Source organism: Hordeum vulgare, chromosome 5H (genome assembly GCF_904849725.1).
Source record: "Hordeum vulgare subsp. vulgare chromosome 5H, MorexV3_pseudomolecules_assembly, whole genome shotgun sequence".
Taxonomy (NCBI): domain Eukaryota; kingdom Viridiplantae; phylum Streptophyta; class Magnoliopsida; order Poales; family Poaceae; genus Hordeum; species Hordeum vulgare.
In genome coordinates, this window is record NC_058522.1 from 463,821,431 (window position 1) to 463,893,519 (window position 72,089).

The following is a 72,089-nucleotide window of genomic DNA, read 5'->3' on the forward strand; positions in this document are numbered from 1 at the left end:
TATTTTATTTTTCTGATAATTTTAGTATATCAAAACTCTTTATTCAGAATTGATTTGATTTCCTTTTTATCGCTTTAGTTTCCTAGTTTTAGAAATAGGAAGGAAATCATTTTTATTAGGAAACCCCAGGTGGCCCATTAAGAGCTTTCCAAATTTGGCCCAACAGAAGATCATCTCCTACCTCTCTCTCCCTCACGTGACAGTAGCTTTCCATCCATGGAGGAAGGAATCCTCTCCTTCCCGATCTCCCTCCTCCTTCCTTCCGGACGCCATCCGAGACCGCCTATAAATTCCCATCGTCCCCCTCTCTCCATTTTTCCCGAGAGAACCACCTCTCCTCGCCTCTAGCTCGCGCACCCCTCGCCGGAGTTGGCCACCAGAGAGCTGCAGAAAATTCACAGGAGCTTCACACCTTCGGCCCCCCTGCACCCTCCTCCACCTCGCTTTCCTCCACCGCGCCTCCCACCCTTCGGCCCCCCTGCCACCCCACCCCGCCACCCCTCCACCTCCACCTCGCTGCACCTCCACCTCGCCTCCCCTCCCTGGAAACCAGCGAGCAGCAGCACACCAGTAGCTTTTCACCTCGCCCCCCCTGCAGCCCCCCCTCCACCTCGCCACCACTCCCCACCGCTTCGCCCCCCATCCCCACCCCTCCCCGGCCCCTCCCCACCCCACCGGAGCTCCACCACGACCAGCCCCATCGGCCACCAGCACGGGAGCAACCTCCCAGCCACGGTAAGGCCCTCCCTCCTTTCTTTTTTTTACTGGTTTTTTTAGTTGTAGCCCTTAGATCCTTATTAGATGGTTTAGATTAGATTCTTAGGATACCTCTTCGGTTTAGAGTAGAAAACCGGCGGTTTTAATTCACTTAATCATTTAGCCAGCAAGTTTTTGTTAGCCTCGGCCGTTTGCTCCAAACGTTGCAACAAACATCTCCCGCAGTCTATCGTAGCATGCCACGTGGACCCCTGTCCACAAATCAGTTTTTTTCCCTTTTTCTGTTTTAATTCCAAAACAGCAGAGTTTCAATATTTTTTTAGCCCATAACTTTTGATCCCGGAGTCCAATGATAGTGATTCTTTTTCCAGTAGCTCAAAAATTTCCTGTAGTTTTTAGAAACACATAATTTGTCTATGTTTGAAATTTTCAAATATAAGTTAGATCAGATTTAGTGTAAACCTTGTTTTGCCTATTCCAGGAGTTTAAAAATAGCTTTTAATTTGATTCCTTTTGGTACTGATCACTAGTGATCTTATGTATCAATGGTAAAAATTTCAGATTTGTTTGAGTAATTTAGCTCACTGTTTCATGTGAAACAATTTCTGTTTCACCTGTTTTAGGATTTCGGCTAAATTCCTTTTCTAGCTTTGTTTTAAAATATTTTATTTATTATTTCAGAAATATTATGTTTTGTTTCTGTTAGATAACAGTAGTTTTGCAACAAGTGTTGATTTTATTTTTATTTGTTATCGTGAAATCAATTCTAGTTCCTTAGTAACTTGCAATTGTTTTCCGCATTGTTTCAAATCCCTTTTGGGAATACTTTCAAAAAGTTTTGTGAAAAATACTTTATTTTATCTTAGTTAGATTTATATCTTAGTTCCTTGTATTTTTTTTGTTAGACAAAAAAACTATTTAGTGTTTGACGTAGTAGAAGACTCCCTAGTCTTATTTGAAGTTTCTTTCGGATTCCTATTCGCTCTCTCTTTTGTTTTGATTGTTAGAATGATTGCTAGTATGAGTAATTATGTGAATGATATGTTTGTTATATATATTTCATCGGAGAGTGACGAGTAGTCTATCAAGTTATTTCTCGAGAAATTCTTCATCGTCAACATCACAGGCAAGTCACTTTGATCATACTATCACCTATGTTTTATGGATCGTAGTTCTACCATCCTATGCCCAATTGCATGCTGAGTAGGTACTTGGAAATTTTAGTATAGCTTGTAGTATCATGTGGTAGGCACACAACAACCCTGATACATGGCCCTGGGACGACAAAGTTCATATTGCTATGCTTGAGTAGACGGGATTTCGGTTGAGTGCATAACACGAGTGATGCGAAGTTGATTAAATAATCAAGACCGGTTAAGACAAGATTTTCAAGACCTCGGACGCAATGCAACTGTGGGTGAAGGACGGTTGATCGGCTCCATGGGGAACCTAGTGGATGCCTAGGATGCTGGGGACGGCCATGACATCCTGCGGAAAGCTTCACCCAGGCTCAAAGAGACGGACGGATATTTTCAAGACCCAAGGCTTACCTGCACAGCCACAAGTCATTATGGGCTCTGGCTTGGTTGGACAACGCGGCGACTCTGGACAGGCGGTGCTAGCAGATGTAGAAGAACGGTAGGAATGGATGGGCACCGACAGGGATTCAGAGGGACCCGTTGAAAGACCATGTTTTGATCATCTGGACTTCAAACACCCTGAAGTGCGAGGACATACACGGAGGCGATCAAATCTTCTGGGGAACGTGTGCAAAACTTTGCAGAGTACTCAAACCTAATCTATTAGCCGTGTCCACGGTCATGGACAACTTGAGCCAAAGGAACTGAAGTTATCTGGATTTCTCAACACCAATATATATATTTGATGAGGGTAATTATTAACAACTCGGGTACGAGAACTGGTTGGCGGAACCATCTCGTTAACAACCAACAAAGTAGTAACATTTTGTTTTTAGCCCTCTTGTTGTAGGAGAAAATTTGCTTTGCGCTAAAACTTACAACACGACCTGCCATATATGCATGTAGAGATAGATGATTATATTTTTCCCCCTCTCCTATGTGACTTGCCGGCATATTCTATATGCTGACCTACACGGTTGCAACGTCTCATGTTGCAGATATTTTTCTTCGACGAGTAAGAGTACGATTCAGGGTTACGCTCTACACTCAACTTGCCGTTGGTGTTTATTGGGACTCCACTCCCTTGACTGCTTCCGCTGAGATATTTAAGGTATATATCAGTTTTACGCTATTCACATGTGATTGCACTTTGATATATACATTGATGTACTGTGTGTGCCAGCATACTAATCCAAGGATGGCACAGAAACACAGAGGCTTGACTCGTTTTGAGTCGGGTCGCTACAGAAATGGTATCAGAGCACATGTTGACTGTAGGACGTGACCCTAGAAACTGGAAACTTCTGAGGAGAGGATCTCTCAAAAATCTTATTTTCAAAAACACCTTTTACTTCTCATCTCTTCTGATTTCGTCAAATGTTCTCTCTCACCTCAAATAGTTATACAATCCCCTTACCCCTTTGACCTCATGAAGAATCAACGGACTTCTACTTCAAAGTAAAGAGGATTTCACCATGCATTCGAAGAATTGAAGCTACACCAAAAGTAGACTCTCAAGACCCGAAGAATTCGAAGACCCTGAAGCGTTTGAATATTTATATGACCATTAGAAGTCCAAACCCCTGTAATATACCCACGTTAGATACGATGATTTTAGAGCCGTCTTTGGTGTGTGTTTTCCGACGGCCACAAATAAAACCTATCTCAAAAATATTGTTTGTATTGTGTGTATCTCCCTCCCTCTCTTACCCGTCTCATCCCCAAAACCTCAACCCTACCAGATGGAGTATGAAGCTGGACTTGTAGTCTCTGGACCAATGACCCAGTCGGAGGCTGAAATATGGATTCAAAACATGGAGAACCACTTCGGGAGCAACTTGATCTCAAGGAAGTATGAAGTGGAACACACTCTTCAGTACTTTACACAAAGTGCTGCAATCTGGTGGAAAATGCATCATGCCATACAAGGATTTAGTGGAGCAGAAACTTGGGACGAATTCAAGAACACTCTATTCAGATCCCGACTTCTCCGGAAGTGCTATGAAAATCCGAAGGAGAAGACTTGTGCATGCAAAATCTGTGGAGAAATAGGACACACCCAGGCGGAACACAAGGATGGATGCACTCATTGTGAAGAAAATCACCCAGCTGAGGAATGCCCAACTAGTCAGGTGACTTGTTTCTTGGAACCACCCACTACCCAGCAGCGTGTCACATTTACCCCAAGTATGCGTGAAACCCACAGACCCCGGGACTAACAAGGATCAAGTACTATCTTTTTGGAGAAGGAAACTTGTATCAGCAAACGTTTTCTTAGGAGCATACGACAACTTGAAAGTGGTGAAGAAACGATAGATGTTTTGTTCAGCTTGCAGAACCAATGGTTTATCCGAACTTCGTTCGTGGACAAGAGAAACTCTGCAACGCATGTGAGGATGCCCAAGTGTTAGAATGCGATATTCGCTAAACCTTATACAGAGAAATGATTTGGGTGCGGAACGGATTGATCACCATGACGACTTACTCTTATCATTTATCTTGCTATTCGGAATGGTAAATCTGAGAGACTTACCCATAGTGTGAGAAGACGTTCTTTGAAGCTTTTGTTTAAGCCTTAGAGTGGTATAAGAAAAGCCCATGTACATGGCATTTGTTGTCACGCGTAGGAAATTTTACGGTGAGGATGAAACCAAGACCCCTCTCTCTGCAGGATAGCCACAAATGGTAGACCACCATGAGAATCATCGATAGGTTAGTTAGAATTGATCACGAGACTGTCAGTTAAAGAAGACCCAGTGATGAAAGAAGCTTATATCAACGGGAGAGCATCACAAAACGATTTAATATGAAGACTGTGCGATGTCAGTTGCCAAAAACCCCAGAGGATCGTTAAAGCATTTTGAGCGACCAATACCTCTCATTTTAAGGGTGGTAGCATCCCACCTTGCCGGAGATTGGATTTGTTAGAAGACACCCAAACCCTAACCTTTCTTTCTAGCCTCTTCGAATCTCGAGGCCGAGATTCATTTTAAGTGTGGTAGTTTGTAACATCCCAAAATTATAAATTTTGGAATGTTAAAATAATTATTAGAATGATTGTTTGTTTGTTTGCTGAGTGACTGAAACTTGTGTGAAATTTGAAACTTTTCAAAACTTTTGAATGAGAGGGAATAAAATGACTTTCCCCTTCTCCGGTGAATTCAAATTCAATCTTTTAGAAGCAATGAGAGAAGATGACATGACTTCTTCAACTATAAAGAATTTGAACAGAGATATTTGCATTGAATTCTTTTGCATTTCCATTCGTTTTCTTCGTGCAACAAAATGCCGGGAAATACATTCTAAAGAGCGGAGGAACATGACCCTCGAACCCACGGGCATTTTGAAAGTTAGTTGAACCCTCAAACTTAGAGGGTCATTTGAAAATTATTTGCAAAAGCAAATAAACCTTTTTGGCAATTTTGTGAAAATAATTTCTTCTGAAGTTTTTATTTTTGCCATGGAAAAATGCCCATCATCTATATTTTATTTTTCTGATAATTTTAGTATATAAAAAACTTTTTATTCCGAATTGATTTGATTTCCTTTTTATCGCTTTAGTTTCCTAGTTTTAGAAATAGGAAGGAAATCATTTTTATTAGGAAACCCCAGGTGGCCCATGAAGAGCTTTCCAAATTTGGCCCAACAGAGGATCATCTCCTACCTCTCTCTCCCTCACGTGACAGTAGCTTTCCATCCATGGAGGAAGGAATCCTCTCCTTCCCGATCTCCCTCCTCCTTCCTTCCGGATGCCATCCGAGACCGCCTATAAATTCCCATCGTCCCCCTCTCTCCATTTTTCTCGAGAGAACCACCTCTCCTCGCCTCTAGCTCGCGCACCCCTCGCCGGAGTTGGCCACCAGAGAGCTGCAGAAAATTCACAGGAGCTTCACACCTTCGGCCCCCCTGCACCCTCCTCCACCTCGCCTTCCTCCACCGCGCCTCCCACCCTTCGGCCCCCCTACCACCCCACCCTGCCACCCCTCCACCTCCACCTCGCTGCACCTCCACCTCGCCTCCCCTCCCTGGAAACCAGCGAGCAGCAGCACACCAGTAGCTTTTCACCTCGGCCCCCCCTGCAGCCCCCCCCTCCACCTCGCCACCACTCACAGCCCTTCGGCCGCCTTCCCCACCCCTCGCCGGCCCCTCCCCAGCCCACCGGAACTCCACCACGACCAGCCCCATCGGCCACCAGCACGGGAGCAACCTCCCAGCCACGGTAAGGCCCTCCCTGCTTTCTTTCTTTTTTACTGGTTTTTTTTAGCTGTAGCCCTTAGATCCTTATTAGATGGTTTAGATTAGATTCTTAGGATACCTCTTCGGTTTAGAGTAGAAAACCGGCGGTTTTAATTCACTTAATCATTTAGCCAGCAAGTTTTTGTTAGCCTCGGCCGTTTGCTCCAAATGTTGCAACAAACATCTCCCGCAGCCTATCGTAGCATGCCACGTGGACCCCTGTCCACAAATCAGTTTTTTTACCTTTCTCTGTTTAATTTCCAAAACAGCAGAGTTTCAATCTTGTTTAGCCCATAACTTTTGATCCCGAAGTCCAATGATAGTGATTCTTTGTCCAGTAGCTCACAAATTTCCTGTAGTTTTTAAAAACACATAATTTGTCTATGTTTGAAATTTTCAAATATAAGTTAGATCAGATTTAGTTTAAACCTTGTTTTGCCTATTCCAGGAATCTAAAAATAGCTTTTAATTTGATTCCTTTTGGTAGTGATCACTAGTGATCTTATGTATCAGTGGTAAAGGTTTCAGATTTGTTTGAGTAATTTAGCTCACTGTTTCATGTGAAACAATTTCTGTTTCACCTCTTTTAGGATTTCGGCTAAATTCCTTTTCTAGCTTTGTTTTAAAATATATTATTTATTATTTCATAAATATTATGTTTTGTTTCTGTTAGATAATAGTAGTTTTGCAACAAGTGTTGATTTTATTTTTATTTGTTATCATGAAATCAATTCTAGTTCCTTAGTAACTTGCAATTGTTTTCCGCATTGTTTCAAATCCCGTTTGGGAATACTTTCAAAAAGTTTTGTGAAAAATACTTTATTTTATCTTAGTTAGATTTATATCTTAGTTCCTTTTATTATTTTTTGTTAGACAAAAAAACTATTTAGTGTTTGACGTAGTAGAAGACTCCCTAGTCTTATTTGAAGTTTCTTCCGGATTCCTATTCGCTCTCTCTTTTGTTTTGATTGTTAGAATGATTGCTAGTATGAGTGCTTATGTGAATGATATGTTTGTTATATAGATTTCATCGGAGAGTGACGAGTAGTCTATCAAGTTATTTCTCGAGAAATTCTTCTTCGTCAACATCACAGCCAAGTCACTTTGATCATACTATCACCTATGTTTTATGCATCGTAGTTCTACCATCCTATGCCCAATTGCATGCTGAGTTGGTACTTGGAAATTTTAGTATAGTTTGTAGTATCATGTGGTAGGCACACAACAACCCCGATACTTGGCCTCGGGACGACAAAGTTCATATTGCTATGCTTGAGTAGACGGGATTTAGGTTGAGTGCATAACACGAGTGATGCGAGGTTGATTAAATAATGAAGACCGGTTAAGACAAGATTTTCAAGACCTCGGACGCAATGCAACTCTTGGTGAAGGACGATTGATCGGCTCCCTGGGGAACCAAGTGGATGCCCGGGATGCTGGGGACGACCATGACATCCTGCGGAAAGCTTCACCAAGGCTCAAAGAGACGGACGGATATTTTCAAGACCCAAGGCTTACCTGCACAGCCACAAGTCATTATGGGCTCTGCCTTGGTTGGACAATGCGGCGACTCTGGACAGGCGGTGCTAGCAGATGTAGAAGAACGGTAGGAATGGATGGGCACCGACAGGGATTCAGAGGGACCCGTTGAAAGACCATGTTTTGATCATCTGGTCTTCAAACACCCTGAAGTGCGAGGACATACACGGAGGCGATCAAATCTTGTGGGGAATGTGTGCAAAACTCTGCAGAGTACTCAAACCTAATTGATTAGCCGTGTCCACGGTCATGGACAACTTGAGCCAAACGAACTGAAGTTATCTGGATTTCTCAACACCAATATATATATTTGATGAGTGTAATTATTGACAACTCGGGTACGAGAACTGGTTGGCGGAACCATCTCGTTAACAACCAACAAAGTAGTAACATTTTGTTTTTAGCCCTCTTGTTGTACGAGAAAATTTGCTTTACGCTAAAACTTACAACACCACCTGCCATATATGCATGTAGAGATAGATGATTATATTTTTTCCCCTCTCTTATGTGACTTGCCGGCATATTCAATATGCTGACCTACACGGCTGCAACGTCTCATGTTGCAGATATTTTTCTTCGACGAGTAAGAGTACGATTCAGGGTTACGGTCTACGCTCAACTTGCCGTTGGTGTTTATTGGGACTCCACTCCCTTGACTGCTTCCGCTGAGATATTTAAGGTATATATATGAGTTTTACGCTATTCACATGGGATTGCACTTTGATATATACATTGATGTACTATGTGTGCCAGCATACTGATCCAGGGATGCCACAGAAACACACAGGCTTGACTCGTTTTGAGTCGGGTCGCTACAATATTTAACCCAACTTAGCTCTAAAATGACCTATAGTTAGCTTGGCTTCGACCAAAAAGACATAATTAGCTCAGTTAGCTCCAAAATGGCCTATTTAATAAAAAATGACCTATACTTAGCTAAATTCTCTCCTAAATGACATAATAAGGCTTACATAGCTCCAAGATGACCTATTCCCCCTAACTTAGCTATTAAATGGCTTATAATTAGCTTAGCTAGCTCCAAATTGTATTAATAAGCAAAATTAGCTCCAAAATGACATATTTAACCCAAGTTAGCTCTAGAATGACCTATAGTTAGCTTGGCTTCCACCTAAATGACATAATTAGCTTAGTTAGCTCCAAAATGGCCTATTTAATAAAAAAATGTCGTATACTTAGCTAAGTTCTCTCCTAAATGACATAATAAGGCTTACGTAGCTCCAAGATGACCTATCCCCCCTAACTTAGCTATTAAATGGCCAATAATTAGCTTAGCTAGCTCCAAAATGGCTTAATATATAAGCATAGTTAGCTCCAAAATGACCTATAATTTGCTAGGCTTCCACCTAAATGACATAATTAGCTTAGTTAGCTCCAAAATGTCCTATTTAATAGAAAAATGACCTATACTTAGCTAAGTTCTCTCCTAAATGACATAATAAGGCTTACGTAGTCCAACATGACCTATTCCCCCAAAGTTAGCTATTAAATGGCCTAAATTAGCTTAGCTAGCTCCAAAATGGCTTAATAAGCATAGTTAGCTCCAAAATTACCTATTTTATGCAAGTTAGTTCCGGAATGACCTATAGTTAGCTAGGCTTCCACCTAAATGACATAATTAGCTTAGTTAGCTCCAAAATGGCATATTTAATAAAAAATGACCTATACTTAGCTAAGTTCTCTCCTAAATGACATAATAAGGCTTATGTAGCTCCAAGATGACCTATTCCCCTAACTTAGCTATTAAATGGCCTATAATTAGCTTAGCTAGCTCCAAATGGCTTAATAAGCATAGTTAGCTCCAAAACGACCTATTTTACTCAAGTTAGCTCTAGAATGACCTATAATTAGCTTGGCTTCCACCTACATGATATAATTAGCTTAGTTAGCTCCAAAATTGCCTATTTAATAAAAAATGACCTAGACTTAGCTAAGTTCTCTCTGAAATGACATAATAAGGCTTATGTAGCTCCAAGATGACCTATTCCCCCTAACTTAGCTATTAAATGGCCTATAATTAGCTTAGCTAGCTGCAAAATGGCTTAATAAGCATAGTTAGCTCCAAAATGACCTATTTTACCCAATTTAGCTCCGAAATGACCTATAGTTAGCTAGGCTTCCACCTAAATGAAATAATTACCTTAGTTAGCTCGAAAATTGCCTATTTAATAAAAAATGACCTATACTTAGCTAAGTTCTCTCCTAAATGACATAATAATGCTTACGTAGCTCCAAGATGACCTATTCCCCCTAACTTAGCTATTAAATGGCCTATAATTAGCTTAGCTAGCTACAAAATGGCTTAATAAGCATAGTTAGCTCCAAAATGACCTATTTTTACCTAAGTAGCTCCAAAATGACATATACTTAGCTTCGTTTCGCCCTAAATGATGTAGTAAGCTAAATTAGCTTTGAAATGACCTATACTTCTCTTCTTCATCTAGTCTACTTCTTCTAACTTACTTATTTCCAATTTTGCAGATTACATTCACTTCACGGAATTTGGATTATAATGATGGAGTGTTTCAATATGGTTTCTTCTAAAATGGCTTCACGGAAGCTTGGATTGAAACTATTGTAGTAAATGGATATGAAACTTTGTACATATGGATGAAACTAGTGTAATATATGGTTTGGTACGGATGAAATTGCATAATATGTATGTATTATGGATGAAACTTATTTTTATATGGTTATGAGTATGGGGCAGTTTGTGTGAAATATATTATGTATTATGGATTATGGATGAAACTATCAAATATATGTTATGTATTATGGATGAAATTGTCAAATATATATATATATATATATATATAATCCTGATTTATTTGAAAATTGCTGGATATTTTAAAAATATAATAAACAGGGGCAGTTTGGACCCGTTGTTGTGTGCCCACCGACAGCAAAGGAGCTACAGGAGACGGCAAAGGGCCCAAACTGGCATTTTGAAGCAAACTGGGTGCCCCCTTTGCCTTCTGCCATGCTTCTGGGAAGATGGCAAAGGGGCACAGGGCAGGCGGCAAATCTTCCAACGAATAGGGCTTGGTGTTACCTTTGCCGTCTGCCCAACAACATGGCAGATGGTAAAGGGGGGTAGGGCAGATGGCAAAGACTCTGTGGGCCCAGCAGGTTGTCATTAACACTTGACGGAGGTGCCCGCGGATGTGTCGTCCCATATTCTTGGCCATCTGTCCACACATGGCAAAGATCCTTTGCCGTCAGCAGACCTAATGCAGACGACAAAGAGGCCCTTCACCGGATTTTTGTTTGTCGTCCAATTTGCCGTCAGCAGATGGACGACAAAGGCCTTTCCTGTCCAGGGTGTTCCCCTTTGTCGTTTGCCATGGCAGACGGCAAAGTATCTGATCCCTGTAGTGATTGCAATGGAAAAGTAAATGAAAGTGGTAAATGATGGAGGAGTAAACAATAGTGGTGATATGGACCGGAGTCACATGATATTCACTTGTGATGTCTCTCTCCCAAAAGACGATAAACAACTATGCTTGGGTAAACAAATCACAGTTAGGCAATTGACAGAATTATGATCGCACCGCAATGCTAATTATGCTACTTGATAGTTAGAGGTTCAATAGTAATGGGAAGTACGCCAAGACAAGTAGACCGTTTATTCATGAGCATCTACTTACTAATCATCCACCTTGAGATATCTATCCACAACATCTCTCCCGTATATTAAGTTCCGAGCCCCACCCAAAGTGTAAACTCAAAGAAACAGACAACTGGATTAACGAACTATGTGTAAGGTAAACAATCCTTGCAACTGTGGTCACAAGCACCGTTGTTTCTCCCTGGTGGTAACAAGCACATCCCCTAGTCTCATGTTTCTGTCACTCAAGCTAGACATGAAGGGGCATGAACCCAAAATCATGCATAACGCTCCCTCTTGGAGTGACAATCTACTACTTGGCCAAAGCAATAAATAGCAACAGAGAACACGCATGAATCACTAAGGAACATAATATAAAAGGATAATCAAATATATAACTCATAATAATCTGAACATAATCTTACAATCCATCGGATCCCAACAAACCGAGCATAGAAATAGCAAGAAAATTACATAGATGCCTTGATCATGTAGGGTAGCTCACAACATCTAACCATTGAAGCACGAGACTAGAGAGAAGACTGTTGGGGAACGTTGCATGGGAAACAAAAAAATTCCTACGCACACGAAGACCTATCATGGTGATGTCCATCTACGAGAGGCGATTAGATCCACATACCCTTGTAGATCGCTAAGCGGGAAGCGTTAAGAAACGCGGTTGATGTAGTGGTACAGCTTCGTGATTCAAATCACCATCGTCCCACGATCCGTCCCATGATCCGTTCCAATCTAGCGCCAAATGGACGGCACCTCCGCGTTCAGCACACGTAGAGCTCGATGACGATCTCGGCCTTCTTGATCCAGCAAGTGAGATAAAGAAGTAGATTTGTTCTCCGGTAGCATGACAACGCTACGGTGGAGGTGATGATCTACTCCTGCACGGCTCCGCCGGAGCTCCGCAGAAATCCGATCTAGAGGAAGAACTACGTGGTATAGGTTTGAGTTGCACGTGGCAAAGTTGTGTCTCAAAAAAGCCCTAAACCACCAATATATATAGGAGGAGGAGAGGGGCTAGCCTTGGGGCTCAAGGGAGCCCCAAGGGCGCCGTCCGAGTGGGAGGAGGTGGACTTCCACCTCAATTCGGTTTGGAGGGGAAGGAGTCCCCTACTTCCTTCCCACCTCCCTCTTTCCTTGTTTTTTCTTTTCTTTTGGTATTTTCCACTTGTGGCGCCATGGCCCTATTGGGTTGGACTCACCAGCCAACTAAGGGCTGGTGCGCCACCCTAGGGTCACTAGGCTCACTCCCGGGTGGGCGGGCCCCTCCCGGTGAATACCCGAAACCCATTCGTCACTCCGAGTACACTGTCGGTAATGCCCGAAACTTTCCGGTAACCAAATGAAACCATCCTATATATCGATCTTTGTTTTCGGACCATTCTGGAAACCCTCGTGATGTCTGTGATCTCATACGGGACTCCTAAGAACCTTCGGCAACCACACATATTACTGAACTATACTAAAAAAATCATCGAACCTTAAGTGTGCAGACCCTGCGAGTTCGAAAACTATGTAGACATGACCTGAGACACTCCTCGATCAATCACTACAAGAAATAAGATCAATTATGACTCCCTATATTGGTCATTGATTCGTCATTGTTCTTGTTTATTGACCTTTTTTTGACCAAATTTACAAGGTCAAGAGTTGGCCGTCAAGAATGAACAAACTTGACCTTTCTAAAATTTTGGTCATAGATCTCTATTGACCAAAATTTTGGTTTGGTCATTACCTATTTGTGTGAGCCACGTAGGATCGGACGTGGCTGTGCTGACATGGCATTGCTAGTGACCAAATGAAATCATCATAAATTTCACAGCACAATTCAATAATCGGCCTCCCCCAATACTATTTTATTATTAAAAATGTATAAATTGTTTAGGTTAATGCATTATTTTATCAAAAGCATGTCTTAGGATAGACCCATTAAAAAATAAGTACACAAGAATAAAATATTGCAAATTAGTTGTATATATTTAATTTCAGTAACACATCATATGAATTACAATACATCATCTATCGACTCGTCTACACATAAAGGTTCAAGGCCCAACAAGTGCACAACAAAATAGTTCTACAAATGCAGGTGCATAGCAAAAGGGCCTAACAAGTGCATAATCACACATCAACATAGTTCGACAAAGATTGGATGAGAAGCACAAGCTTTTGTTGATCACACATAACATCAATGATAAATGAAGCTTCTTGTTCCCTCCTCCCGTCCTGTCCTCTACTTCTTCTGGGTGCTTCAGATCATCCTGGTAATTCAAATAATCAAATATAATAAAGCATACAACTTCTCTCAATGAAGGTACGAATAAAATACATGTGAATCTTTATTTATTCTAATATTTACGTCTCTGAATAATTGTCTATTCTGCTTCTAATCACCATGATGACAAAAATGCATGCAAAGTGTGTGTGCACCTGGTACAGAATATTATAATGTAGCATATATGTTTGCATTTATTGCATAAGAAATAAGACATACGGAGATACAACCTGATGGTATGAAATATGCATTAAAGATAACAGGGCATGTCATACATGCTACACCAGATTATGTATGCTTACAAACAAGAGGTTCATGTTCTCAGAATTGATCCAATTCAGCTATTTTTAGGAGTTAATATATCTCACAGTCGTGGATGAAATAATGTTGACAGTAAATTACTCTTATTGACTACTGATGGTGTTGTGCTATGGGTATTTAATAGTAATCAATTACCAATGAAATTTCGATGTAGCTTCCATGTATTCTTTCCTCCAAACGTAACTTCTTCGGAGGTCCACCGTGCTGTGCTCGCCGGCTGCCAGTAGAAGCCCCTAGTATGGTGTCCTCCAGGCGGCGGCCCAGCCCCAGTCCGACCGCCTCGGCCTGCAGCTCAGAAACATGGTAATTTGGAGGCCATAAGGGATCGTGCGGTCGAGCGCACAAAGCCTGCTCACAAGATTTTACAGTATGAATTATTTGCATGTTGTTCAAATAATTTATAGTATGCTAAATCAAACAGAATTTACAGTACAAATGACTTTATTGAGTTGGATATCGGAGTTCCAAAGTTTCTACAAGTGACAAATTAATGGTGCCTGTTGTGATTTTGTCACGGCAGATGTCCTCGTGAAAGGACTTAGTACTGGAGCCATCGCACCTTGGTGGCGACTCAAAGGGGTTAAACGGGAGGAACACAACGATTTATCCAGGTTCGGCCCCTCGAGAGGAGGAAATAGCCTACGTTCTGCTTTATGTGTATTGATGTGGATTCGATTACAAGGGAGGCGTAACTCGCCTAACCTAGCACTCGATGATTTCTAACCTACCTCTCCTCCTTAGGACTCGCCTTTATATATAGGTCGAGGCCTTAGGGTTTACAAGAGTTCCCTCCTTCCTACAACTCGTGACCATTGTGGTCTTTAAGTCGCCGTCCTTCAAAACCCGGAGACTTCCAGAAATCATAACCGTCACGCGGCCTTGAACCGGCGAGGCCGAAGCCCGAATAACCTAGAGGGTGAATCGCCTCACTGGTAACCCGGCCCATCTTGGGCGGGTCACTTAATAGGTAATATCCCCAACATTAGGCCCTAGATTGACTTGAACTTTCACGCCAATGCTCCCGTTCAGTTGAAGGTGATTCACTCCTTCATCTTTCTCCATGCATCAGAAATTGTAACCCGCCATCCGGCACCGAAAAAATCTCTGAGTCGCCAAACCATTCCCTATTGGCATCTTTTTATCCCTCGATTCTCGGGAAGACTAACATAATCCCAACGGATCTTTAGTGCACCGTTATCCCAAAATCTTCGGACGTCATCATGGCGAATCTTTTTATTCCCCAGCGGTTCCCGCTCACGGCGCCTCGATTCCAGCGCCCATCCGGATAAATAGACGGGGGGACAGGGCTGGTGCTTCCCACCTACCAGTCTCGTCAGTCTCCCCCCATTATCACAGCAAAAGGCCTCATCGTCTCCCGAGGGCTCCGCCGCCGGCCGCACCTTCCGCCCTCGTCCGAGAAGCTTCAGCGCCGCCCATAAGCCGTTGCCGTCGTCAAGCCTCGCACCGCGGACGATCCGTCCGCCGCCATTGACCACCGCATCATCGTCGACCACCTCGTTGCTCGCATGGAACTCCGCCGCCGCCTAAGATTTCTTCGTTCGTCGGGACCCCCGCGCTTCTTCAACGATCTCCGTCACCGTCGGCCATCTTCGATCGAGAGCATCAGGTTAGGCCTTCATTCACCTTTTAGGAGTAGGTTCATTCCTTGCTTGAGCTTTCGCCATTGTCGTACCTTTGAAGCTTTTCGCTCATAGTTGCTCATCTTCCTCGAATCGATTAGCACGAGCGCCGATTGGGTAGCCAGTGCCCTGAATACTTTTACTTATCCGTTGTACTCGCGAATCTTTGGACACAATGTCTTCACCAAACGAGGGGCGTCACTTGATAATAAATTGTTCGTGCCCAGTTATATTTGTAGGTTTTCACATCTGTTTGGTAGATCCATTCCTCATTTACTGTTTGCGAAAAGTCGTTTGTAGTCTTCACCCCCCCTTAGTGCTTCAGAACGAATAGATTTTACCATCCGCAGAAACGTAGCCTTTGGGAATAACCCTACTTCCATAAGTCGCCATAGCAACCCAACCCGACCTCTTGGTCTGGTGGGTTAAATCTTTCTTTAATCAAAGTACTCGGCGGGTTAAATGAACCGATTCCATCCCATATAGTAGGTGTCCAAGACATGTAATATCATACTTTTACTTACTTGTATCATGGGTGCCGTCTTCAAGAGTGACTGGCTTCCTACCAAGGTTAATGATGTTGTCTTAGCTAATTATGTGAAAGCGGGCTGTTTGGATCCTCAAGATGTCATTGGATGGCGCACCGGGTTGGGAGAAGATCTCCCTAACACCAAAGAAGGGGAAATAGTAGTTTTTGTTGAACATTTGGAACGGGGTTTTAAGCCGCCCGGATCGAAATTTCTTAGGGACGCTTTGACCTTCATGAACGTCCGACTCCAGGATCTGGGACCCAATTCCGTAAGCAATTTGAGCCAGTTCCAAGTTCTTTGTGAAGCATATCTGCAGATCGAGCCTTCTGTCCCTCTATTTTGGCATTTTTTTCATCTGAATCGCCAGACGGAATTCCACAATGGCCCCAGTTTGGAACTCGGTGGCGTCAATGTCTAGCGCCGTAGGGATAGTCCGTTCCCTTCACTCATCATGCCTAGCCATCCCAAGGGTTGGGGCGAGTCTTGGTTTTATTGTCCAGAGACGTCTCCTGCTGGTGAGAACAAGCTTCTGGGTTACAGGCCAACTCGCCTTCCGGTTAACTTCAAGCTCCCAGACAAGCTCACCGAGGAAGAAGAGTCGGAGTTCATCCCAACATTATCTGAGCTAAGATCCCTGACGAACAATGGTCTTACCGGGGTTGACCTAATCCGCTGCTGGGTTGAATGGTGGATTCTTCCTCTGAGCCGCCGAGATGGTCTGATGTGTGAGTTTGATGGCACTCTGGATCATCCTCAATGCTACTTTCACACAGCTTTAACAGAAAAGGACATTGTTGCCATCATCAAAAAGTTGACTGGCGAGCCTGCGGGAAAGTGCGGCCAAATCGGCCTTAAGCCTTTTTGCAAGATTAACCCGGCACCCAAGGTAACCAAACCTGACCCGCCCTCGGTATTTATCCCTTAAGTTTCATTGCTATCAGGGTTTCATAATATATACCTTTTCAGAAAGGCGATAAGTTCTGGTCCAGGAGACCTAAAAAGCAAGCCATGAAAACTGCTAAGCCGCCCTCTAAGAAAGCCAAGAGCAAAGGAAAATCTGCTGCGGCTGAGCCATCCGAAGTCGACGAATCTCAACTCGGCGATGCACTTTCAGAGGTACAAATCCGTCCTCTTCTCACTCGCCACCTGTCACTTTTAACCTCTTATTTATATCTTTCCCGTTCCCTGAAATATAATGAGGATAACGAAAGCCAGGAAGACTCTGTTGAGGTAATTTCCGTTTCTCTTCCGATTCATCTCATTCTCCACCTAAGCCGGCCAGGCGAATTTGTGGAAAAGTTCCCCTTTCTCATCCAAATGCTTATCTGGACCCGAATTTCCTACTGAAGAAAGCACAGCACGCCTCAAATCGGAAAACGCGAAGTCACTCTGGCGACCTGGTATCCGGCCTACCAGCAACAAACAAAAGAAAAACAAGCGAGGTATTCTTTATGAATGGCCATTCTCCATTTCTCTTTTGGGTCACGCTTGTAACCCGCCTATATGATTGACATATAACTCTTTTGCAGAATTCCCCTGCTACCTCGGGCGACTCAGTGATGTCAACACTTCCGCCAATGATCCGAGTTCCGGGGTAAGTCTTTTGATAACCTTGTCATGACTTTTAAGAATAAGGAACTTCCCAATTTCGTAACATACTTATTCCCCTTTTTTCCAGGGCACAAGCCAAAAAGAGGAAAACCAGCGGACCAACTCCTGACGTAACTCCAGATCTCATGAGGGAAAAAACTCCAACTCCGGATCAAGCTGAGCCCGCGACTCAAGTAGATCTCGCTGAGTCGCCGAGAGAAGCAATGGACGCCCCCAAGCCGCCGAGCCCATTGACAACAACGGAAGATCCAGATGCCGTGGTTATTACCAGCTCTGGCTTTTCTAAACCGGCGGCGCACGTTTTATCCAAGCATATGGCATCCTCTTCCCACGGAATTCCCGAGTCTGGACTTTCCAAAGAAAAGTTGTCAAAATATGCAAATTTGGATTTTAAGGAACTCTGCTCTGGCTTCGCAAGTCGCCTGGCGGCAAGCTATGAGTTGGAGAAGAACCTGCTGCAGATGCTGAACAAAAAAACATGAGGTAAGTTTGTAAGCTTTGCTATACTCCATTACTCCCATTAACCCCCAAGGGCCGGGTCATCAGTCAAAAACGATGAGCCGGGTCTTAAATTTTTTTTTTAAAAACATCTTGCGACCAGTAACCCCCAAGGGCCGGGTCATCAGTAAAAAGATGAGCCGGGTCTTGATTTTTTGTATAATTTTATCTGAAAAAATTATACATTAGCCCCCAAGTGTCAGGGATATTGCTTTTGCAGTAATTCTGAGACTTGCTCTTATCTTAAATTTTCAAATAGGAAAATCTTGCTCAGACCGAATCAGCGTTGGGCGACTTACAGAAGAACTTAGATGGACAACAAGACGCCCGAACTCAGTCAGAAGAGAAGTAAAAATTGGCTCTGGCCGAACTGGTAAAACTCAAGGCCGAGTTAGAAAAAGCTCAAGATGATCAAAACGCCGCTTTGAAGAGAGCAGAGAAAGCTGAAGCTAAGCTGGTGACTGTTCAATAGGAATTATCCGGCTTAAAACGTCATATCTCTAACATGACGCAAGCCATCTTTGGTAAGCCTTACCTAAATCTTCAACCTCATCCCCCCTTTTTTTCACTCAAATTTCTGATGTCAAGTCACTAATCATCGTATTTCAGGTCCAAGAGTCGCCAACCTGCAAGAAGACTGTGTGTTGATGCTGAAGGCGATTTATACGCTGACAGAGCAGTTGTACACAGGCAGTGTGTTGACCGTCAAAGCTGTGATGGGTGCCAAAGAGCCTATTACTTCCATCAAGAAGGTACTTGGATGCTTGTCCACACTTCCCCCCCAGATTGGCGAGTTAACTCGGTCAGCCGCCCGGAAAGGTGTTCTCACTCCCGTGAGTCGCTGTTTAGCGTATGCCCCAGAGATCAATTTAGAAGAAGTAGCCGCTGGCTTCCCTCAGCTTAAGGACGATGGATCGGAATTTGTTGAAGAGGATTACCAAAAAGTCGTCAAGGATTCTCGGCTGGCTACAACTCGACTCGCCGCAAGCCTTGATTTAACGAAGTACCAGGCGGCTTATGACAGTAGGAATAAGAAAGTCAGCCCGCCAACCTTCGTGATGACCAACCTAATTCCTCGGCGACCCAAAAATCCTTTCGACTGGGAAGCAGACTTGGCATCAATTTTGACCGATGAAGACGACTTTGCTGCTTTGGCCAGGTGTAATTGGGTATTGGGCGATTTACAAATCGAAGTTGGCCACAGCTCACGCCAGGATTTAGCGAAGTAGACTTTCCTGAATTTGGCCTGCGAGCCATGTAATAGTCAGTACTGTTTTTTGATGATATCTTCTGCGAGAAAAACCCTTATATCGCTTTTTAAGGCGATTTGAAATATTTGGCCCGCCTTTATAAGAGTCTTCTATAATGCTTAATCCGCCAAGGATGAAACAGATCTTAGCACCCCCCTGTCTTAAACTTTTGAAAACATCATCTGTGAAAATAAACAAACTATGGATAATTTCAACAAGTATGTAGAAAGGAAAAAGGTTTAAAACCTTCAAGATTAAACCATAATAAAAGTAATTTCGTCTGCTCATATGGTCGTGACACGAGGAGGCGAGTCAGAAATCTCGTGCACCCACCCTAAATGCAGTTTTCGTCGGCTCATATGGTCGCGACAGGGGGAGGCGAGTCAGAAAGCTCGTGCACCCACCCTAAATGCAGGTTTCGTCGGCTCATACGGTCGCGATAGGGGGGGGGGGGCGAGTCAGAAAGCTCGTGCACCCACCCTAAATGCAGGTTTCGTCGGCTCATACGGTCGCGACAGGGGGAGGCGAGTCAAAAAGCTCGTGCACCCACCCTAAATGCAGGTTTCGTGGGCTCATACGGTCGCGACAGGGGGAGGCGAGTCAGAAAGCTCGTGCACCCACCCTAAATGCAGGTTTTCTCAGCTCATACGGTCGCGACAGGGGGAGGCGAGTCAAAAAGCTCGTGCACCCACCCTAAATGCAGTTTTCGTCGGCTCATACGGTCGCGACACGGGGAGGCGAGTCAGAAAGCTCGTGCACCCACCCTAAATGCATGTTATGTCGGCTCATAAGGTCGCAACAGGATGACACAATTTGCACTTTTTAATGAAGAAGCCCCCAAGTCGGGGAGTATTTTATTACTTCTTAATGAAACTGAAAAACTTACAAAATGTGGAGCTTTAAGAGCTCAAGTGTAGTAAGGCCGCAAATGAGCAATATTCCAGGGGCGAGTTGACTCAGCCTCTGTAGTCGGTCGATTAGGCCGAAGATCCATCAAATAATAAGAGCCATTGCGGAGGTTCTTGCTGAAGACAAACGGCCCTTCGCAAGGGGGTGATAGCTTGTGCATGCCTGCCCGATCTTGTATTAGACGAAGTACTAAGTCACCCTCGTGAAAAGTCCGACTCTTAACCCGGCGACTATGATAACGCCGCAGATCTTGCTGATAGATAGACGAACGGGCCGCAGCCAGGTCACGCGCCTCTTCCAAGGCATCCAAGGAATCCTGACGCGCCAGCTCATTATCTTGCTCCACATATGCAGCGACTCTAAGAGAGTCATGTCTTATGTCAGTAGGGAGAACAACCTCTGCTCCATAGACCAAAAAGAAGGGAGTGAACCCCGTGGATCGATTCGGGGTGGTCCGAATACTCCACAGTACCGAAGGTAACTCTTCAACCTAACACCCTGGAGTCCTTTCCAGTGGAACCATGAGTCGAGGTTTAATCCCTCGCAAGACTTCCTGATTCGCCCGCTCTGCTTGCCCGTTGGACTGCGGGTGAGCAACCGCAGAAACATCAAGCCCGATATGTTCTCGATGACAAAAATCCAGCATCGCTCCTTGGTACAAGTTAGTACCATTGTCCGTGATAATACTTTGCGGATATCCAAAACGGAAAATCAGCTTTTTTAGAAATTTGACCGCTATCTCTGCATCGCAAGCTCCAACAGGTTCCGCCTCAATCCACTTGGTGAACTTATCAACTGCCACCAATAGGTGAGTTTTCTTGTTAGAGGACATTTTGAAGGGACCGACCATGTCCAGCCCCTAGACCGCGAAGGGCCAAGTAATGGGAATCATCCTCAATTCCTGAGCCGGCACATGAGCCTGTCTCCCATAACGTTGGCACCCCTTGCACCGCCGTACTATGTCTTCCGCATCTACATGAGCCGTCAGCCAAAAGAAACCATGTCGAAAAGCCTTTGATACCAAAGAACGTGACCCGGCGTGATGCCCGCAGTCTCCAGAATGAATGTCATTTAGGATCACGCATCCTTCCTCGGAGGAAACACACCGTTGAAAGACCCCCGAAGCACTCCGTTTATATAACTCGCCATTAATGATGACCATGGACTTGCTGCGTCAAACGATCTGGCGAGCCAAAACTTCGTCGGTGGGTAATTCGCCGCAAGTGAGATAAGACAGATAAGGAAGAACCCAGTCCGGAGTAACATGGAGAGCCGCCACGAGCTGAGACTCGGGATCTGGTATCGCCAACTCCTCCTCCGTGGGTAAAGCCACACACGGTTTATGCAAGATATCCAGAAAAACATTAGGGGGGACCGGTTTTCTTTGTGAGCCGAGTCGCGAGAGAGCATCAGTTGCTTCATTGAGTCGCCGATAAATATGGTCCACCTGATATCCATGAAAATAGCCCGCCACATCAGACACAGCTCGTTTGTAAGCCGCCATCATAATATCCCGAGAGTCCCAGGTACCTGAAACCTGTTGCGCCCCCAAATCTGAATCACCAAAACATCTGACTCGGGTTAGGTTCATCTCTTATGCAAGTCGCAAACCGTGAAGCAGAGCTTCATATTCCGCCGCATTATTTGCGCAGGGAAACATGAGTCGGAGAACATAACAGAACTTATCTCCTTGAGGGGATATCAGCACCACACCAGCCCCCAGGCCCTCCAACTGCCTGGATCCATCTAAGTAAATAGTCCAATGGGTAAGGTCAGGCCGATCTTCTGGAGCCTGAAGTTTCGTCCAATCGTTAACGAAATCAACTAGTGCCTGTGATTTGATAGCTGTGCGGGGGGTATATTGTATGTGATGAGACCCAAGCTCTATCGCCCATTTGGCGATTCGCCCTGTTGCCTCCCGATTTTCGATGACGTCACCGAGGGGGCGGAACTGACCACAGTAATCGGGTGCTCCTGGAAATAATGTTTAAGCTTTCGACTCGCCATAAACACCCCATAGACCAGTTTTTGCCAATGCGGGTATCGCTGTTTGGAAAGAGTTAATACCTCACTGATAAAATATACCGGACGTTGCACCGGGTATTCCTTTCCTTCCTCCTTTCTTTCGACGACCACAGCCACGCTGACTGCCTTGGAATTTGCCGCGATATACAGGAGCATAGGCTCCTTTTCAGTTGGGGCTGCCAGGACTGGCGGGTTAACCAATTGATGTTTCAAGGCCTGGAGCGCCTCGTCTGCCTCATCTGTCCATACGAATCGGTCGGATTTCCTCAACAATTGATAAAGAGGAATCGCCTTTTCCCCAAGGCGGCTCACGAAACGACTTAGAGCCGCAATGCGGCCCGCCAGTCGCTGAACTTGATTAACATTCGCCGGTTTCCCGAGAGAGGTAACCGCTTCAATTTTGTCCGGGTTAGCCTCGATGCCGCGCTCCGATACCAAGAAACCCAGTAATTTTCCTGCAGGTACACCAAAAACGCACTTGGTAGGATTTAGCTTCATCTGATATACTCGCAAATTATCAAAGGTTTCCTTAAGGTCTTCCAAAAGTGTCTCCCCCTGGCGGGTCTTGATCACAATGTCGTCGACGTAAGCATGGACGTTGCGGCCAATTTGGTTATGCAGACAATTCTGGATGCAGCCTTGATAAGTCGCCCCTACGCTCTTGAGTCCGAACGGCATGGACACATAGCAAAATGCCCCGAAGGGGGTTATGAAGGCCGTCTTCTCCTGATCTTCCACGGCCATCTTGATCTGATGATAACCTGAATAAGCGTCCAAAAAGCACAATCGTTCGCATCCCGCCACCGAGTCAATGATTTGATCGATGCGGGGAAGAGCGAAAGGATCTTTGGGGCAAGCTCTGTTGAGATCCGTATAGTCAATGCACATACGAAAAGTGCCATTCTTCTTGAGTACCAACACCGGGTTAGCCAGCCATTTGGGGTGAAAAACTTCCACGATGAAACCGGTGGCTAAAAGGCGGGCGACTTCTTCTCCAATCGCCTTGCATCGTTCCTCGTTGAATCTGCGAAGGTACTGCTGGATAGGTTTGCATTTTGGGTCAACGTTAAGATGGTGCTCAGCGAATTCTCTCAGTACACCAGGCATGTCAGAAGGTTTCCATGTGAAGATGTCCCGATTCTCACGAATGAATTTGATGAGCGTGCTTTCCTATTTGGGGTCCAGACCCGTCCCAATGGTGAACTGCTTGGATGAATCGCCAGGCACGAAATCGATTGTCTTAGTGTCATCCGTCGGTTTGAACTTGAGGGGCGACTTAGAATCTGTAGTCGGCTTCTTGAGTGGTGACATGTCAGCCGGCTCAACATTGGCCCGATGGTGCTTGAGCTCTTCCGCCGCACAGGCGACTTCCGCATAAGCCGCGTCCCCTTCTTCACATTCCTTTGCGATCCTTCTATCTCCATCAACCGTGATGGGTCCTTTAGGACCAGGCATTTTGAGCTTGAGGTAGATGTAGCACGGGCGGGCCATGAAGCGGGCGTAAGCCGGTCGCCCGAACAGCGCATGGTATGGGCTTTTCAACTTGAGCACCTCGAAGATTAGAGACTCCGACCTGTAATTCTACGCAGTTCCAAACGCTACTGAGAGCCTGACCCGGCCTATGGGATAAGCCGACTTGCCCGGGACAATTCCGTGGAAAACCGTGGTCGAAGGCATCAAGTCTTTCTCCAATAGATTCATCCTCTGGAAGGTGTCGAAGTATAGGATATTGATGCTGCTGCCACCATCCATTAATACCTTTGACAGGGTGTAACCCCCCACTTGGGGAGCCACGACTAATGAAAGGTCGCCCGGGTTATCTATTCTTGGCGGGTGATCCTCCCTGCTCCATGTTATGCTCTGCTCAGACCAATGGAGATATCTGGGGATCGCCGGATCAGAGATGCTGTCCGCCCGGTGATTTATCTTCTTATCCCGTCTACAAGCATTAGTAGTAAAAACGTGGTACTGCCCATTACTTAGCTGTTTGGGGTTGTTGCGGAAGCCCTCGTTATCATCCTGGTCACGTGGAGCCCCCTGTGGAGGTGGTTGGTGGAAAGCTCCTAGCGGGTTGTACCGCCGCTGGTGATGCACTGGGTACTGACCGCCTCCCGGCTGTGGTCGGCCCTGCACACCTGGCTCGGGAAAACCACCAAAGGGGTTCTATCTTTGGTTGGGTGCGGCGAGTTGGTCTTGGCGCCGGTCTGGACCTTCGTTTTGACTCTTCTTGATTGCCTCAGCCCGAAACTCTCGCATTACGAAGCAGTTCTCCCAAGAGTGGCCCGCCGGGCCGTCGGCCATGGCGTGGTGCGGGCAAGGGCCTTTGAGTAGCTCTTCATAGTTACGCTGCCTTTTCCCACTGAAACCTCGACTCTTCTTTTTGCTGTCATTGGCATTGGTGTTAGCAACCAAGTCCGAGGGCTCCTCCTATGGTCTATGCTTGCCGTTGGTCCCCTGATTGTGACGGTTGCGGCCCTAGAAACGGGTGTGATTTTTTGTTGAATCGCCCTTTTTAGGCGAGTTACCCTTACCATCCTCGCCGGGATCCTTGGTATCATCGGCCTCGGCATACCTAGTGAGGGTGTCCATCAGTTCGCCCATGTCCTGAACTTTCCGTTTGAGTCGCCCCAATTTCTGGACCAAGGGTTCGTAGTGGCAATTGTGTTCGAGGATAAGCACAGCTTGTGCTGCCGTGATACCATCTGACGAATGAATAATTTCTGCGACCCTCCGTGACCAATGGTGTGCCGACTCATCCGGGCGTTGTACGCAGTGTTGTAAGTCGACGATCGTCATCGGTCGTTTACAGGTTCCCCGGAAGTGTTTGATGAAACGCTCTTTCAGCTCGGCCCAGGACTGGATAGAATTGGGAGGTAAGTTTTTCAGCCAAGTGCGCGCCGACCCCTCGAGCATCATGGTGAAATATCTGGCGCAAACCGCCTCATTTACGTCGAGCATGTCCATGGCAATCTCATAACCCTCGATCCATGATGTTGGTTCGAGATCTGGTGTATAATTAGGCACCTTTCTTGGCCCTTTAAAATCCTTGGGCATTCTCTCGTTCCGAAGGGCTAGGGACAAGCACGGTACCCCAACTCGCCCTCCGCTCCCTACGAGGGGGGCCTGTGCGTCTTGAATGTTGGGGAGATCTCTGCCCGGCGGGTTCCGCTCGGGCGGGTTGTCCTGCGGGAAGTGTCGCGGGCCACTGTTTACGGCTGGCTGATCCTTCGGCCTACTCCTGGTATAGCTCGCCTGAGGGGTGGAGTGCAATCTCTCGAGGCTATGTGAGAACTGAGCGTTTTGAACCACCGCTGTCTTCAACATCTCCATGGCATTCCTTGCTTCTATCTCAGCTGGGGTGTTGCCGTGAATCGGGAGAGACTCCAGGTGGCGAGTTGCGGCAAGCACAATATCCAGCGGATTGGAGAAGTGGCCTTGGGGCGTCCGGAAATGGGGAATTTGGCCCTCGGTCGGATGATCCGGCGGATTAGGTGGGCGACCCTGTCCTCCTGCTGGGGCGGCTCCTACCCCGGGGGTTCGTGGAGTGTCGAACAGACGGGTCAGATTGAGGTCGTGAGGCAGGCGCCCCCGGTGTCACCTCTGTTGGACGGCATCGGACGCGCGCTGCTGTCTTTCGAGTCGCCAATTGTCGGTGTTTAAAAGCATCCTTTCGGCCGTAATTTGGGCTTGCCGAGTCTCGATTCTGGCGGACTCCACCTCATCATCCCGGTGGGTTTTAGCCACCGCCTCTCTGAGCTTTGCTAACTCTGCGTTTTTCTCTTCTTGGTTCTCCGGCGTGAGGGGGGTCGCCGTTAGTCTCGTGATCTCTGCTGCTAAATCCTCCAGGACTGCGACTGGGCTTCTGGATGCTTCGCCAGTCCCAGCACCTCCAGTGGGGTTTTGTGTCGGTTGAGTCGCTCCGGCCAGGTAGATGGCGATCTGGCGGCGGGTTCGGTCAAGTACCTCCGGATCCATGGCCAGCGATAAGCCTCCGAGGCCGTCCCCATGGAGGGACCGGATAGAATCTGAGTCGCCCATGGATGATTCGTCGTCCGAGTTGATCGGGGTAATCTCCTGACTCGCCGGGTGCTTTGGCTCCTCCGATCCCTGCGTGAACCCCACAAAGACCGGGCGAGTTAAGTTTGATGTTATAACTGGGCGGACGTACCTGGCCGGCTCGATGATGTCGGTGGAGATGTCCGGCTCAGGGACGGGTGATCCGATCATACCGATGAAGACGTTGATCCCGCCGAAGGGGACACTGTAGCCAGATTCGATCGAGGTCGCTTCAGGTCCCCATAGCTGGTTGTCGATGTAGATTATCCCACGGCGGCTCTGGGACATGAGCGCCGTCGCGTAACTCCCAAACCCTGGTAGGGCTCCCTTTGAGAACTCAACTCCACCGTGCGTAGGCCCCACGGTGGGCGCCAACTGTCGTGGTTTTGTCACGGCAGATGTCCTTGTGAAAGGACTTAGTACTAGAGCCATCGCACCTTGGTGGCGACTCAAAGGGGTTAAACGGGAGGAACACGGCGATTTACCCAGGTTCGGCCCCTCGAGAGGAGGAAATAGCCTACGTCCTGCTTTATGTGTATTGATGTGGATTCGATTACAAGGGAGGAGTAACTTGCCTAACCTAGCACTCGATGATTTCTAACCTACCTCTCCTCCTTAGGACTCGCCTTTATATATAGGTCGAGGCCTTAGGGTTTACAAGAATTCCCTCCTTCCTACAACTCTTGACCATTGTGGTCTTTAAGTCGCCGTCCTTCAAAACCCGGAGACCTTCCAGAAATCATAACCGTCACGCGGCCTTGAACCGGCCAGGCCGAAGCCCGAATAACCTAGAGGATGAATCGCCTCACTGGTAACCCGGCCCATCTTGGGCGGGTCACTTAGTTGGTAATATCCCCAACAGTGCCGAATGGGAAAAGTGAATTATTTGTATTAAGGACAGTACTATGAAATCAATAATTTGTGTGTGACGGCTTAGTGTGAATATATGTTATGATTTTATCCCCAAAAAAACTTGATTCAGATTACCTTCTGGCATCTTTACAGCAGGCATGATGCAAGTACTCCAAATGTCTAATACTACAAGAGAGTGTGCAGACAACTCCCAAGTTCTAACAGAAGCAGATTAGCAGTAGTTGCAGAATACAACATTTTCAGTAAAATAGTATCATTGCACAAGCTGATCATGTCAACGCTGCAAATAGTATGGGCCAGTAGGATAAGAACTAGGAAGCTGGCAACTAGGAAAACTGAATTATTTGTATCAAGGATAGTACTATGAAATAATTTCTGTGCCAGCTCCTTCCTCAGGTGGTATGCGGACCTGCCCCTGAATACGAGTGATTCCCAGGCAAAGCCGGCATTGGACTCCTCGGCGCCCTCCTGCTCGTACAGTATCACTCTCCATGGCAACACGAAGGCGATGTTTCCAGGAAGGCGGAGCTGCAGTTCCAAAGAACCATCAAATATTGTAGCCACTCCCTTGTCTTTTTTCGTTTCAGCTGTTCTATCAATTAATTAAAAGTAAAAAAAATTGTAGCTAATCCCTTGATGCGTATTTAATTGTGGAGTAGAATCTTGACATTGCACGTACTTCATATAATCTATATTAAGATATGACAACACTACATTGTCTTTTCTCTGAACTCTTGTCTTTTTACTCATTATAGCACTGGTTCAATTTAATGTCGATCTTACTCATAGCTTTATTTTTTGTTTGCCTCAAATTATTGACACTCACGCATGCAGGTGTTTGATAAACAACCTCTGAGAATACTGTGATAAAACAAGATGGTCAATGTTCTTGACGAACCCTTCTTTTTCATGCAGTTAATAATTAAAGATCGCCTATCAACTATCAAAGCACCTTCATTTCCCACCATAAATAAAAATGACAATTTTGTGCCGAGGTTCTGAAATTTTCTCGAGTAAGCATGCCTTTTACAATAAGAGGGAAATATCAGCTATTATACATGTAGTTTTTCATCAGCAACTATGTAGAGCTAGTATTAAGGCTTAGAGAGTATTAGTGTCAACAACTATGTAGAGCTAGTATTAAGGCTAAGAGATTATTTGCTTGATCATGGGTACTAGAAGGAAAACAAGCAAAGTGAAAACATGTGTTACATAGTACAGGATAGTTAGAAGGAAAACAAATTCATACAACTAACATCATCTTTTTACATGTTACATTATGCATTTCCTTAATAGGCATGACTTAGACAATGTGTTATCATAACTACCTTGGACTCAGAAATACAAATGAAACATGCTGCCTTCTGTTCAAGAAAAAAAAGGAACAAATGGCATACGACACTCCCATCCTAACAGCCAGTTAACCTATGTATGCACCAGGAATTACAAGACCAAGTTAACATATGTATGCACCACGGATTACAAGACGAACTGAATTCTACACTATCAGACACCACTCTCCTCCCAACAGTGAAAAACCTCATAACCTGAAATTGAGGGTCAACACAATGAAGCGGCTCACCTGGATGGGGAATAGGTGGGTAATTCCACGCTTCTCGAGGGTGGCGACGAGCTGGGCGGGGTGGCCGGGCCTGGAAATGGCGAGCTCATCCTTGTCCCCCTCCACGGCGACGGGCCCCTCCCGGTCGCTCCCGTACCCGTGATCATCCTCGTCGTCGCTGCCGGCGCCGAGCCTGGGGAGCTTGAAGGCGTGCTCGCTGAGCACGGAGTTTGGCGACGCGATGGCCGCAGCGGCGCTCGTCCACCTGCGCCGAGCGCCCAGCAGCGGAAGGCAGCGCGGAGCCGGAGCGCGAGCGCGAGGCTGCCGCTGGGGCTGGAGAGGGAGAGGTACAGGAGCGTGATGTGGGGCTAGGTGAGATCCGCAGTTGGTTCCGCGCAGGAGGTGGTCGCCGGACCTCGCCGGAATAAGGTGAGCGGTGGCGGCGGCTAACCTAGGGTGCGGGAGACCGGAGAGGAGACATGGGTGTGGGGGAGAGTTTGATGGGAGGAGATAGGGTTTGGGTAGTTGGGTGCGGGTGGGGATTTTCCTTTTTTCTTTCTTGTTTTTTTCTTCTTTTTTGTGGATAGATGGTTGGATGGATGTGGGATGGAGAGATGGATGGATGGATGGACACCACGTCATTGATCCGAGTGACAACTAATTCCACCAATGAAAATAGACCACATGTAATTATTATTTCCCTTTTGTTTTTCTTTTAATTTTTCACATGAAAAATTCAAAAAAATGAAATTTTATTCTACACAGTGGTGCATATTCTAATGGCAAACAATGTTTCAAAAGGGAGTTTTCATATCCATTGCATGAAAATTTCGTTTTTCATTTTTGTGGTCTTGTCGATATCTATACATTCCAACCTGTCAACGTACTTATACTTTGTGGCCTTGTCGGTACCGATACAAGACACGTAGGCGAAATTGTCGAATTGTCTACCCAGTCACCTCTAGTTAAGCGTGTGATCTTCTTAATTTTGTCATGGAGGACCTACAAAACGGGCATAAATAGAGCTACACATGCCAGTGACCATTTTGTGCAATGGGATTATGACCTTCTTGATAGATATGGTCAAAAATTCCTAGGGTATGGACCCTCTAAGACACCTCATGACCTTTTTGTAAATTTTAGTCATAGATCTATGACCAAAAAAACCGCCGTCGTTATTTTTTGTCATAAACGAGCTTATTTCTTGTAGTGAATATACAATAGAAGGACGTGCATTTCCATATTGGATCCACCATATTCTACGAAGATCTTATCGGTTGAACCTCTATGCCAAGGATTCATATAATCCCGTATGTCATTCCCTTTGTCCTTCGGCATGTTAGTTGCCCGAGATTCGATCGTCGGTATCTGTATACCTATTTCAATCTCTTTACCAGCAAGTCTCTTTACTCGTTCCGTAATACAAGATCCCACGACTTACACTTGAGTCACATTGTATGCAAGGCTTGTTTGTGATGTTGCATTACCGAGTGGGCCCCGAGATACCTCTCGGTCACACGGAGTGACAAATCCCAAGCTTGATCCATACTAACTCAACGGACACCTTCGGAGATACGTGTAGAGCACCTTTATAGTCACCCAGTTACATTGTGACGTTTGATACACGCAAAGTATTCCTCCAGTGTCAGTGATTTATATGATCTCATGGTCATAGGAGTGAATACTTGACACGCGGAAAACAATAGCAATAAAATGACACGATCACATGCTACGTTTATAGTTTGGGTCTAGTCCATCACATGATTCTCCTAATGATGTGATCCAGTTATCAAGTGACAACACTTGCATATGGTTAGAAAAACTTAACCATCCTTGATCAACTGGCTTGCCAAGTAGAGGCTTTCCAGGGACATTGTTTGGTCTATATATCCACACATGTATCTATGCTTTCATTCAATACAATTATAGCATGGATAATAAACGATTATCTTGGAACAGGAAAATATAGAAATAACTATTTTATCATTGCCTCTAGGGCATATTTCCAATAGTCTCCCACTTGCACTAGAGTCAATAATCTAGTCCTCACATTGCTATGTGATTTACATTGTAATGAATCTAACACCCATACAGTTCTGGTGTTGATCATGCTTGGCTCGTGGAAGAGGTTTAGTCAGCGGGTCTGCTACATTCAGATCCGTGTGCAATTTGCAAATATTTACGTCCTCTCCTTCGAGGTAGTCGCGGATGAGGTTGAAGCATCGTTTAATGTGTCTGGTCTTCTTGTGAAACCTTGGTTCCTTTGCTAAAGCAATGGCACCAGTGTTGTAACAGAACATAGTTATTGGATTTAGTGCGCTTGGCACAACTCCAAGATCCGTCATGAACTGCTTCATCCAAACACCCTCCTTAGCAGCCTCCGAGGCAGCCATGTACTCCGCTTCACTTGTAGAATCTGCTACGCCGCTTTGCTTGGAGCTGCACCAGCTTACCGGACCCCCACTAAGAATAAATATGTATCCGGTTTGAGACTTAGAGTCATCTGGATCAGTGTCAAAGCTTGCGTCGACGTAAACCTTTACGACAAGCTCTTCGTCACCTCCATAAACGAGAAACATTTCCTTAGTTCTTTTCAGGTACTTCAGAATATTCTTGACCGCCGTACAATGATCCATTCCTGGATTACTTTGAAAACTTCCTGCCATACTTATGGCCAGACTGACGTCCGGTCCAGTGCACAACATTGCATACATGATAGACCCTATGGCTGAAGCATAGGGGACGGTACTCATCTTTTCTCTATCTTCCACTTTTACTCGACATTGAGTCTTACTAAATTTAATACCTTGCAATACTGGCAAGAACCCCTTCTTGGACTGTTCCATTTTGAACTTCTTCAAAACTTTATCAAGGTATGTACTTTGTGAAAGTCCTATCACGCGTCTAGATCTATCCCTATAGATCTTAATGCCTAGAATGTAAGCAGCTTCTCCTAGGTCCTTCATAAAGAAACACTTGTTTAAGTAATCTTTTACTCTCTCTAAAAACTCCACATTGTTTCGAATCAACAATATGTCATCCACATATAATATTAGAAATGCCACAGAGCTCCCACTCACTTTCTTGTAAATACAAGATTCTCCAACAACTTGTATAAACCCAAACGCTTTGATCACTTCATCAAAGCGCTTATTCGAACTCCGAGATGCTTCACCAGTCCATAAATGGATCGCTGGAGCTTGCATACTTTGTCAGCATTCTTTGGATTGACAAAACCTTCGGGTTGCATCATATACAACTCTTCCTTAAGAAAACCGTTAAGGAACGCCGTTTAGACATCCATGTGCGAGATTTCATAATCGAAAAATGCAGCTATTGCAAACATGATTCGGACAAGCTTAAGCATCGCTACTGGTGAGAACGTCTCATTGCAGTCAACTCCTTGAACTTGTGAAAAACCCTTTGCCACAAGTCGAGCTTTATAAACGGTTACATTACCGTCTGCGTCCGTCTTCTTCTTAAAGATCCATTTGTTCTGAATAGCCTTGTGACCTTGAGGTAATACTTCCAAAGTACACACTCTGTTTGCATACATAGATCCTATCTCGGACTTCATGGCCTCCAACCATTTGTTAGAATCCGGGCCCACCATTGTTTCTTCATAATTCGCAGGTTCATTATTGTCCAACAACATGATTGATAAGACGGGATTACCGTACCACTCAGGAGCGGTACGTGATCTTGTCGACCTGCGAGGCCCAATAGGAACTTGATCCGGAGTTTCATGATCATCATCATTAACTTCCTCCTCAACCGGCATCGCTTCGACAGAGGTTTCCCCATGCCCTGCGCCACCATCTAGAGGGATTAGAGGTTGGACAACCTCATCAAGTTCTATCTTCCTCCCACTCAATTCTTTCGAGAAAAACTCCTTCTCAAGAAAAGCTCCGTTCTTAGTAAAAAATACTTTGCCCTCGGATTTGAGATAGAAGGTGTACCCAATTATCTCCTTTGGTTAACCTATGAAGACGCACTTTCCACTTTGGGTTTCGGCTTTTCAGGCTGAAGCTTTTTAACATAATCATCACATCCTCAAACTTTAAGAAACGACAACTTTGGCCTCTTACTATACCGCAACTCGTATGGTGTCAGCTCAACGGATTTTGATGGTGCCCTATTTAAAGAGAATGCAGCTATATCTAGTGCATAAGCCCAAAATGATAACGGCAAATCGGTAAGAGACATCATAGATTGCACCATTTCTAACAAAGTAGATTACGACGTTCAGACACACCATTACGTTGTGGTGTTCCAGGCGGTGTTAACTGTGAAACGATTCCAAGTTGTCTCAAGTGAGCACCAAACTCGAAACTCAGATATTCACCCCCACGATCAGAACGTAGGGACTTGATCTTCTTGTTACGAAGATTTTCAACTTCACTCTAGAATTGCTTGAACTTTTCAAATGTTTCAGACTTGTGCTTCATCAAGTAGATATATCCATACCTACTCAAATCGTCAGTGAAGGTGAGAAAATAACGATATCCGCCACGCGCCTCCACACTAATCGGACCGCATACATCGGTATGTATGATCTCCAACAAGTCACTTGCTTGCTCCATTGTTCCAGAGACTAGAGTCTTAGTCATCTTTCCCATGAGGCATGGTTCGCACATGTCAAGTGATTCAAAATCAAGTGACTCCAAAAGCCCATCGGAATGGAGTTTCTTCATGCGCTTTACACCAATATGACCTAAGCGGCACTGCCATAAAAAAATGGCGCTAGCATTGTTAACTCTACATCTTTTGGTCTCAATGTTATGTATATGTGTATCACTATCAAGATTCAATATGAACAATCCTCTCACATTGGGTGCATGACCATAAAAGATATTACTCATAGAAATAGAACCACCATTATTCTCTGACTTAAACGAGTAACCGTCTCGCAATAAAAAAGATCCAGATATAATATTCATGCTTAACGCATGCTCTAAATAACAATTATTTAAGTTCATAACTAGCCCTGATGGTAACTGAAGTGAGACTGTGCTGACGGCGATTGCATCAACCTTGGAACCATTTCCCACGCGCATCATCACTTCATCCTTCGCCAGCCTTCGTTTATTCTGCAGTTCCTGCTTCGAGTTGCAAATATTGGCAACAAAACCGGTATCAAATACCCAGGCACTACTACGAGAGTTGGTTAAGTACACATCAATAACATGTATATCAAATATACCTGATTTTTCTTTGACCGCCTTCTTATCAGCCAAATACTTCGGGAGTTGCTCTTCCGGTGACCCATTCCCTTGCAATAATAACACTTTGTTTCCGGCTTAGGTCCAGCCTTGGGTTTCTTCGTCGGATTGGCAACAGGCTTGCCACTCTTCTTGGAGTTACCCTTCTTGACTTTGTCATTTCTCTTGAAACCAGTGGTCTTGTTAACCATCAACACTTGATGTTCTTTCCGAAGTTCCAACTCTGCGACTTTCAGCATCGCGAATAACTCGCCGGGTGACTTGTTCATCCCTTGCATGTTATAGTACAAAAATCTCTTATAGCTAGGTGGGAGTGATTGAAGAATTCTGTCAGTGGTAGCCTCTTGCGGGAGTTCAATCCCCAGCTCAGCTAAACAGTTTCAGTACCCAGACATTTTGAGCACATGTTCACTGACAGACGAATTCTCCTCCATCTTGCAAGCATAAAATTTATCGGAGGTCCCATACCTCTCAATCCGGGCGTTCTTCTGAAAGATAAACTTCAACTCCTCGAACATGTCATATGATCCATGATGCTCAAAGAGCCATTGAAGTCTCGGTTCCAAGCCATACAATACTGCACATTGAACTACTGAGTAGTCCTCCTTACGCGATTGCCAAGCGTTCAAAACATCTTGGTCAGACGTAGCGGGTGGTTCATCTCCTAGTGCATCATCAAGGACATAATTCTTTTTCCTAGCTTGTAGGATGAGCCTAAGATTACGTGCCCAGTCTACAAAGTTGCTTCCATCATCTTTCAACTTAGCTTTCTCTAGGAACGTATTGAAATTCAGGGTTGCTACTGCATGAGCCATTGATCTACAACATAAAATATTGCAAAGTGGACTTAGACTATGTTAAAGATAATTAGAGTTTAACTAATCAAATTACTTAATAAAATCCCACTCAAAAAGTACACCCCTCTAGTCATTTGAGTGGTACATGATCCAAATCCACTAACTCAAGTCTGATCATCACGTGAGTTGAGTATAGTTTCAGTGGTAAGCATCTCTATGCTAATCATATCAACTATACGATTCATGCTCGACCCTCCGGTCTCTTGTGTTGCGAGGCCATGTCTGCACATGCTAGGCTCGTCAAGTTTAACCCGAGTGTTCCGCGTGTGCAACAGTTTTGCACCCGTTGTATGTGAACGTTGAGTCTATCACACCCGATCATCACGTGGTGTCTCGAAACGACGAACTGTCGCAACGGTGAACAGTCGGGGAGAACATAATTTCATCTTGAAATTTTAGTGGCAGATCACCTTATAATGCTACCGTCGTTCTAAGCAAAATAAGGTGCATAAAAGGATTAATATCACATGCAATTCATAAGTGACATGATATGGCCATGATCTTGTGCTTCTTGATCTCCATCACCAAAGCACCCACATGATCTTATTGTCACCGGCGCCACACCATGATCTCCATCGAGGTTGTCGTGCTATTATGCTATTACTACTAAAGCTATGACCTAGCAATATAGTAAACGCATCTGCAAACACAAACATTACTTTAAAGGAAACCCTATGGCTCCTGCCGGTTGTCATAGCATCGACGTGCAAGTCGATATTACAACATGATCATCTCATACATCCAATATATCACATCATGTCTTTGGCCATATCACATCACAAGCATACCCTGCAAAAACAAGTTAGACGTCCTCTAATTTGTTATTGCATGTTTTACGTGGTTACTATAGGTTTCTAGTATGATAACATCTTACTTACGCAAAGACCACAACGAAGATGTGCAAATTGCTATTTAACCTCTCTCCAAGGACCGCCTCGGTCAAAACCAATTCAACTAAAGTTGAAGAAACCGACACCCTCTAGTCATATTTATGCAATGAGTTGCATGTTAGTCGATGAAACCAGTCTCTCATAAGCGTACGAGTAATGTCGGTCCGGGCCGCTTCAATCCAACAATACCGCCGAATCGAGAAAAGACTAAGGAGGGCAGCAAATCGAACATCAACGCCCATTAAAACACTTGTGTTCTACTCGAGATAACATCTACGCATGAACCTAGCTCATGATTCCACTGTTGGGGAACGTTGCATGCGAAACAAAAAATTTCCTACGCACACGAAGACCTATCATGGTGATGTCCATCCACGAGAGGAGATTCGATCCAGATACCGTTGTAGATCGCTAAGCGGGAAGCGTTAAGAAATGCAGTTGATGTAGTGGTAAAGCTTCGTAATTCAAATCACCGTCGTCCCATGATCCGTCCCACGATCCATTTCGATCGAGCGCCGAACGGATGACACCTCCGCTTCAGCACACGAACAACTCGATGACGATCTCGGTCTTCTTGATCCAGCAAGAGAGATGGAGAAGTAGATGAGTTCTCCGGCAGCGTGAAGGCGCTACGGTGGTGGTGATGATCTACTCGTGCAGGGCTCCGCTCGAGCTCCGCAGAAATCCGATCTAGAGGAAGAACTACGTGGTATAGATTTGAGTTGCACGTGGCAAAGTTGTGTCTCAAAAAGCCTTAAACCACCAATATATATAGGACGAGGGGAGGGGCTAGCGTTGGTGCTCAAGGGAGTCCCAAGGGCACCGGCCGAGTGGGAGGAGGTGGACTCCCACCCCAATTCGGTTTGGGGGGAAGGCGTCCCCTCATTCCTTCCCACCTCCCTCTTTCCTTGTTTTTTCTTTTCTTTTGGTATTTTGCACTTGTGGCTCCATGGCCCTATTGGGCTCGCCTCACCAGGCCACTAAAGGCTAGTGCGCCACCCTAGGGTCACTGGGCTCACTCCTGGGTGTGTGGGCCCCTCCCGGTGAATACCCGGAAGCCATTCGTCACTCCCGGTACACTGCAGATAATGCCCGAAACTTTCCGGCAACCAAATGAAACCATCCTACATATCGATCTTTGTTTCCGAACCATTCTGGAAACCCTTGTGATGTCCGTGATCTCATCAGGGACACCGAACAACCTTCAGTAACCACACATATAACTCAACTATACAAAAACATCATCGAACCTTAAGTGTGCAGACCCTACGGGTTCGAGAACTATGTAGACATGACAGAGACACTCCTCGGTCAGTATCCAATAGCGGGACTTGGATGTCCATATTGGATCGTACATATTCTACGAAGATCTTATCGGTTGAACCTCTGTGCCAAGGATTCACATAATACTGTATGTCATTCCCTTTGTCCTTCGGTATGTTACTTGCCTGAGATTCGATCATCGGTATCCGTATACCTATTTGAATCTCGTTACCAGCAAGTCTCTTTACTCGTTCCGTAATACAAGATCCCGTGACTTACACTTGAGTCACATTGCTTGCAAGGCTTGTTTCCGATCTTGCATTACTGAGTGGGCCCCGAGATACCTCTCCGTCACACGAAGTGAGAAATCCCAGTCCTGATGGATACTAACTCAAAGGACACCTTCGGAGATACCTGTAGAGCACCTTTATAGTCACCCACTTACATTGTGACATTTGATACAAACAAGGTATTTTTCCGGCGTCAGTGAGTTATATGATCTAATGGTCATAGGAGTGAATACTTGACACGCAGAAAACAATAGCAATAAAATGACATGATCACATGCTACGTTCGTAGTTTGGGTGTAGTCCATCACAGGATTCTACTAATGATGTGATCTAGTTATCAAGTGACAACACTTGCCTATGGTCAGAAAACCTTAACCATCCTTGATCAACTGGCTAGCCAACTAGAGGCTGACTAGGGACATTGTTTTGTCTATATATCCACACATGTATATATGCTTTCATTCAATACAATTATAGCATGGATAATAAACGATTATCTTGGAATAGGAAATATAATAATAACTATTTTATCATTGCCTCTAGGGCATATTTCCAACAAAGAGATCACATAGCTACTGGTCATGGACTCATGGTCCAAGGAGGACTACTCATGACACGTCCAGGAGGCGTCCATGGCGGTGGAGAAGCTCCCAGAGGTCAATCCTCCCTCCGGCAGGGTGCCGGGAAGAGGTCTCCTAACGCTCCCGATCTTGGAAGCGCTGCGGCGGCGGAACGATGGAGAAATTCGCGATTCCAGAAACTCTGCGAGGGTTTCCTCTCGGGACCCTAAATATAGGCCAAAGGAGGGCACCGAAGGAGGTGGGACCCACCCAGGCGACCTCCTGGCGCGGCCTAGGGCCTGGCCGCGCCAACAGGCCGCCTGGGAGGCCCCTGGCCCCCTCTGTCCCTCCTTCGGTGATCCGGAAGCTTCTATTTCGCTTATTTTTTATATATTTTTTCTGTATTTTTTCGGGCTTCTGAAAATTGGGTAAAAGCCCCTGCAAAATAGACATCAGCAGATAGAAACTGACACTGGGTGCACTGAGTTAGTAGGTTAGTCCAAATATGTGTAAAATGATATAAAATTGTAGCAAAACATATAACAATGTCACACAAAAGATCATGGAACATGCAGAAATATAGATACGTTTGGGACGTATCAGTCCCTAGTAGAAAGGGTTGTGTGGACGTGCGACCAATCAGACTAGCATATGACACGGTGGATGGTTTGGTCTCACTCACCATGTAGCATTGGATGCTAGCCGGATAATATGGACTCAAAAAGATCTGGTCGGATTCAACGTAGTCGGATCCGAGTCGAGATAATGTCTGAGTTGGACAGTCCCAACCATGAGACGCAGCGATATGTCATATTTGAGTCTCTAGTACAACATACGTTGTATGTCCTAAGACCTGAGCTGGCGCATGTACTCAGGATGGTGACAGATTTACTTTGTGCCGACCAAATACTACTCCGTTACTGGGTAGTTACAAAGGTAGGTTTCAGGCTTGTCCAGACCCATGGTGCAAGACATGGTCAAGCAAGATGGGATTGGCCCCTATGATTAGGAGAGATATACTCTAGACCCCTCGGGTGATCCGACCTGGATAAGCATGGCCATGCGATGAGGATTATGAGATAATCCTAAGTTTTGGTCAGATTCACCAGAACGAGAAAGAGGTCATGCTGCAACAAGGATGACCATGTCACCTTGTGCAGAAGAACATATATCGCATGGAAAAGAGAACAGGAGTGTGAAGTACATGTTCACGTAACCAGCTTCATCGGACACTTGGATTCGGCATGCTTTCCTAGAGGCTTCTACCGACTAGCCGAGTCGGATGTGATCTCACTCACAACCAACTGAATGAGAACCTAAGGGGTCGCGTGGTTAAGGGGAGGAACACGTGGGCTTTAGGATTGATGTCTACTACACAACTTTATTATTCTAGACTATGTTGGGCCTCCAAGCGTAGAGTAAGGCTAGACCAAAAGCTCGTATCTCGCGAGCTTAATGAGCTCCCGATAGTTCGGCTCGTTAAGCTTGTGGCTCACTTCTTAATGAACAGAGCCAATCATTGATTTCAGCTCGTTAGGCTTTACGAGCTTAATGAGCGAGCTAACGAGTTTCACGAGTAGCTTGTTAACCTCATTAGTAATAATACAACATATTTTCATCTTACATGACAAAATTTACGTAGCACCTCATCCCATCTATTCAATCTAATCTATATAGGAAGTAACAGCTGGTAAATTATTTTTGTTGGCCCCATCTTTTCTTCTTGAAAACAACATCTACACACTTATCATATAGACCGTAACACATCAAAATCTATTAACGAGTGCTCACGATCTTAACGAGTTTAAAACAAGCCAATCCAAGCAGGGTTTTTTGCTTGTTAATCCTAATGAGCTTAACGAGTCGAGTATTAATGATCACGAGCTTAACGAGCCGAGTAGCTCGTTAATCTACCCCTAGCGTAGAGTATTGTAGGACATTAGCAATTTTCCCTCTAGTGGATGACCTAAGGTTTATCAATCTGTGGGAGGTGTACGATGAAGATGGTCTTTCCCAAACGACCCTGCAACCAAATAATAAAAGGTCTCTTGTGTCCCCAACACACCAAATACAATGATAGTTTGTATAGGTGCACTAGTTCGGCGAAGAGATGGGGATACAAGTGTAGTAAGGATAGTAGATATAGTTTTTTGTAATATGAAAATATAAAAACAGCAAGGCAGCATGTAACCAAAGTGAGCATAAACGGTATTGCAATGCTTGAAAATGAGGTCTAGGGTCCGTACATTCGCTAGTGCAATCTCTCAACAATGCAAACATAGTTATATCATATATGTGACAGCCCGAGACCGACGCTCCAGAAGCTTCCCCCTTTATTCTGTTTTCATCGTGTGGCTTATTTTTTATCGCATCATCATCACATCATGCGCATCATTTGCATCGCATTGACACCCCGTTGCCGCCAGTTTTCAAAAGTTGTATTCGTTATTAGTTGTCGGGTCTCTCCGCGTTCGTCGTTGCCCGTTTTGAGCTCAACCACACACGCACGCGCCCGTAGTATCGTCAAATCCTTGTTTTTAAAAGTGTGTACAAATTTTTTCTCCGATTGGGTTGAAACTTGACGTGCGGTCTTATTTATACATAGGTAGGACGCCTTCCAAATTTCGTTGCAATCGGAGTCCGTCTGGTACCCGAACGGTCGACCGTAACGGCACCGTCTTCGGGCTATTGTGGGATGTTTTTGGGGCTTTTAAATATCGTGTTGCCGCGCTGCGGTATTTCCCTATCACCTCCGCCTAGCCACTCTACACACCCACCTAGACATTCCCGCGTTCGTGGCCGTTTGTGTTGGAAATATGCCCTAGAGGCAATAATAAATTAGTTATTATTATATTTCTTAGTTCATGATAATCGTTTATTATGCATTCTATAATTGTATTGATTGGAAACACAATACTTGTGTGGATACATAGACAAAACACTGTCCCTAGTAAGCCTCTAGTTGACTAGCTCGTTGATCAAAGATGGTCAAGGTTTCCTGGCCATGGGCAAGTGTTGTCACTTGATAACGGGATCACATCATAAGGAGAATCGTGTGATGGACTAGACCCAAACTAATAGACGTAGCATGTTGATCATGTCATTTTGTTGCTACTGTTTTCTATGTGTCAAGTATTTGTTCCTATGACCATGAGATCATATAACTCACGGACACCAGAAGAATGCTTTGTGTGTATCAAACGTCACAACGTAACTGGGTGACTATAAAGATGCTCTACAGGTATCTCCGAAGGTGTTCGTTGAGTTAGTATGGATCGAGACTGGGATTTGTCACTCCGTGTGACGGAGAGGTATCTCGGGGCCCACTCGGTAATACAACATCACACACAAGCCTTGCAATCAATGTGACTTAGTGTAAGTTGCGGGATCTTGTATTACGGAACGAGTAAAGAGACTTGCCGGTAAACGAGATTGAAATGACATACGGGATTATATGAATCCTTGGCATTGAGGTTCAAACGATAAGATCTTCGTAGAATATGTAGGATCCAGTATGGGCATCCAGGTCCCGCTATTGGATATTGACCGAGGAGTCTCTCGGGTCATGTCTACATAGTTCTCGAACCCGCAGGGTCTGCACACTTAAGGTTCGACGTTGTTTTATGCGTATTTGAGTTATATGGTTGGTTACCGAATGTTGTTTGGAGTCCCGGATGAGATCACGGACGTCACGAGGGTTTCCGGAATGGTCCGGTAACGAAGATTGATATATAGGATGACCTCAATTGATTACCGGAAGGTTTTTGGAGTTACCGGGAATGTACCGGGAATGACGAATGGGTTCCGGGTGTTCACCGGGGGGGCAACCCACCCCGGGAAAGCCCATAAGCCTTGAGGGTGGCGCACCAGCCCTTAGTGGGCTGGTGGGACAGCCCAAGAAGGCCCTATGCACCATAGGAAGAAAATCAAAGAGAAAAGAAAAAAAAGGAGGAGGTGGGAAAGGGAAGGACTCCACCTTCCAAACCAAGTTGGATTCGGTTCGGAAGGGGAGACCTTCCGCCCTTGGCTCGGCCGACCCCCTTGGGGCCTCTTGATCCCCAAGTCAAGGCTCACCCTCTCCCACCTATATATATGGAGGTTTTAGGGCTGATTTGAGACAACTTTGCCACGGCAGCCCGACCACATATCTCCACGGTTTTACCTCTAGATCGCGTTTCTGCGGAGCTCGGGCGGAGCCCTGCTGAGACGAGATCATCACCAACCTCCGGAGCGCCGTCACGCTGCCGGAGAACTCTTCTACCTCTCTGTCTCTCTTGCTGGATCAAGAAGGCCGAGATCATCGTCGAGCTGTACGTGTGCTGAACGTGGAGGTGCCGTCCGTTCGGCACTAGATCGTGGGACTGATCGCGGGATAGTTCGCGGGGCGGATCGAGGGACGTGACGACGTTCCACTACATCAACCGTGTTCACTAACGCTTCTGTTGTACGGTCTACAAGGGTACGTAGATCACACATCCCCTCTCGTAGATGGACATCACCATGATAGGTCTTCGTGCGCGTAGGAAAATTTTGTTTCCCATGCGACGTTCCCCAACAGTGGTATCAGAGCTAGGTTCATGCGTAGATGTCTTCTCGAGTAGAACACAAAAGTTTTTGTGGGCGGTGATGTGCGTTTTGCTGCCCTCCTTAGTCTTTTCTTGATTCCGCGGTATTGTTGGATCGAAGCGGCTCGGACCGACATTACTCGTACGCTTACGAGAGACTGGTGTCAGTTTCTCCAACTTTAGTTGAATCGGAATTGACCGAGGAGGTCCTTGGATCAGGTTAAATAGCAACTCATATATCTCCATTGTGGTGTTTGCGTAAGTAAGATGCGATCCTACTAGATACCCACGGTCACCACGTAAAAAATGCAACAACAAAATTACAGGACGTCTAACTTGTTTTTGCAGGGTATGCTTGTGATGTGATATGGCCAACTATGTCATGTGATATATTGGATGTATGAGATGATCATGTTGTAATAGATAATATCGACTTGCACGTCGATGGTACGGCAACCGGCAGGAGCCATAGGGTTGTCTTTAAACTAACGTTTGTGCTTGCAGATGCGTTTACTATATTGCTAGGACGTAGCTTTAGTAGTAATAGCATGAGTAGCACAACAACCCCGATGGCGACACGTTGATGGAGATCATGGTGTGATGCCGGTGACAAGAAGATCGTGCCGGTGCTTTGGTGATGGAGATCAAGGAGCACGTGATGATGGCCATATCATGTCACTTATGAATTGCATGTGATGTTAATCCTTTTATGCACCTTATTTTGCTTAGAACGACGGTAGCATTATGAGGTGATCTCTCACTAAAATTTCAAGACGAAATTGTGTTCTCCCCGACTGTGCACCGTTGCTACAGTTCGTCGTTTCGAGACACCACGTGATGATCGGGTGGGATAGACTCAATGTTCACATACAACGGGTGCAAAATAGTTGCACACGCGGAACAGTCGGGTTAAGCTTGACGAGCCTAGCATGTGCAGACATGTCCTCGGAACACATGAGACCGAAAGGTCGAGCATGAATCGTATAGTTGATATGATTAGCATAGAGATGCTTACCACTGAAACTATTCTCTACTCACGTGATGATCGGACTTGAGATAGTGGATTTGGATCATGTACCACTCAAATGACTAGAGAGATGTACTTTTTGAGTGGAAGTTCTTAAGTAATATGATTAATTTAACTAATTTTCATGAACATAGTCTAATGGTCTTTGTGAATTACGATGTAGCTTGCGCTATAGCTCTACTGTTTTTATATGTTCCTAGAGAAAATTTAGTTGAAAGTTGATAGTACCAAACTTTGCAAACTAAGTCTGTAAAACCGAGGATTGTCCTCGTTGCTGCGCAGAAGGCTTATGTCCTTAATGCACCACTCGGTGTGCTGCACCTCGAGCGTCGTCTGTGGATGCTGCGAACATCCGACATACACGATAGTTAAGTGCAAAATACTTAATGGCTTAGGAGCAACACGCCGAAGACGTTTTGAAACGTCACGGAACATAAGTGATGTTCTAAAGAGATGAAATTGTGATTTCATGCTTGTGCCCTTGTTAAGAGGTACGAGACCTCCGACAAGATTCTTTGTCCACAAAGTAAAGGAGAAAAGCTCAATCATTGAGCGTGTGCTCAGATTGTCTGAGTACGACAATCTCTTGAATCAAGTGGGAGTTAATCTTCCAGATGAGATAGTGATGGTTCTCCAAAGTCACTGCCACCAAGCTGTGAGAGCTTCGTGATGAACTATAACATACCAAGGATAGATACAATGATCCTTGAGCAATTCACGATGTTTGACACTGCGAAAGTAGAAATCAAGAAGGAGCATCAATAGTTGATGGTTTGTAGAACCACTAAGTTTCAAGAAAGGCAAGGGCTAGAAGGGATACTTCGTGAAACGGAAAAACAGTTGCTACACTAATGAAGAGACCCAAGATTAAACCCAAACCCGAGACTAAGTGCTTCTGTAATGACGGGAACAGTCACTGAGACGGAGCAACTCTAGATACTTGGTAGATAAGAAGGTTGGCAAAAGTCGAAAGAAGTATATTTGATGTACATGATGTTGATGTGTACTTTACTAGTACTCCTGGTAGCATGAGGGTATTGGATACCGGTTCGGTTGTTAAGTGATTAGTAACACGAAATGATAGCTACGGCATAAACGGAGACTAGCTAAAGGCGAGGTGACGATACGTGTTGGAAGTGTTTCCAAGATTGATATGATAAAAACGTCGCACGCTCGCTCTACCATCGGGATTGGTGTTAAACCGAAATAATTGTTATTTGGTCCTTGCGTTAAGCATGAACATGATTGGATCGTGTTTATTGCAATACAATTATTCATTTAAAGAGAATAATGGTTACTCTATTTGCTTGAATAATCACCTTCAAATGGTTTATTGAATCTCGATCGTAGTGTTACACATGTTCATGATATTGGTGCCAAAAGATACTAGGTAATGATGATAGTACCACTTACTTGTGGCACTGCCGCTTGAGTCATGTTAGTATAAACTGCATGAAGAGGCTCCATGCTGATGGATCTTTATATTCACCTGATTTTGAATCACTTGTGACATGCTAATCATACCACATGAGCAAGGCCTTATTTTCATTGAGATGAAACAAGATAGTAACTTGTTGGAAGTGATACATTTGATGTATGCAGTCCAATGGGTGCTCAGGCACGCAGTGGATATCATTATGTTCTTACTTCACTGACGACTTGTGTAGATACAGGAGTATTTACTTAATGAATCACAAGTCTGAAATATTGAAAAGTTCAATTCCGTTTCAGAGTGAAGTTCGTCGTAACAAGAGGATAAACTATCTACGACATGATCATGGAAATGAATAGCTGAGTTACGAGTTTTGGTACGCAGTTAAGACAATGTGGAAATTGTTTCGCAGTTCATGCCACCTGGAACATCATAGTGTGATGATGTGTCTGAACGTCATAGCCACACACTATTTGGTATGGTGCATGCTATGATGTCTCTTATCAAATTACCACTATCGTTTATGGGTTAAGCATTAGAGACAACCGCATTCACTTTAAATAGGGCACCACGTATTTCCGTTGAGATGACACAGTATAGACTGAGGTTTAGAGAAATCTAACTATCGTTTCTTGAAAGTTTGGGGCTTCGACACGTTTGTGAAAAAGTTTTAGTCTGATAAGCTCGAACCCAAAGCGGATAAATGCATCTTCATAGGATATCCAAAACAGTTGGGTACATCTCCTATCTCAGATCCAAAAGCAAAGTGTTTGTTTCTATAAACAGATCCTTTCTCGAGGAAAGGTTTCTCTCTAAAGAATAGAGTGGGAGGGTAGTAGAACTTGATGAGGTTATTGAACCATCACTTCAATCAGTGTGTAGCAGGGCGCAGGAAGTTGTTCCTGTGGCGCCTACACCAATTGAAGTGGAAGCTGATGATGGTGATCATCAAGCATCAGATCAAGTTACTACAAACCTCGTAGGTTGACAAGGTCACGTAGTACTGCAGAGTGGTACGGTAACCCTGTCTTGGAGGTCATGTTGTTGAGCAACAGTGAACCTACGAGTTATGGAGAAGCAACGGTGGGCCTGGATTCCGACAAATGGCTTGAGGCCATGAAATCCGAGAGAGGATCCATATATAAAACAATGTGTAGACTTTGGAGGAACTACTTGATGGTAGTAAGACTATTGAGTAAAGATGGATCTTTGTAAGGAAGACAGACGATGATGGTGATAAGTCACTATTAAGAAAAGCTCGACTTGTCGCAAAGATGTTTCTGACAAGATCAAATAGTTGACTATGATGAGACTTTCTCACTCATAGCTATGCTAAAAGTCTGTTGGAATTATGTTAGTAGTTGTTGCATTATTTGTGAAATTTTGCACATAGGAAGACAAAACATTGTTTCCTCGACGGTTTCCTTGAGCAAACATTGTATGTGATACAACCAGGAGGTTTTGTCGATCCTAAAGATACTAACAAGTATGCAAGCTCCAACGATCCTTCATTGGACTCGTGCAAGCATCTCGGAGTTGGAATATACACTTTGATGAGATGATCAAAGATTTTGGGATTGTACAAGGTTTATGAGAAACTTGTATTTCCAAAGAAGTGAGTGGGAGCACTATAGAATTTCTGAGAAGTATATGTGGTTGACATATTGTGGATCAGAAGTAATGTAGGATTTCTGTAAAGCATACAAGGTTGTTTGAAAGTGTTTTTCAAAGGAGTACCTGGATTGCGCTACTTGAACATTGAGCATCAAAGATCTATGGAGATAGATCAAAAGCGCTCAATGGAAGTTTCAACAAGATGCATGCCTTGACAAGTTTTTGAAGGAGTTCAAAATAAATCAGCAAAGAAGGAGTTCTTGGTTGCGTTGTAAGGTGTGAATTTGAGTAAGACTCAAAACCCGACCACGGCAGAATAAAGAGAATAGACGAAGGTCGTCTTCTATGCCTTAGCCGTAGACTCTAAAGTATGCCATGCTGAGTACCGCACCTGATGTGTGCATTGGAGCAAGTCTGTTAAGAGGTACACAGAGTGATCCAGGATTGAATCACTGATCAGCGGTCAAAGTTATCCTTAGTAACTAAATAGACTAAGGAATTTTTCTCGGTTATGGAGGTGGTTAAAGAGTTCATCATAAAGGGTTACGTCGATGCAAGCTTTGACACTAATCTGAATAACTATGAGTAGTGCAACGGATTCGTATAGTAGAGCAGATATTTGGAGCATTTCCGAATAGCACGTAGTAGGAGCATCTATAAGATGACATAAAGATTTGTAAATAACGCACGGATCTGAAAGTTTCAGAACCGCTGACTAAAACCTCTCTCACGAGCAAGATGTGATCAAACCCCATAACTATATGGGTGTTGGATTCGTTGCAATCACATGGTGATGTGAACTAGATTATTGACTCTAGTGCAAGTGGGAGACTGTTGGAAATATGCCCTAGAGGCAATAATAAATTAGTTATTATTATATTTCTTAGTTCATGATAATCGTTTATTATCCATGCTATAATTGTATTGATTGGAAACACAATACTTGTGTGGATACATAGACAAAACACTGTCCCTAGTAAGCCTCTAGTTGACTAGCTCGTTGATCAAAGATGGTGAATGTTTCCTGGCCATGGGCAAGTGTTGTCACTTGATAACGGGATCACATCATTAGGAGAATCATGTGATGGACTAGACCCAAACTAATAGACGTAGCATGTTGATCGTGTCATTTTGTTGCTACTGTTTTCTGTGTGTCAAGTATTTGTTCCTATGACCATGAGATCATATAAATCACGGACACCAGAGGAATGCTTTGTGTGTATCAAACATTGCAACGTAACTGGGTGACTATAAAGATGCTCTACAGGTATCTCCGAAGGTGTTCGTTGAGTTAGTATGGTTCGAGACTGGGATTTGTCACTCCGTGTGACGGAGAGGTATCTCAGGGCCCACTCGGTAATACAACATCACACACAAGCCTTGCAAGCAATGTGACTTAGTAAGTTGCGGGATCTTGTATTACGGAACGAGTAAAGAGACTTGCCCGTAAAAGAGATTGAAATAGGTATGCGGATACTGACGATCGAATCTCGGGCAAGTAACGTACCGAAGGACAAAGGGAATGACATACGGGATTATATGAATCCTTGGCACTGAGGTTCAAATGATAAGATCTTCGTAGAATATGTAGGATCCAATATGGGCATCCAGGTCCCGCTATTGGATATTGACCGAGGAGTCTCTCGGGTCATGTCTACATAGTTCTCGAACCCGCAGGGTCTGCACACTTAAGGTTCGACGTTGTTTTATGCGTATTTGAGTTATATGGTTGGTTAACGAATGTTGTTCGGTGTCCCGGATGAGATCACGGACGTCACGAGGGTTTCCGAAATGGTCCGGAAATGAAGATTGATATATAGGATGACCTCATTTGATTACCGGAAGGTTTTTGGAGTTACCGGGAATGTACCGGGAATGACGAATGGGTTCCGGGTGTTCACCGGGGGGGCAACCCACCCCGGGAAAGCCCATAAGCCTTGAGGGTGGCGCACCAGCCCTTAGTGGGCTGGTGGGACAGCCCAAGAAGGCCCTATGCACCATAGGAAGAAAATCAAAGAGAAAAGAAAAAAAAGGAGGAGGTGGGAAAGGGAAGGACTCCACCTTCCAAACCAAGTTGGATTCGGTTCGGAAGGGGAGACCTTCCGCCCTTGGCTCGGCCGACCCCCTTGGGGCCTCTTGAGCCCCAAGGCAAGGCTCCCCCTCTCCCACCTATATATACGGAGGTTTTAGGGCTGATTTGAGACAACTTTGCCACGGCAGCCCGACCACATATCTCCACGGTTTTACCTCTAGATCGCGTTTCTGCGGAGCTCGGGCGGAGCCCTGCTGAGACGAGATCATCACCAATCTCCGGAGCGCCGTCACGCTGCCGGAGAACTCTTCTACCTCTCCGTCTCTCTTGCTGGATCAAGAAGGCCGAGATCATCGTCGAGTTGTACGTGTGCTGAACGCGGAGGTGCCGTCCGTTCGGCACTAGATCGTGGGACTGATCGCGGGATAGTTCGCGGGGCAGATCGAGGGACGTGAGGACGTTCCACTACATCAACCGTGTTCACTAACGCTTCTGCTGTATGGTCTACAAGGGTAAGTAGATCACACATCCCCTCTCGTAGATGGACATCACCATGATAGGTCTTCGTGCGCGTAGGAAAATTTTGTTTCCCATGCGACGTTCCCCAACAGTTTGATCGCGATCACGTGGTCGAAAAATGATGCGAATTCGGATAAACCTAGCCCCTACGTCAATAAATAGGCAGCCACTCTCTCTCTCCCTCGGAATTCGTGCCCACCTAACCCTAGCCGCCACTCCCACCTGCCTCCCTCCTCTCTCCTCCCTCCAGCGTCGTCGGCCTGCGAAGCCCATCCGGGGCTCACCCAGGCCCGGATCGCGCCGCCCCCCAGCCGGCTCCCTCCTCCAGCCGGAGCTCCTCCTTGTTGCAGCCTCCTCCCGCAACACCCCGTCGCCTAGCGCCGCCGTGTCGCCGGGATTCCCTCGGTCCCGTCGTGCCCGACCTCATCCGTCGATCGTCCTCGGGGAGATTCGTGTCGCCTCGCCCTCCCATGGCCTCGCATCGCATGTCTCGTGGGGTGCCGCCGTCACTGCTCGCCAGATCAGGCAGGAGGCTCGATCCAGTCGCCCGGTGACCTAGCCCCGCTGTTGGGCCGCATCGGCGCCGCGTCAGCCGACCCAGGCTGCCATCGCTCGCCCTCGGCCCACTCTGTCCCCTCCGCCAGCCGGCCTCGTCGCCCCGGCCCAACTCCAGCTCGCGCGAGTGCTAGCAGCCCTGCCTCGGCCTCCTCTCCGCATGGGCCAGGCCCGCGAAGGTGAACCTCCCCAGCCCCTCTATTCCCCGCCACCGGTGATGTCTAATTAAATGTCGCATGCCTTGTTGAGCCCATTAGACAACTTGGCCCGTTTACTTTATTTAGGTTTTCGGATTTGTTTTATTTCAGGAATTTGCTAAATATTAAAACGCAAGTAACTTTTATTTCGTGTATGGGATCGGAATGAGTTGTATATGTAACTTGTGTAGTTTTCCGCGTAGATTAACATTTTGCAACTTGCATGCATGTTTGGAGTGGTTTGACCCACCGTATGCCTAGTTTTGCGTGTTGTCCTACATATTATACATGTTTTTGGGGTAGAAAATCCATAGAATTTAACTGTGTATTTAGTTTTAGCTTTTGAGCAAGTTAGTGCGTGTGATATTTTGACATGTTACCCTTTTTTTTATTTTGTGGGATTTGATCCGTGCATGATATGAATGAGTTGTCAACTAGAGATATGCCCTTGGATATGTATGCTAGCCACTCGTTGGAATAGAAATCCATGTTTATGTGTTGTTTGCTTGTTGTCAACATGCTAGAAAATAGTGTTGTTTTGGAGATGCTCAAATATTTCCAAGTCTGAAATGTGTTATATTTTGTTGCTGTCTTGCCATGAGTTTATGTGGTGATCTGTAGCTCTTTTGAGGTTGGTGCAATGGAGTTAGTTGTAGTCCTTAAGATTGTCTAGCATGCTGTGAATTTTCATGCCATTTGGTGCCCTGTAGCATATAGTTTTGTTGCTTTCGATATGCCTTCAGATCGAAAACTGTACTGTCAAAAACTGATATTTTCACCAAGTCTGAAATTGTGCGTGAGATGCCATTTTGTGACTTCTTTTCCTGGTGATCCATGCTTCCATGCTAGATGTTATTTGTAGTATGTTGTAGTGCATCTTTCCCTCTACTGTTTCATGCCTTGTTTGAGCATTTTGGAATTATGTAGCTCATTGTTGTGGGGTGTAGAAAATGCCATGTTGCTGTTTCGGGCTGATTGTAGTGATTTCTTGTTTAGCTCATAGTTGTTGAACCGTTGCTCCGTTTTGATCGTGTCCTATGTGAAATTTGCTTAGAATCTTGTATAGTTTCATATTATCTTGCTGGTTGTATGTTTTGAGATGCTTGTGACTGTCGTTTCACACATATTGCATTCATGCCATCATATTTTACGGTGTTCGTATCTTTTGAACCGTAGCTCCGTTGGAGATGTTCTCTATGTGTAGATTGATTGAAACAACGCGTAGAATCACGTGAACCTATTTATTTTGCTGTTTAACAAATATTTAAACGTGTTATTTCAGATCTGTACAGAATTATAAATTAACATATGAGGTCATCTCGGAGATGCTATAAGTCGTTTCCGACCTCATTTAAAATGCCTAAACAGATAGCTTAGTTACGCTTCACCTCTTGCCATGTTAACCACACTTAGTATTGTCGTGTACCTAATCGGGATAGAACAAAATAATTGGTATGTGGAGTTTCGTCAATATGCAACTCGTTGCATATTGAACTTCACTTAATGTGTAGTGTTTGATTGTTGTGAATTGCCATGCCATGTCTTGCATATATTCAACTGTTCATGCATCATATATGGATTGCATCTTGTCATGCATGTGACGTGGTGAATATATGTGTTACTGCTTGTTTCCGGTTTGCTTCGTCTCGATAGAATGCCGCAAGCGTGTCGGAAAGTGAGGACCCGTTCGACTACATCGGTTCCTCTGCTTCTCGGAGTCAATCTTCTTCCAAGAAGGATCTCAGGCAAGATGACCATTTTCCCAGATACCATTACTATCATTGCCAAGCTAGTTTTATCGTTTCTATCATTATGTCTCGCTGCCTACCACTTGTTAAATATAAGCCTCTCAACATTGCCATGAAAACCTTCAACCTCATCACAACCTAGCAAACCACTGATTGGCTATGTTACCGCTTTCTTAACCATGTGTTAGCGTTGCTAGTTGCAGGTGTAGTTGCTTCCATGTGATAATATGGGTTCCTTGTTATATCACCCTATTAAATGCTATTTAAATTAATGCACCTGTATACTTGGTAAAAGGTGGAAGGATTAGCCTTTCTAGCCTGGTGTTTTGTTCCACCTTTGCCCCCTTAGTTTTGGCTACCGGTGTTATATTCCATAATTGAGCGCTCCTAACACGATCAGGATTGTTATGGGGACCCCCTTGATAATTCGTTTAAGATTAAAGCTGGTCTGGCAAGGCCCAACATTCGTACTATATTTGCGCAACATAATAATTCGGTTAATACTGAAAGCATAGGGAGTTAGAGCTACCCGAGGAGTAATTCAACATAATACAGGGAGGGCCAATGCTGATGGTGCTGGTCCAAAACAAAGCACCGTGCGGGGCCAACCCGGGGCAACTCGGGTGATGTCTATCACGCCACCGTACGCTTTGCTTATCCGTCGTGTCCTGAGAACGAGATATGCGGCTCCTATCGGGATCATCGACACGTCGGGTGGCCTTGCTGGATTAGTTTTACCTTTACCGAATGTCTTGTGCATCGGGATTTCGGTGATGCTTTGGGTAATCTCAGAGTTGAGGTTTTCCAATAAGGAGTCCGACGAGATCGCGAGTTTCGTGATCGAGGATTTCTATGCGGCTTGTGGTAATTTGGGATGGACTAGTTGGAGCACCCCTGTAGGGTTAAATCTTTCGGAAAGCCATGCCCGCGGTTATGTGGCAACAAGGAAACTTTGTTTAACACTGGTTCTAGATAACTTGAAGTTAACTTAATTAAAATATGCCAACTGAGTGCGTAACCGTGACTGTCTCTTTCGTGAGCTCCTTCTCCGATCGAGGACATGGTGGCGTTATGTCTAACGTAAGTAGGTGTTTAGGATCATTCATTTGATCATCAGTAGTCACGTCCACTATGCGTAGATCTTCCCCCTCTTTATTCTTGTACTCGTAAGTTAGCCACCTCATATATTGCTTAGTCGTTTGTTGCAGCCTCACCACTTAACCAAACGTCACCTATTAAGCTTTGCTAGTCTTGATACCTTTGGAAATTAGATTGTTGAGTCCCCTGTGGCTCACAGATTACTACAGCACCAGTTGCAGGTACAGTTAAAGGTTACTTGACGCGAGCGCGTTGATTGTTCATTTGAAGTTTCTTCTTCTTCTTCATCGATCTAGGATGGGTTCCAGGCCGGCAGCTTGGGATAGCAAGGATGGACGTCGTTCTTTTATTGTTTTTTTGTCCGTAGTCGGACCCTGATTTTCTTCGTGATGTTTATGTATTGTACTTATGTGACTCTTATGTAGCTTGTGGCTAGTGCAAACCAATTCCATATACTCTTCTCTTCAATACATGTAATTGTAACGATACCCATTCTTGCAAAACGACGAGATGCGCTTCTATCCCTGTCGAGGCCCTCGTGCCAAAATAAGGATAGGATCGCATCTTGGGCGTGACAAGTTGGTATCAGAGCAGTACCGACCTAGGAGCCCCCTTGATTGATCAAACTTGGCCGAGTCGAGTCTAGTAAAAAACTGCTTTGAGTCTAGTTATATATCGGAGAGTTGGTTTCTTTTTCTCGTCTTCTATGCTCTGGTGAGGTTGACGACTTAGGAATTTTAATTCTACTCCTCTTCTCACTCGAAAGAAATTTAGGATCACGCAGATATTTTGGAATCTATATGATGTCGATGTGACGGAGTTCTCTCTTGGTGCCTCCTGTCTGACTTGATTTCTTCCGGAGAGTTGAGCTCGAGGGGATTCTTGAGCACATGAGTATCATTCAGATTTCTTAGTAACTCAGGACGAAGGAAGTTTGAAATTGCTTCAATACTAGTAGTGGCGAGAGGAGTCCGGCTTCCCCAGTACTAGTGCAGAGAATTCCGGGTGTACCTCCATACTTAGTATCATTGTGATTACAAGGGTCTCAGATAGACGAGTTTCTGAGATTCTCGTTATGTGTTGACACTTGAAAGATGTGATACACTAGACGGGTTAGTATAGGAGTTGAGTGATATATTACTCCTTATATCCGTGGACCAGATTGCATGACCAGAAATTTCGGGAGTTCTTAGGTGGGAATTCAAGTAGTTACTTATAGGACAATCTTCCAACAAATGCATGATGTTAGGTTGGAGTTCGACATCTAGTGGATTCGTTTGTTCATGGTTGACTTACAACGGTTCTCATGGTGTCTTAAAGAGTCCTTGTAGCTTTCTATGACTCGGGGAACGCTTCGTATGTCTTGTGCACTGCCTTGCACAGGATGGTTACTGTAAGGATCCATCCCGTGCAATTCTGTCCACGAAAATATCGGACGAAATCTCTCTCATGAATTTGTTCTCGCTTGTTTCATAAGCCTAATCTCTTTGTTGTTGGAGTATGATAATTCGAGTTGCTTCGATGTCAAGTGGTGAATTCACATATTTCCCAGAGGACTTCTCATATTTTTATGAGAGTGCTAATTCTTTTGCTCAATCAATTGTCATATCAATTTCTTCTCTACCGGAGTCGTTATGTCAATTCTTTTCCAACCGGTGTGCTTCTCTTCAAGTCAATTCTATCCTCTCCAATTTTGCAAGATCAATCTTTCTTTTCTTTCCGTAGTTCATCTCTTCTGTTCCAAGTTGTCCTTGTTTTTCCCCACCCTCCCGCCCTTTTCTTCGGTGATTAGTTTATCTTCCAAGTGTCTTCCTCTTTAGTGATGCTTCCTCTATCTTCTTCCATTTCTATCCGGTGATTCACTGGGAAGATTCTCAGGAGCTTGGTGTTCATATTTATTCAATCTTGTTATCTTTTTCGGTAAATTCAATTCAGTTATCCGTGTTCATCATATCCTTTTCATCCTTTAAATTCTTTCCTCTGTTGGAAATTCTTATCAGCCTATCTTGTTTATTCACTCCTCTCTCTTTCTATCCGGAGTGTTCAAGTTATCTCAGAAGTTCTTGTTTTCAATTCTTTCAGTTATTTCGAGGGCCTCACCTCATCTAGTTTTTCTTTGTACCGGTGCAATATCTCTCTTTCTGAGCAATCTTTTCAATGGCTGTTTCTTTGAGTGGGCCCATAACCCACAGGTTCTTTCCCAGGATCTTATCTGGCTCTAGTAATCTTTCCAGAGTTATCTTATTCTTTTCAACTACGATGTAAGTATGATTTTCATCAGTCATATTCCTTCTTCAAGATCATGTTGTTCCCTTGCTTGTCAACTTAGTTGTTTGTTGTGAATCTTGTGTAGTTCTCCTATCTTATCAAATTTTTGTCCCCTTTTTCTACCGAAGTGCTGCCGAAATTTTGATTGAATTCTTGCTTGTTTCTCATATCATTCTTCACCCCCTTTTTGCAACCTTCAAGATTCATTGGTTTCACTTGTTTGTCAAAGGAGCAACTAAGTTTTACCTCTTGCTTTCTCTTACTCTTCCCGTTTCATTCTTGGATCTCGGGGCGAGATCCTCTTGTAGTGTAGGAGAGTTGTGATAGCCCGAGACCGACGCTCTAGAAGCTTCCCCCTTTATTCTGTTTTCGTCGTGTAGCTTATTAGTTTATCACATCATCATCGCATCATGCGCATCATCTGCATCGCATCGGCGCCCCGTTGCCACCAGTTTTCAAAAGTTGTATTCGTTATTAGTTGTCAGGTCTCTCCGCGTTCGTCGTTGCCCGTTTTGAGCTCAACCAGACACGCACACGCTCGCGGCATCATCAAATCCTTGTTTCTAAAAGTGTGTAAAATACTTTCTTTGATTGGGTTGAAACTTGACGTGGGGTCTTATTTAGACGTAGGTAGGCCGCCTGCCAAATTTCATCGCAATCGGAGTCCGTCTGGTACCCGAACGGTCGACCGTAGCGGCACCATCCTCGGGCTATCGTCGGATGTTTTTGTGGTTTTAAATATCGTGTTGCCGCGCCGCGCTATTTCCCTCTCACCTCCGCCTAGCCAGTCTAGACACCCACCTAGACATTCCCTCGTTCGTGGCCATTTGATCACGATCACATGGCGAAAACTGATCTGGATTCGGATAAGCCTAGCCCCTACGTCTATAAATAGGCACCCACTCTCTCTCCCCCTCGGAATCCGTGCCCACCTAACCCTAGCCGCCACTCCCACATGCCTCCTCCTATGGCGACAGAAATCTTCTGTCGTCTCTTGAGCTTGCGTTGGTTTTTCCCTTGAAGAAGAAAGGGCGATGCAGCACAGGAGCAGTAAGTATTTCCCTTAGTTTCAGCACCAAGGTATCAATCTAGTAGGAGAATCTCGTCAAGTCCAGAGTACCTGCACAAACACAAAAGAGCTTGCACCCAACGCTGTAAAGGGGTTGTCAATCCCTTCAAGATTGATTGCAAAGGGAGATCTGAAGGCGGAAAGTGCAACGAAGAAAAAGTGTAAGGCTGAAAATATGATGTGAAGTAGACCCGGGGGCCATAGTGTTCACTAGAGGCTTCTCTCAAAATAGCAAATATTACGGTGGGTGAACAAATTACTGTCGAGCAATTCATAGAACCGCGCAAAGTCATGACAATATCTAAGGCAATTATCATACATATAGGCATCACGTCCGAGACAAGTAGACCGATACTTTCTGCATCTACTACTATTACTCCACACATCGACCACTATCCAGCATGCATCTATTGTATTGAGATCATGACGAACAGAGTAACGCCCTAAGCAAGATGACATGATGTAGAGGGATAAACTCAAACCAATGATGAAAACCCCATCTTTTTACCCTTGATGGCAACAACATGATGCGTGCCTCGCTACCCCTTCTGTCACTATGTGAGGTCACCGCACGGTATGAACCCAAAACCAAGCACTTCTCCCATTGCGAGAATCATAGATCAAGCTGGCCAAAGAAAACCCACAACTCGAAGAGAATTACAAGGATATGAAATCATGCATAAGAGAAATCTGAAGAAACTCAACTAAGATTCATAGATAATCTGATCATAAATCCACAATTCATCGGATCTCGACAAACACAACGCAAAAGAAGATCATGGAGAACTTTGTATTGGAGATCCAAGAGAGAGAAGAAGCCATCTAGCTACTAGCTATGGACCCGTAGGTCTATGGTGAACTACTCGCACATCATCGGAGAGGTCATGGTGTTGATGAAGAAGCCCTCTATATCCGAATCCCCTCTTCGGCAGGGCACCAGAACGTGCCCCAGATGGGATCCTGCGGAGACAGAAGCTTGCGGCGGCGGAAAAGTAGTTTTGATGATCTCTTGATTTTTCGGGAATTATTAGGAATCGATAGGCGAAAGACCTAGGGCACAGGTGGCCCAGGGAGTCCACAAGCCTGGGAGGCGCAGGCCCCCTGGCCGTGGCTAGGGGGCTTGTGGGGTCCCTGGTGGCCCCTGCCTTGGTTCTCAAGCTTCCCGATCTACTTCTATTTCGGAAGAAATCTTTTCGGAAGTTTTATTCCGTTTGGACTCCGTTTAAAATCCTCTTTTGAAAAGGGTCAAAAACACGGAAAAAACAGGAACTGGCACTTGGCACAAAGTTAATAGGATAGTCCCAAAAAGATATAAAAGGCATACATAACATCCAAAGTTTGACAGGAGAATAGCATGAAACCATCAGAAATTATAGATACTAATGGGGTTATAGTCCTAGGGTACGGTCATAGGCCTGCCCAATAGGTCCTACCCAAGGACTACCCTTCATAAGGGACAAGGCCCTTGGTCAGTTCCGACTGAATTAAGGACTTCCCATCATCCAGTCGGTGACGATTCCTCCATCATCCAGTCAGAGATGAGCATTCGGAGCGTATCGAACTTACCGACTGGATTCTACTCTGTACATCGTAACCCCCTGGAGGGCAACGGTCATACGTTTTCATTTACCTTTATTACCATTTAAGGCATACGTTACCTGTAACGTAGACATTTAATCGCCACTACTCCACCCCTGTGCACCGAACTGTTGTGAAGGGCAGCGCACTCTATATAAGTCGCCCTTCCCCACTGGTGCAGGGGTTAACACTTCATTGTATACATATTCCACTCGACATCAAGCTCCCAAGAGCACTGAGACGTAGGGCTTTTACCTCCGCCGTAGAGGGGCCTGAACTCATACAACCTCGCCGTAGCTATGGCTCTACCCATCCTTTCGTACCTTACACATCTACTGTCAGACTTATACCCACGACAGTTGGCGCCCACCGTGGGGCAGCCGTCTAAGCGACTTTCGGCGAGTTTGCAACTACATCTTTTCATCATGTCGTCCGGTGGAGATTTGTGCATGGGTCATGAGATCCTCTTCGGCGCTCTCTCCTACATCGTCGATGATACGGCATGGCTTCGGGATGCTCCTCTCGACGTCGAGGCGGTTCCCAGTCGTGGGGCTACGCACTTCTGTGCCAGCGCCCGTGGCATCCTTCTTCTCCAGCAGTCGGCTCCGGTGTCGACCTTCGCCCCCGTCACGCGCCGCAACAAGCGGTCTCGACGTCCGCGGCTCCAGCGTTGGGTGCAACACGCCCAGGCGCGCCAGAGCGCGTCTTTACAAGTGGCAGTCCTCGAGTCGGTTGTAGTTGCGCCGCCGTCCCAGCGCTTGGACTCAGTTCCGACTGAGTTTCCTTCCGAGTACTTGGGTCGCGGGCCTGCAGCCGAAGTGCACATGGCCAACTCCCATGAAAGTCCCCGCCAAACCGGCCGAAACGAGCACGAGGTCGGCGAAACATCCGGCGCTCGCCATCAGCCCTGCCGTTCTGCCAATCGGCGCACTCGTCAGAGCAACGTGGAGGTGTTCCGCACACCCGTCCTCAACCTGGCTGCCGCTGCCAAGATAGCCGATTCCCTCCAGCCAACTGATTCAGAGGCTGGCAGAGGGATCGAGCAGATCCGTGCCCTGCTGCACACGGCGCAGCAGCAAAATTCGGCGGTCTCCCAGTCGCACAACAGGATCCACCATAGTTCTGTTCGCGCGAACACGCATCGGTCAGTTCACAGCCTCGGTTCTCATCAGCGACACAGGGGAGGCAACCGTTCCATGAATTCCGAAGATCGTCGCCGTTCACGCACCCCTCCGCGGGGTGGGCCCTATGGGCCCTGACATTATGATGATCGGCGTTCGGTCGGTGACACTTATGATCCAAGGCCCGACGCAAGAGGATATATCACCCAGAGGAGGGTCGACACGGGTCGGGCCCACCGCGATGGTCATGATATAGACCGTTCGAGTGGAAGCAGGACCATTGTCTCTGGCCCCGAGTGTTTCAGTCGAGCCATCCGTTCGGCTCACATCCCTCCCAACTTCCGATTGGCGATGGGAATCAACAAGTTTACAGGAGAATCCAAGCCAGAAACGTGGCTGGTCGACTACCGAGTGGCAGTCCAGATCGGCGGTGGAGACGACCAGGTCGCCATGAAACATCTCCCCCTGATGCTTGACGGCTCGGCACGAGCGTGGCTGAACCAGTTGGCTCCTTCAAGCATCTACAGTTGGGCAGATTTGGCCCGAGTCTTCATCAGGACCTTCGAGGGGACGTGCAAACGCCCTGCTGGTCTCGTGGAGCTCCAGCACTGTGTCCAGAAGCAGAATGAGCCCCTGCGCGATTTCATCCAGCGTTGGACAAGCCTCTACCACACGGTGGAGAACGTCACAGAGCACCAAGCAGTCTGCGCCTTCAAGGCAGGCGTGCGGTACAGAGATCTGTACCTGAAGTTCGGTTGAACAGGCGACATCTCCATGAGCAAGATGATGGAGATAGAGGCACACTATGCAAATGGCGAAGAAGAGGACCGCATTCGTAGCGGCAAGCACAAAGCAGTCGCCGATGAAGATGGGAACAACACTCGGAAGCAGAAGCAGAAAGCTCCGTCCACTCCGCAGGCAGAGGCCACAGCCATTACCAATGCCAAGTTCAAGGGCAAGGGGAAGGCTCAGTCCACCCCCAAGAAGAAGCAGTTCGGAAACCACATCCTGGACCAGCTATGTCCAATCCACATGAAGATGGATGAAGAGGGCAACGCCATATTTCCGAAGCATACCACTCGGCAATGTCGCCTCCTGATCCAAGGGTTCGGCGAAGGGCAGCCGAGTTAAAAGGACAATGAACAGGATGAGGAGGACAACGAGGATCCGTTCCCCCAAGTCCATGCCACACTGATGATTTTTGCTGACGTTGAAAGCAAGAGTCAACTGAAGTTGGTGAACAGGGCGGTGAACATGGCCACCCCGACCAATCCCACATTCATCAAATGGTCTCAGACTGCGATCACCTTTGACCAGTCGGATCATCCAGTACACGTACCCACCCCAGGGAGGCAGGCCCTGGTCATCGACCCGGTGGTGGAAGGAGTCCGACTGCGCAAAGTCCTCATGGACGGCGGCAACGGCTTGAACATCATGTACGCTGACACTCTCAAGGGGATGGGCATTCCGATGTCCAAACTTAGCGAGAGCAGCATGCAGTTCCATGGAGTCGTCCTTGGACGAAAGGCCAAGTCACTCGGCCAGATCGCGTTGGACGTCGTCTTCGGCTCCGATAAGAACTTCCGCAAGGAAAAACTCACGTTCAAGGTGGTGGACTTCCAGAGTGCGTACCACGCGATTCTCGGCCGCCCGGCGTATGCGCGTTTCATGGCCCGTCCATCTTATGTGTACCTGAAGGTGAAGATGCCAGGCCCAAAAGGTGTGATCACTATCCCAGGCAATCAGCAGCAGGCCGAGGAGTGTCTGCAGCAGGGATCGAGGATCGCCGATCAGCAGATGGATGTCCTCGAGCTTGACGAGTACAAGCAGACAGTCGACCCCGCTGACTTGATGCGTTTGAAGAAGCCAGCTTCGGAACCCGCCTTCTAGTCGGCGGGAGAAACGAAGAAGGTCAGCATCCACCCGACAGACGACGCCGCTGCCCCGACGAACATCTCCACCACCCTTGATCCTAAATAGGAAGCCGAGCTCATCCAATTCCTTCGTGAGAACTGGGACATTTTCGCATGGAAGCCCGCTGACATGCCAGGTGTACCCAGGGAGTTGGCTGAGCACCGATTGGATGTGGATCCTGCTGCTCGGCCTGTCCGAGAACGCCTGCGTCGGTCCGCCGCGCACAAGAGGAAGGCAATCGGAGAAGAGGTGGCTAAGCTTTTGGCAGCCAACTTCATTCGCGAGGTACACCACTCCGAGTGGCTTGCCAATGTTGACATGGTGCCCAAGAAGGACAAGTCTCTCCGAATGTGCATTGACTTCACGCATCTCAATAAGGTCTGCCCGAAAGACCATTTCTGGCTCCCCCGCATCGATCAAATTGTCGATTCGACTGCGGGTTGCGAGCGTTTGTCATTCAGCCTACTCGGGCTATCATCAGATCCGTCTGTATGGCCCCGATGAATTAAAAACAGCCTTAATCACCCCATTCGGGTGCTTCTGCTACATCACTATGCCATTTAGTTTGAAGAATGCAGGAGCAACCTTTATGCGCATGATCCAAAAATGCCTCCATGACCAGATCGGTCGAAATGTGGAGGCGTATATGGATGATATCATAGTCAAGTCACGCAAAGGTTCCGACCTTCTGACTGACTTGGCAGAAACATTCGCCAACCTTCGTAGGTACGATATCAAGATCAACCCAGCCAAGTGTTCATCCGGTGTTCCCTGCGGAAAGTTAGTCGGTTTCTTCATTTCCGAACGAGGGATCGATGTCAACCCCGAAAATATCGGGACCAGCGTCCGAATAGAGCGGCCGGTCAGAATACATGATGTTCAAAGGCTCACAGGTTGCCTAGCGGCTTTGAGCAGGTTTATTAGTCGACTCGGTGAGAAAGCACATCCTCTGTACCGACTCATGAAGAAATCAGATATTTCCAAGTGGACAGACGAAGCCCAAATTGCATTCGACGACCTCAAAGTCCTACTTTCCACCCAGCCGGTTCTTACTGCTCCGCTCAATAAAGAACCCCTTCTTCTGTACATCGCGACTACAAATCAAGTTGTCAGCACTGTTCTCACAGTCGAACACGAAGACGAACACAAAGCATACAAGGTTCAGCAGCCAGTGTATTATGTCTCCGAAGTCCTGACTCCTTCCAAGCAAAGGTATCCCCACTATCAAAAACTTATGTACGGGATTTACGTGACTGTGAAGAAGGTGGCTCATTATTTCCAAGACCACTCTGTGTCTGTCGTTTCTGATGCTCCGTTGTCGGAAATCCTCCACAATCGGGACGCATCGGGCCGAGTGGCGAAGTGGGCGATGGAGATGTTATACTACGACATCAGGTTCGAGGCCAAGAAAGCTATAAAGTCTTAAGCTCTGGCTGACTTCATAGCAAAATGGGTAGAAAACAGCAACCGACCAACATCTACTCGGCTCATTGGACAATGTTCTTCGATGGGTCCAAGATGTTGAATGGCTCCGGCGCTGGCGTCGTGATCATATCGCCAAAGGGTGACAAACTCAGTATGTGTTGCAGATACACTTCGATTCCTCCAACAATGAGGCAGAGTATGAGGCTCTCCTTTATGGATTGCGCATGGCCATCGCACTCGGCGTCCGTCGCTTGATGGTCTACGGCGATTCAGATTTGGTAGTTAATCAAGTGATGAAGGAGTGGGACGTAAGGAACCCCACCATGACCACATACTGCAATGCAGTGAGGAAGCTCGAGAAAAAGTTTGAAGGTCTAGAACTCCACCATGATTCGCGACTGAAAAACCAAGCAGCTGATGAATTGGCGAAACTTGGATCCACTCGGAGACCAGTCTTGAGTGACGTCTGCCTCGAGCACCTTCACCTTCCCTCAGTTAAAGAAGATCCTTTCACAGAGGAACCAGTACAACCAAAGAGCTCGACAGATCCGACTGAAGTCGAAGTCCCTCTTGTGGTTAATCTGATCATGGAGATTCTTGCTATCATCCCCAATTGGACTGTGTCGTTCATTGCATACATCCTGAGGCAAGCATTACCAGAAGACGAAGTCCAAGCCAGACAGATCGTCCGCAGGTCAAAGTCATTCACTGTCATTGATGGCCAGTTGTACAAGGAAAGCGTATCAGGCGTCCTTCTACGATGCATCTCCCCTGAGGAGGGACAGTTTATCCTGGAAGAAATTCACTCGGGAACCTGCGGTCATCACGCCTCCTCAAGGGAATCGTCGCCAAAGCATTCAGAGCCGGTCTCTTCTGGTTGCAGGCGAATGAAATGGCAAAGGATATGGTCGACCGATGCGAAGGCTCTCAGTTTTACTCTAACAAGTTCCACAAGCCAACATCTGCGTTGAAGACAATCCCTCTTGTTTGGTCATTTGCAGTGTGGGGATTAGATACAGTCGGTCCATTCAGGATAGGCCAAGGGGGATTCACAAATCTGTTGGTGGTAGTCGACAAGTTCACAAAGTGGATTGAAGCCAAGCCCATCAAGAAGCTCGACGCCCTTACAGCCATCAAGTTTGTCAGGGACATCATCTCCAGATTAGGGGTACCGCACAGCATTATCACTGACAATGGCACAAACTTTGACTCGGACAGATTCAAAGGTTTCCGTACAGGCCAAGGTATCCGAGTGGATTTTGCATCTGTGCCGCATCCCCAAACAAACGGGCAAGTAGAGCGGGCGAATGGACTTATTCTACAAGGTTTGAAGCCTCGACTCCTGCGAGAAGTGGGACATGCTGCCGGCGCATGGGTCACGAGCTGCCTTCGATGTTGTGGGGTCTCCACACAACCCCAAATAGATCTATAGGGCAATCCCCGTTCTTCCTCGTTTACGGAGCTGAGGCAGTCCTTCCGAGTGACTTGCTTCACAATGCTCCACGAGTTGAACTCTTCTCCGAAGCTGAAGCAGAGCAAGCAAGGCAAGACGGAGTGGATCTTCTAGAGGAGGAGCGCAAGATGGCACTGACTCGCTCAATCATTTATCAACAAGATCTGCGGCGCTTTCACGCGCGACACGTCAGGAGTAGTACATTCCAAGCAGGCGACCTGGTGCTCCGAGTGGATCAGCAGAGACCTCACAAGTTGGCTCCCGCCTGGGAAGGACCCTTCATCATCTCCAAGGTGCTCAACAATGGAGCATATCGACTCTACAACCTCGACAGGGAAACGGATGAGCGGAGAGCATGGAACGGAGATCTCCTGAAGCGCTTCTACACGTGACCGTCGACTGAAGTAATGTAAAGAACAAGTATTGTTGAAGTAATACAAAGCACATTGAGTTTTTGCAGATGCAAAATTCTTCCGCGTTCGCACACTCCAGTCTCAAAAAAATCTCCGAGTGTGCACTAAACGTCGCACTCGGGGACTTAGCTGCGATCAAGAATCGCCTAAGTACAAACTTTCTCCGACTGTGCACTAAACGTCGCACTCGGGGACTTAGCTGCGATCAAGAATGGCCTAAGTACAAACTTTCTCCGAGTGTGCACTAAACGTCGCACTCGAGGACTTAGCTGCGATCAAGAATCGCCTAAGTACCAACTTTCTCCGAGTGTGCACTACACGTCGCACTCGGGGACTTAGCTGCGATCAAGAATCGCCTAAGTACAAACTTTCTCCGAGTGTGCACTAATCGTCGCACTCGGGGACTTAGCTGCGATGAAGAATCGCCTAAGTACCAACTTTCTCCGAGTGTGCACTACACGTCACACTCGGGGACTTAGCTGCGATCCAGAATCGCCTAAACAACAACTTTCTCCGAGTGCGCTCTAACCGTCACACTCGGGCACTTGTTTCGAGTGTATCTTAGAGATCCACTCGGAGATTAGCAACTACCCTCATTGGGGCTCATGTAGATGTCAAGAGAACTGGCAATTACATGAGTAGCAGACCCTCATCGAGGCTCATGTAGATATCAAGACAACTGACAATTACATGAGTAGCAACTCGCTCCGAGTACGACTTTACAGTCGCGCTCGAAGACTTAGCTACGATCACGAATCGCCTAAGTAAACAACTGCCTTCGAGTGTATCCTAGAGATCCACTCGGAGACTTAGTAGACCCTCATTGAGGCTCATGCAGATGTCAAGACAACTGACAACTACATGCTCCGCATGTTTGCCACTGGCTTCACCAAGAAACGCCAAACAAAAACCACGAGCCAAAATCGTGTCAACGATTATTTGGCAGAGGAAGAGCAAAATATTAGATTCAAATTCAAAGTTGGTTTAAAGATATTCGGTTTGGTGTAGATCAAGCTTATCCACACCGAACCACGAACGTGACGGCCAACAGCAGTGGCCAAAGTTTGATACAACTACCACTCGGCATACCGAGGTAAAGTTTTTTCAAGCGTCGTCAGGACTGGCATTGGGACTGGCAGGCTCCACGAAAGTGTCGAGGTCGATCTCGTCTGCGATGCGAGTGGCGCTCTCAAGGAAGGTCTCCATGAAATCTTCGAATCGAAGCTTCTTGGTGTTGGCAACTTGCAATGCCTTCAGCTTCTCTTTGCGAGCCTCCTTGCAGTGCACTCGGACCAGCGCCAGCGCTACGTCCGCACCACAGCGAGCAGCAGACTTCTTCCACGCCTGCACTCGGTTGGGTCGTCCTCCAGCCGAGTCATCAACCCTTCCATCTCCCGCCGGGACTCGTCTTCAGGCCATAGCTCCTTGTCGATTCGGCCGACGACCTCTCTCAGGCGACCGACAAAAGGTCCCACTTTGCCAAGGCGAATGTGCGCTCAGAGCATGTCTCAATTGGCGTCATCGCTGAGTGGAACGTTCGGAATAACCGACCGCTCAATGTCAGCTGCTTCAGCCTCAGCGTCCATACAAAAATCTGCAAAGACAAGACGAGCAGACAGTAAGCGCATCTAGAAATACAAAGTCAAGAACCACTCGGAAAAACAGAACTTACCACCGAGAAGCGCAATCATCTTCCTTGCCCAGTCACTGACGTACTTCTCCCGTGATATGCACCGCCTGTTCATCACCTTCATCTGCCCCATCAGCTCGGTTCTTTGTTTCCCCATTTTCTCCATTTCGGCCACCAATGCCTTGTTTGCCTCACGGGACTCCTCCAAGGACTTCTCTCGTTCAGCCAGAGCGCCCTTCACACCAGCCAAGTCATGAACAGCTGCCTCCAGTTCCGCGGCAAGCTGAATTTTTCAGCCTTCAGAGTGTTGTACGCTGATCCCATCTCGCAAGTCTTCTGCAAATCAGCGCGAAGAGTAGATCAGACAAATTCAACAAGGAAAACAATAAAAGCTCGAAGATTCTTCAGACCCCTGCCGACGCAAGCAGTCGACAGCGGCCTCGGGGACTACACCCAGTGGGTTCACTAAGAGTGACCCCACTGCCATGAAGCTCAAACAGGTCCGCCCTATTGAGCTAAATAACAAAAACAAGCCTATGAGGCTACTACTACCCGACCTGAGTAAAATTACTCTCGGGGACTACTTCCAGTAGGTTCACTCGGAGTGCCCCCCCCCCCCCCCCGGTAACATTCGAACAGATTAGTTTTGATCTGATCAAGTTAAAGAAAATGTATATAAAGACAACTGCCGGTGCAAGCACTCGACAGAAGTCTCAGGTACTACACCCACTCGGTTCACTAAGAGTGAACCCACTGCAAAATAATCATATTGCATCCGACTATATGGCTTAAACACCAAGTGGGTTACAAGAGGAAAGTAAATACTTACTAGCCCGCTTACTCGGATATCGTCCCGGAGTTCCAAGCTTCACTTGTACACAGACGCGATGGAGTCGTACGCACTCTTGGCAGCACCCGCCATCAACTCCGCCTGCACCATGGCCCCCTTGGCAGCTCCCACCTGATCTTCCGGGAGGCGTTGGGCGTCGTACTGGACGGTCGACGGACCTGGCACCACAAGAGACTCCTTGGGCATCCCAAGTCCTGCTCCAGTCGGTTCAGTAGTGATGAGCGTCGTTTCAGTCGACGGCATCGTCTCGGTTGTCGGCGCGTCCATGGCGGGAGTAGTAGCAGATGGAACAGCCTCAAGGACAGGCACCACAGCTTGCTCGGACCTCTTCTGGTCATCCTCCTCCACATGAATCACCTCTGAAGGAAGCCCGACCGAACGACGTGAGACCACAGGAAAAAGGGCAAGATCAAAGACAGAATTCGTGAAACAATAATTCGAGCTCTCGGAGTCGTCACGACGTACCTTGCTGGGATGTGGCAACGTTGTCCGTATCCATGGGATCGTCTTCTTGGCGTGGCGGAGAAGTGGAAGAGGTAGCAGCTCTGTCGAGTAAAATCCACTCGACCAATAAACATGAGTTCAATCAAATAGTGAAAGAAGATAGTAAAACAAGACACTTACGCTGAGGCAACGGGAACGGCGATCCTCATCCGAGGAAAAGCCTTCCGAGGCTTGGATCCACTCGGTTTAGCCACCTTGGGAGGTTGGCCCGCGGGCTCAGCAGCAGCGTCCCTAGTCCTCTTTGTGCTCTGAGCACTCGGAGCCACGGGAGTAGCTGGCAAGGCGCTCGGAGCCACGAGAGTAGCTGGCAAGGCGCCCGGAACCACAGGAGGAGCTAGCGGGGCACTCAGAGCCACTAGGGGAGCCGACGGAGTCATAGGTTCGTGGCGGCGCTTAGTTCAAGGCTCTGGTGGTGGCGGTGGCAAGCTCTGCTCCTCATCTTCCCCCTCCTCCTCTTCGGACTCCTCCTCCGTCTCCCCACTGTCGGAGACGTACTCGGCGCTCTCCATGCTGCCCTCCTGGCTGCCTTCCTCTTCCTCAACCGGATTCCCGTTCGAGACGGGAGAAAACCAGTTAGTCCACGCCTGCACGAGATACAGTCGACAACGTCCGACGTCAGACAGTGATACAAGAAAAAGCGATAAATCTAAGACAATTGTGAGCACTCAACAAGTTATACTCACCTCGTTCGGAGGAGGGTTGTCCGCGCGGAAGGGCTTCACTCGCCGCGCTCCTCTGGGGTTATCGCACGCGCCTGTGATGCCGCGGACCCACGCCGTCACAACCTCCTCGGTCACGCACTCGGGGTGAGTCTGAGTGGAGTCCTCAGGCCCTGTGTAGTGCCATATGGCATGGTGTTGAGCTTGTAAAGGCTGGATACGCCGACCCAGAAAAATCTCCAGCAAATCTATGCCGGTGACTCCCTTGCGGACGACATCTACCAACGCGTCGACCAGAGGCTGAATCTGGATCTTTTCCGTCTTCGTGAGAGCAAGCTGCCTACGCGGAGCTGGTCGGTCTAGGCTAAAAGGTGGCAGTCCAGTTGCGGCATTCGGACAAGCGACGTCCTGGCAATAGAACCAAGTCGACTGACAGTTCCTAACGGATTCAGACAACTGAAGAGCGGGATAGCTACTTTTGCTTTTCCTCTGGAAGCCAAGCCTCCGCAGAGCTGGAGGAGATGAGTTTTGTCGTCCGACTGGCTAAGTCTTTTGATGGTTTGGGATCTAGTGGACAAGATGTGCTTAAAGAGCCCCCAATGAGGAGGACAACCGATAAAACACTCGCAAAGCACGACGAAGGCAGAGAGATGAGCTATTGCGTTGGGAGGAAAATGGTGGAGTTGCGCCCGAAGTGGTTCATTATACCTCTGAAGAAGGGATGAGGAGGCAGAGAGAAGCCTCGGTACACGTGACTGACCAGCAAGACGCGCTCCCCCACCTAGGGCGCCGGCTCCGTCTCGCCCTCCGCCGGCAGCCTCCACATCTTGTTCCCGATCAGGCCTTGCTCCACCAGCTCCAGCATGTCGCTCTTCATCATCGTGGAGGGGAGGAAATCCACCTGGATCCAACCCGCCGGCAGTGCTCGCTGCCGCCGTTGAGCGGGAGCCGCCGTCTTCTTCTTCTTCCGAGCCTCGAGCTTGCTCGTCTACCCCTTCATCATGGTAGAGGCTGCAGATCCGCGAAGGAGGAGAAGAAGGAAGGAGCTTGGGTTGCACAGGAAGCCACGAGAGAAGCGGGGAGAGTGCGAGTTATCAGGCGAGTGTGAGTTATCAGGCGAGTGCAACAAGAAACCCTCGCTGGAGAGGTTTAAATAAGGTTCCGACTAGGTCACTAGCAGGTGGCCCCGAAATCTTATCCCCCGACCGGTTGCTGCGATATTAGTGGAGGAGATGAAGGCGCGGAATTTGAGGCGACCGATACTACTCGATGACGATGTCGTCATCCCCGCTGAATGCGCGGCGACCAAAATTTGAGGATCCCAGAAAATCCGCCGCTGTCAGTTGACCGGTCACGTCAAAAGATTCCATGAAAGCACTCGGTCTCTGACGGTTCGTTTCACAGATATATCCACTCGGATCACTGGTCAAGAGGATAAAATGGATCGAGGCAAACAACGCCAAGGTCGCATCCATACCAGTCGGATCCGTACTCCAAGCATCGTTTCATCGTTCCAACCCCGATTCATTCGGGGACTAATGATGGGGTTATAGTCCTAGGGTAGGGTCATAGGCCTGCCCTATAGGTCCTACCCAAGGACTACCCTTCATAAGGGACAAGGCCCTTAGTTAGTTCCGACTGAATTAAGGAGTTCCCATCATCCAGTCGGAGATGAGCACTCGGAGCGTATCAAACTTACCTACTAGATTCCACTGTGTACATCGTAACCCCGTGGAGGGCAACGGTCATACGTTTCATGTACCTTTATTAGCATTTAAGGCATACGTTACCTGTAACGTAGACACTTAATCACCACTACTCCACCCCTGTGCACCGAACCGTTGTGAAGGGCAGCGCACTCTATATAAGTCGCCCTTCCCCACTGGTGCAGGGGTTAGCAGTTCATTGTAATCCATATTCCACTCGACATCAAGCTCCCAAGAGCACTGAGACGTAGGGCTTTTACCTCCGCCATAGAGGGGCCTGAACTCATACAACCTCGCCGTAGCTAAGGCTCTGCCCATCCTTTCGTACCCTACACATCTACTGTCAGACTTATACCCACGACAGATATGCTGGAGACGTATCAAGCATCCCCAAGCTTAACTCCTGCTCGTCCTCGAGTAGGGAAGTGATAAAGACTGAATTTTTGATGTAGAATGCTACCTAGCATAGTTGTCCTTTGCAACTTCTTTCGTGTGACATGAATGTTCAGATCCGTAAGATTCAAAACAATAGTTTGCTATTGAAATGAAAACAATAATACTTCAAGATAACTAGCAAGGTAATCATGAACTTTCGAAATAACAAGGCCAAAGAAAGTTATCCCTACAAAATCATATAGTCTGGCTATGCTCCATCATCCCCACACAACTAATTTAAATCATGCACAACCCAGGTATTGGCCAAGTAATTGTTTTCACACTCTTACTTTCTCAAGCCTATTACAACTATCACGCAATACATGAGCGTGAGCCATTGATATAGCACTATAGGTGGAATAGAGTGTGGTGGTGGTTGTGAGACAAAAAGGGCGGAGATGGTCACATTGACTCGGCGTATCAAAAGGCTATGGAGATGCCCATTAATAGATATCAATGTGAATGAGTAGGGATTACCATACAAAGGATGCACTAGAGATATAAGTATGTGAAAGCTCAAAAGGAGAACCAGTGGGTGTGCATCCAACTTACTTACTCACGAAGACCTAGGGCAATTTTGAGGAAGCCCATCATTGGAATATACAAGCCAAGTTATATAATGAAGATTCCCACTAGCATATGATGGTGATGAAACGAGAGGCTCTCAATTATGAAGAACATGGTGCTATTATGAAGCACAAGTGTGGAAAAAGATAGTAGCATTGTCCCTTCTCTCTTTTCCTCTCTCTTTTTTTATATGGCCTCTTGGGCCTTTTTTCTCTTTTTTTTATTAGGGCTCTTTGGCCTATTTTTTTCCTCACATGGGACAATGCTCTAATAATGATGATCATCGCACTTTTATTTACTCACAGCTCAAAGCTCAGAACGATGATGACTCTATAGGAAATGCCTCCGGCAGTGTACCGGGATGTGCAACGATCTAGCTTGGCGTATGACGTTGAAACATCTCGCTAGCTATCCTACGATCATGAAATGGAAATCTGAGAGTGACGGCACAAGTCATGAGACGGAACGGTGGGAGTTGCATGACAATATATCTCGGAATGGCTATGAAAATGCCATAGTAGGTAGGTATGGTGGCTGTTTTGAGGAAGGCATATGGTGGGTTTGTGCACCGGCGAGAATTGCGCGGCACTAGAGAGGCTAGCAATGGTGGAAGGTGAAAGTGCATCTATACATGGACTCACATTAGTCATGAAGAACTCACATACTTGTTGCGAAAGTTATTATTAGTAATCGAAACAAAGTGCTAAACGCATACTCCTAGGGGAAGGGTTGGTAGGTGTTAACCATCGTGCGATCCCGACCGCCACACAAAGGATGACAGTCAATAAATCCATTATGCTCCGACTTCCTAACATAGCGGTTCACCATACGTGCATTCTACGGGAATCACTAACTTCAACACAAGTATTTCTAGATTCACAACACCCTACTAACATAACTCTTAATATTACCAAATCCACGTCTCAAACCTAATTGAGAGGAATCAAAACTTCTCTTTCTACTCAATGCACATGAAGATGGAGGTTTTTGTATCCTCTTTGGGTACCTATCACCTTTGGAACTACTTTTATAGCACAAGACAACTACCAAGTTACACACCGCAGTGCTCTAAAAGATCTAAGTGAAGCACATAGAGCAAAATTATCTAGCTCAAAAGATATAAGTGAAGCACTATGAACATTCTAGCAAAATCACGATGACGGCATATCTCTCCCAAAAGGTGTGGAGCAAGGATGATTGTGACACAACAAAAAGAAAAGACTCCTACGATACAAGACGCTCCAAGCAAAACACATATCATGTGGTGAATAAAAATATAGCTCCAAGTAATGTTACCGATGGATTGAAGAGGAAAGAGGGGATGCCTTCCCGGGGCATCCCCAAGCTTAGGATTTTTGGTGTCCTTGAATTTGGCTTGGATGCCTTGGGCATCCCCGAGATCGAGCTCTTTCCACTCCTTATCTCTTTGTCCATGAGAACATCACCCAAAACTTGAAAACTTCACAACACAAAACTTAAACAGAAACTCGTGATAACATTAGCACAAGAAAACAAACTACCACCTCTTTATGTACTGTAGCAATCTTGATTTCAATTTATATTGGCGTTAGATTAGTGTATTTTAACTTTTCCATGGCTAGTACCCACCGATACTATCCATAGTTTCATCAAAACAAGCAACCAACTCAACAAAACCAGAATCTATCAAAAACAGACCAGTCTGTAGCAATCTGTATACTTCGTATACTTCTGGTACCTCACAAATTCTGAAAAATTATGAATGCATGGGGAAAAGGCATATAAACCATCATAAAAAAGAATCAACTCAAAATCTCTTTATGAATAAA